Raw genomic sequence first — 68,807 nt, forward strand, 5'->3', positions numbered from 1 at the left:
CAGCACTCCTTGCGTGCATCAGCACTGCGCATGGGCCAGCTCCACACGGGTCAGGGAGGCCCGGGGTTTGAACCGCGGACCTCCCATGTGGTAGACGGACGCCCTAACCACTGGGCCAAGTCCGCTTCCCTCTATGCTTAAATCCCTGTGGAGTTCTAGAACACATTAAGTGGAAAGCAGGAGGTGGAGAAAAGCGAGTGTGGAACACTACCGCTTATCTAATAAAGGGGTGGGGGCAGCACACGTGTGAACCAACTGAGATCAGGAATGGAAAAGGAAGACTGTCCTGATTATCTGCTACAGACCAACAAAGTCCCCAAAGGTCGGCGTAAAACAGCCGTTTTATTATAGAAGCGATGTTGCGGGTCAGGAGTTCAGGCAGGGCCCGCGCGTGATTTTTCTGGTCTGCTGGGCGCAGATGGAGGGCGATGGCTGGGTCCAGCAGGAGGAAGGGCCGGGGGCAGCGAGGGCCGCGTCACACCGGGGAGCTGGTGGGGGCGCCCGCGTGCGCCTGCGCGCGCCTCTCCAGCGGGGCTCGGGCTCCACTCCCACGGGCGGCCGAGGCAGACGCCGTCCCCACCCGGCTCGGGGGGCTCGGGGGGCTCGGGTCGCGCTGCCTCACTCCACAGGCTGACGCCGTCACAAGCTCCCCCGCGCCCCAGGGGAGGGCCGAGGAGCCCCGCTCTCGGGGGACGCCTGCCAGCGCATCTGTGGCGTGTTTTCCAGCCGCCAGGAAAGATAAGCCACACCTTTAAAATGGTGACGTGCTGGGGAGAGCGGAGGCACAGAGCGAAGCCAGACTGCCTGCAGCATCCTTGGTGTTTTTAGAACCATGTGAACATGTTAGAACGAAAAATTATCGCAAACGTCCTAAATATTGCAAACAAGTGGAGACAAATGAACCTCCCTGTGTATCCAGGTTTTAAACCACACAGGGAGGAAATATTCCAGGGGCTCTTAACCTTTTGTGTTCCACGACCCCCTTTGCCAGTCAGGAGAAAACCGTGGACCCCTCCCTAAGGCCACACGGTACTGTGTGTTATTTAATAAATAAATGCATCACACCCGCACCAACATGTCCCCACAAGAATAATGTTTTTTTGAATTATTTCCATTCAAGCTCATGGACCCTTTGTTAAGATCCAATTAACTCTTCCAAGGGACTTTAAAATACCATAATTTTTTTTTAAGATTTATTTTTTATTTATTTCTCTCCCCATTCCCCCCCACCCCCCACCCCATCCCCATTGTCTGCTCTCTGTGCCATCTGCTCTGTGTTTTTCTGTGACCACTTGCATTATCCGGCAGCACTGGAAAACTGCGTCTCTTTTCTTTGTATCATCTTGCTGTGTCAGCTGTCTGTGTGTGCGGCACCACTCCTGGGCGGGCTGCACTTTTTTTTCACATGGGGCAGCTCTCCTTACAGGGTACATACCTTGCACATAGGGCTCCCCTACACGGGGGACGCCCCTGTGTGGCCCGGCACTCCTTGTGCATGGCAGCACTGCACATGGGCCAGCTCATCACACGGGTCAGGAGGCCCTGGGGATCGAACCCTGGCCCCTCCATATGGTAGACGGACGTTCTATCAGTTGAGCCGCGTCCACTTCCCAAAATACCATAATTTGACTATACAGCCTTAGTGCAATATACCCTAAGGACAAAAAGAAATGTAGACGAAATAAAATTCAAACACTTTTCAATAATTGTTGGAGGTGGTGGTATCAGTATTGGCGTTCTGTGTTTAACTTGGGGTCAGAGAAATTATTTTTTACCTGTACTAATCCCAGTGTCACTGGGAACCAGATTCTCATGTGAGAAAAAGAAGATGCAGAGAGAAGATAGAGAAAATTAAGTCAAAGTCCTATAGTTTTAAATTTGAGCTGGCTCTGAAGTTAATGCATGATTTTTCTGTAAGCCTACTTCTCTAATTTAAAAGAAAATTTTGAATTGAAAGTATCAGTACCAATTAATGGTGTAGAAAAAATGACCAACCCAATAGCAAGTGCACCCCTAGCACCCAGGCTATAGTTTCTAAATGCCTTTTCTCACTAAAAGGATCCAGGGCTCCTTGGAGGAATGGCTGACTCCACATTAAGAGCAGGACATGTGTAAGATGAGCCTGGCACGCTTTGCCAAACCAGATGGCAAGAACACTCTCGAAAATTAGCAGAGTCACATCAAAAGGACTCTGGAGCCAACTGGAGAATATAATTATTGCAACTGATTGAAACAAATAAAATAACTAAGTTCATAATTATTTTTTTTAATCCTATTTGATCACCATTGGAAGAACAATTTAATTTAGAACACTGACAGAGGGGCCAAAGGCAGCTATCCTGCCTTCCCTCCGCACACTGTAGACCACCCTGCTCTAATGAATGTAGAAGGAATGGTGGAGTTGGAGTAGCACCATTTTGCAACCACTACTTTATTAATGAATCCAGGCAACTGCTAAAACCACAAAAAGAGAGATATCAGAGCCCTGAGCCCCTGGCAGAGGAACACAGGATTCTCTATGGAGTGTTCTTGCAAAAAAAAAAAATCAAATCTGTGTCTCGTCAAATCTCTAGATCCACCTATCAATTTACAGGAAATAGAGAGACTATGGGAAACTCAACAGATCAAACACAGTTTCTTCAACAAATAAACTTCAGGAAGAAAGCATGGTGGAGCAACGTCTAGGTTACAGACACTAAAGAGAAGCCAGCCAGTCATGATTCAAACAAGTTTATGTTAATTATGAGACAATTGGGAATTTGAGTAGAGATGGGGTATCTGCTGGTATTAAGGAATTATTGTTATAGGTGTATGTATTAAATAATGATACTGTCACTATATGTTTTATTTATTTATTTTTTTTTTTAAGATTTATTTTTTATTTATTTAATTCCCCTCCCCTCCCCCGGTTGTCTGTTTTCTGTGTCTTTTTGCTGCGTCTTGTTTCTTTGTCCGCTTCTGTTGTCGTCAGCGGCACGGGAAGTGTGGGCGGCGCCATTCCTGGGCAGGCTGCTCTTTCTTTTCACGCTGGGCGGCTTTCCTCACGGGCACACTCCTTGCGCGTGGGGCTCCCCTACGTGGGGGACACCCCTGCGTGGCACGGCACTCCTTGCGCGCATCAGCACTGCGCATGGGCCAGCTCCACACGGGTCAAGGAGGCCCGGGGCTTGAACCGCGGACCTCCCATGTGGTAGATGGACGCCCTAACCACTGGGCCAAAGTCCGTTTCCCACTATATGTTTTAAAGTCTTAATTATTCTGAAACACTTGTGGATTGTAATCCTAGGATGTCTGGGATTTGTCTCTAACATTTTTCCTAATAAAAGATATGTAAATCTTCTCATAGTGAAATTTATATACGATATAGTTATGTGCATAGAATAAACACTGGAAGGATATAAGTCAAAATGTTAGTCACGAATAATTGTGGGCAGATGGGATTATAAACTTGTCTTTTAAATGGCTTAATATTTTCAAAAATTTCTACAGTGAACACACAGTGCTTTAAAAATCTAGGAAAGAAAGGTTAAACCAAACTAGCACCCTACCTCCTCTTTTCAGCAGGTAGAAGTTTCCTCTCTGGCTCTGCAGCGCGACAGGTGAAACGGCAGTGCGGGGGCACGCAGCCATTTGGCTGGACAAACCGTGGCCCCTACAAACGCACTTCCCCTTTGCCCCACTTCTCTTCTGGGAACGTTGCCCGAGGAACTATTCTAAAATCTGGAATGCCAAGCAAGCTGCCTGCACACGAATGCCCACCTGGGGGAATTGTCTCAGTGGAGTGTGACACATCATACTGACGGAACCTTCAGCAGCATCCAAAGTGGTGATTGTTGAAAAAATGCCAGTGACAGAAGGTGCTGTCAGCCAGGCCTGCACATTCGGATGTCTGAAATGATGCCATTTTGTAAATATATGTGGAAGACGCTGGAACCTAGTTAGCCTCATGTGATAACCCGTTAATACTGAAAATTAAAAAGGCTCTAACCTCTTATCCGGGGTGGGGAGGGGGAGACTGGGCTGTCCCACAACTCCCCCCGGAACCCTCAGGGGGCTCAGTGTCGGTGCCCTCACCCGCTCCAGCGTCGGTCCCTGTCACATGCTCAGTCCTGCTTTGTCTTTTTCCACTCTTCCCTTTGCCCATCTGTCGAGACCCCCACATAACACCAGGCTTCTTCTCCTGGATCCCCACCAAATACCCCATCCCGCCACCAGGCTACTGTGCGCATTAGACTTTTACTGAAAATTGGGGAAAGCGGGTTTCAGAGTGTGTCTCCCTCACCACGGCGGCTCCTTGGTCACTTCTTGTCCTTCCTCCCTCAGCTGGGTGCTGCTCTCCACACACCCACAGCGTCCTCGAGGTGTTCTCATGAGCAAGGACGGCTTTCTCTAAGGGCGCCCGCCTACCACATGGGAGGTCCGCGGTTCAAACCCCGGGCCTCCTGACCCGTGTGGAGCTGGCCATGCGCAGTGCTGATGCGCGCAAGGAGTGCCGTGCCACGCAGGGGTGTCCCCCGTGTAGGGGAGCCCCACGCGCAAGGAGCGCCCTGCCATGCAGGGGTGTCCCTGCGTAGGGGAGCCCCACGCGCAAGGAGTGCGCCCGTAAGGAGAGCCGCCCAGCGCGAAAGAAAATGCAGCCTGCCCAGGAATGGTGCCGCACACACGGGGAGCTGACACAGCAAGATGACACAACAAAAAGAAACACAGATTCCCGGTGCCGATGATAAGGATAGAAGCGGTCACAGAACACACAGCAAATGGACACAGAGAGCAGACAACTGGGGGTGGTGCGGGGAAGTGGAGAGAAATAAATACAAAATAAATACATCTTAAAAAAAAAAAAAGCTTTCTCTAAATGAAGAATTTTGTCCCAGCTTTCAAGTAACATTTTTTTTTTAATTTTTTTATTTTTTATTGACTTTGTAATAATATTACATTAAAAATATATATGTGAGGTCCCATTCAACCCCACCCCCCCACCCCCCCTCTCCCCCTCCCCAACAACACTCGTTCCCATCATCATGACACATCCATTGGATTTGGTAAGTACATCTTTGGGCACCTCTGCACCTCATATACATTGGTTCACATCATGGCCCATACTCTCCTCTATTCCATCATGTAGGCCCTGTGAGGATTTACAATGTCCGGTGATTACCTCTGAAGCACCATCCAGGGCAGCTCCATGTCCCAAAGACGCCTCCACCTCTCATCTCTTCCTGCCTTTCCCCATACCCATCGTCCACCATGTCCACTTTTCCCAATCCAATGCCACCTCTTCTATGTGGACACTGGATTGGTTGTGTCCATTGCACCTTTATGTCAAGAGGAGGCTCAGATTCCACCTGGATGCTGGATGCAATCCTCCCATTAAAAATATGGAACGCTTCACGAATTTGCGTGTCATCCTTGCGCAGGGGCCATGCTAATCTTCTCTGTATCGTTCCAATTTTAGTATATGTGCTGCCGAAGCGAGCACTCAAGTAACATTTTGTTCTGCGGGTTTGCAGTGGGAATGGTTGGATTCTGCCCCCCACACACACACCTCTTTGCCCCTTCTCCTGTGAGGCAGAGAACCCCTGGGTTTTGGGTGTATGCCAGGCTGTCTGCATAAAGACTACATTTCCCAGGCTCCCTTGCAGCTACGGAGGTCCACGTGCCTGAGCTCGGCCAAGGGGATGCGAGCAGAATGCGGGAACCACTTCCGGGTCGCGCCCCCAAGGGAAGGGAAGTGTGGCCTCCTCGTCCCTCCCCCTTCCCGCTGCCCAGGTTGGCTTTGGGGAGGCGCCATCTTGGATGGCAAGGGAGAAGGCGGCCGGCCCGCAAGACGGCGAGGCGGCAGGAGCCCAGCCCTGGACGCCGTGACGCGGCCGCGGCGCTCCAGACCCGGTCCTCAGGAGGGGGAGAGACATGTCCATCCCGCTTGGGCCCCTTCACTTGCGTTCTCGTCCCAGGCAGCCAAACCAGATCCCGGCCATGAACTCGCGTCGACGCGCGCCTCCGGCCACCCCCTGCCAGCACGCCGCCCTCCGCCAGCTCCTTCCAGAAGCAGGCCCTGCGGCGAGAACCCCCGTGCTCCGGCTTCGTTAAAGACGCGCTCCCGGCGGAACCCCGCCAGGAAGTGAGGGGACTTAGGAGGAGAAGCCGAGCGCGAGGCCGTGCTCGTCCTCACCCGGGCCTGCCCCTGCGGGAAGGCTGGTGTGAGTCGCACCTCTGAGCTTGTCTGGCCTGAAGGCCAGCGATGTGGGGACAGGCGCTCCCAACTCTGCCGGCGCAGGGCCGAGCCCCAGGGGCCCGAGGGTGCGGTGTGACGAGGGTCCAGCACGTGCGGTTAGCAGAGCACAGGGGCGCGGGGGACCGGGAGTGCTGCCTCAGCAGCGAGGCCCGGGGTGCGGCACTAAGAGCGTTCCACAGCCTGGGGGGATCCACACTCCTTTCAGCAGCCTCAGGGCCCTTCGTGGTGCCCATCCCGTCAGCCGCCCCCTTGACCTGGCCTGGTCTCCTCGCCCTCTGACTCAGAGACTACGACAGCTCCTGGGCTCTCTCAGCCAGGGGTGGCGGCACCCCCGACCCATAGATCGCAGGCAGCGGCCATGAGACGTGAGATGAAAAGGCCCAGGAAACCAGCCTGGCATCTGCCCTGAGAGGGCAGAGAGCCCCAGCACAGCCACTAAGAACTTAGAGAATCACAGGGGTGCAGGGGCTGGCCCAAGGCCACGCAGCTCGAGGGGAGGTGCTGGGGTGGGTGGGACAGGGGAGGAGCGATGTTCCAGAAAATCCTAAGGACTGGGGCGCCCTGGGAAGAGTGGATCCCAGACTCTGCAGAAAGACAAGAGAGTCTTGTGGGAGACAAAGCCCGGGGGGAGCGGGATAACCGCATCAGGTGTCATTTACTGAGCACTTACCTTGTCCTAGAAACCTTACCTCTGCTGGCTTCTGAGTTCTCCACCTTAATTCTTAGAGCAGCTTGTTAGCAGATGCTGAGACAAGCGCTTGGGTCCAGGTAGTTTATGTGGGAGGAGTTCCTAGGAAAGACCCAGAGGGGGCAGAAAAGCGAGAAAGGGAAGACACGAACCCAGCAGAGTGTGTGCTGGCAGCAGTTGCCGGTGGGCAGCTGGAGCTCAGTCCTGCCGGGGCTCCCCGGGTGGCCGCAGAGAACATTCCCCTCTAAGTCTCGGCGCTCGCTGGTCGAGGTGCCTGAGGATATTAACTCCTCCCCACTGCTGGCCTGCTTCGTAGTCACCCACGCAGCCTCAGCCCCAGAAAAGCCGAAGCAGCGTTGCAGTGACTGGGGGAGGTGGGCCGCCCCGCCCGGAAGTGGTGAGAGCTGAGAGGCGAGGGGCAGGGCGCCGTCGCATCTGCTAAGGTAGACACTCGTCTTCTGTTTTACAGATGAAGAAAGTCAGGCCCCTAGAGGGTAGGGGACCTGCCCCACCACACCCCCAAGCAGCGCTGGAGCCAGGACCATCTGACCCAAGGCACAAGCCCCCGTGTTTTTGGTTATTTTGTTTGTTTGCTTTTGAAGAGGCACTGGAACTGAACCTGGGCCCTTGCACATGGGAAGCAGGTGCTCAAGCCACTGCACTACACCCATTGCCCCATCTCAGTTTTGAGAATAACATTTGTCTTAGTTTGCCTGAGCTGCTATAACAAGTACCTCGCAATGGGCCGGCTCAAACAACCACCCACGGTTTCAGCGGCCGAGAGGCCAACCTCAAGACTTGGGCAGGGCTTGCCTGCTCCCCAGAGACGGCAGCGCGCTGGTGCTGGCTGCTGGAAGCCATCAGGGTTCCGTGGAGCTCCCGCCACACGGCGGTGTCCTCTCCTTTCCCCTCCAGGTTTCCACTGGCTTCCTGCATCTGGCTCTTTCTAAGGTCTCCAGTGATCCAGATAAGGACCCACCAGTTTAACTGGCCACAGCTTATGTAAAAAGGGCACGTTCAAAAGGCCCTGTTTGCAAAGGGTACACACCCACAGCGACACAGGTTAAGCTTTAGAATGTGTCCAAATTGGGGTACATAGAATGCTCTCTCCGCTTTCCAGGCTGCCATGACAAACACCACACAGTGGGTTGGCTGAAACAATGGGGATGTATTGGCTCACGGCTTGAGCGGCCTGAAGCACTTGGCAGGCCAGGCTCTCTCCCACGGCGGGCAGTGTTCCGGAGCGGCGCGCCGCGCAGGCTCTCTCCCACAGCGGGCAGTGTTCCGGAGCTGGCGCGCCGCGGCTCTTGGGGCTCCTTGGCTTTCCCATCACGTGACAGCGCCCTCTCCTTTTCCTTCCAGGTTCCCACTGAATTGGACTTTTGAAGACTCAGCTGTGGCGCCAGCTGGAGGGCAGTACCTTGCAGGGCTGGGCAGTGCTCTCCAGGAGGCTGTGTGTGCTCTAAATCAGCGTCTGCTCCGCGGTGCTGTTGCTCCCGTAGCCAGGATTCACAGGTCCCGGAACCAAGGGGCGGAAATGGGAGCGGCACCATTCACTGTCACGCCTGGTGATCCGCTGGGAAGATTTTTGCTTCCTGTCCCCACAACCTAAGCTCTGCTGGTCCACGGGTCTTAGTTCCAAAAGGAGGACACTTCCACCTGGAGATACCACAGTGATTCTATTGAGCTGGAAGTTAAGACTGCCCCCTGGCCATTTGGGCTCCTCAAGCCTTGGATCAGTAGGCAGAGAAGGGAATTACTGTCCAGGCTGGGGTGATTGACCTTGACTGTCAGGGGAAGTAGGGCTTGAACTGCACAATGGGGGTAAAGAGGAGTTTGCCTGGAATACAGGAGATCCTCTAGGGCGTCTCCCAGTACTGCCATGTCCTATGGTTACAGTCAATGGAAAACGGCAGCGACCCAGTCCAAGCAGGACTACCAGTGACCCAGAAACTTCAGGAATGAAGGCATGGGTCACCTCGCCGTGACCAGCTGGGGTGCTTGCTGAAGGAAAGGGACCGCGAAGTGGGAGAAGGTGGTGACAGCTACGAGCGTCGACCACGCGAGCAACTACAGAAACAAGGACTAGAATGGTTATGGTATTTCTTCCTTGTTTTATTACGAGTATGTTTGTGTATATATACAAAGCAGATGTCTTTGTTTTCTTCCCTCTCGTGTTCATTTATCATATAACATATTTTGAATTAACTATGTCATAGTATTTAAGTTACAGGCCATCAAGGGTAAAAGTGAATATCACTCAGAGACTTACATCCTCTCCTAGGAAAAGGGTTAGTGTTTTTGGTTGTGTGCAGAAGCTGTGTTATGTTAGGCAAGAGTATGACCATGTTACTGTCTTTATCTGGAGACTAAATATAATTTAAGGAAATGAGTGTGGTGCCAAGTTGACAAGGGGTGGACTGGGACGGTTAATTTCATGTGTCACCTGGGCTGGGTTACGATGTTCAGTTGTTTAGTGAGGCAAGCACTGGCCTGATTGTTACTGTGAGGATATATCTTGGGTGGATTTGCATCATTATTAAAGTCCATTGCATCTACAGCTGATTGCATCTACAATCAACAAAGGAGATTTTCCTCAGCAATGAGACAAATCTTCTCATTCAGTCAATTGGAAGTCTGCAAGCCAGAACTGAGGATTTCAGAAGAATGTCTTTTCTTCAACCAGCCAGCTTCTCCTGGGAAATATAACTTCCCTCATTGGAGTTTCCAGGATGTGGCCTGCCCTATAGAGTTTGGGTGTGCCAGATTTTAGAATCACCTTTTTCAGTGTTTCCAGCTTGCAGCCTGCCCTGTGGAATTCAGATTTGGCGATCCTTTTGGTCACGTGAACCTGTGCGCTTTCTTCAGTTTAACAATTTAAAGATGGGGATGCATGGAGCTTTTCATTTCAACATTGGCAGCTCATTTCCTCGCCCTGATCAGACAACTCTGGGGAGAGCTGGATCCTCATCTTCAAACATCCGAAAGAGGAAGAGGAGCCAAAGCAGCTGGGCCCCCACCCTAGACTCAGCCCTGGGGGTTCATGGAGTCTGTGAACCTGGGGGCTGGACACCCTTTTATTCACCAGCCTTTGGAGCCAGGATGCCTGGTTTTGACTCCTGAGTCTAGTGGAGGAAACAGATCCAGACACACATAATGAGCACCGTGTGATTGGATAAAGGAGAGCAAAGGACTGTGGAACCCTGAAGAAGGGGATGGTAAATGCCCTTTGGTGTGAGCAGGAAAGATCTCAAAAAAAGGCAGAGCCAGTGGAAGTGGGTTTTGAGGGATGAGTAGGAGTTCAGTGGCAGGAAAAAAAAGAGTGTAAAGAATATGTGCATTGGGTGGGGTGACTTTCCAGCATCAAAATCCCTTCTTATTTAAAAGGGAGGCGACTCTGTAGAGTCCTGGCTGGGCAGCATCCCGCTCCCCAGTATGGAAGCTGAAAGAACCAGATGTTGGTCTGGTCAATAGGACACTGCTGCCTGGAGCTCCGAAACCTGATATTTGGGACCAGGGTTCCAGCGGAAGCTGGCCAGGCTGTCCTGCCTTTACTCGTGGTGAGCAGAGTTGCTTTCCGCTGCTTGTAACTGAGCAGAAGCATCGGCACGAGCAGGCGGCGGCAGGAGCGATTGCCGGCGAGCCTGGTCCTCGCCCTCGGGGATGGGCTCCAATCATTGCCCAGAACGTGGTCTATAATCCTCCACGCCGGGCGCTCTCCGCAGGGCCCGAAAAACACCTGGATCTTGGGGTGCGAAAAAAATCTGAATACTTCTGTGTCTGTGGCCCTTCATAGCTCAAGCCCACCTGGCAAAACCTGAGGCAGCTGGGTTTCAAATCTCACCAGGGAGGAATTAATTTTCTTTTTTATTTATAAGGGTGGAATTAACTCAAGGGAACCGCTCCGTGTTAACTGAATGATTATTTAATTAAGACCTAATATAGAGGTTAATTTCCTTCGTTCTCCTTTGGGACACGCCACTTGAAGCTTGTGCCGCGCCACCGGGCTTGCTGAGGCCCAGGTGTGCCCAAGGTCTAGGGCGCGGCCGGGACACGCCGAGCGCACAGGCACCTGGCACGGGCGGGGCGCGCCGCAGGAGCTCCCGGGCGCCCCTCCCCCCACATGCCCGGGGCAGGGGAGGACGGGAGGAGCGTACCCCCACCCCCCCCCGGCCCCCAGCAGGGCTGGCAGCTGCCGGCGCCTCCCAGCTGCCCACCTCGAGGCTCGCCCAGGCCCGGAACAGAGCGGCCCAGGCTCCCCGCGCCAGGCAGCGAGCGCCCCAGCGGGGGGCCGTTCCTGGAGGGGGCGCGGGAGGGCAGGCGCCCCGGGCTTCCGGGCTTCACCCGGGCAGGGCCTGGCCCCCGAGGAGCCCCCGTAACCTGTGCGGGGTCCTCGGCCCCGCCCGCCGGGCTTTCCAGAAGGCCCCGCTGCCGCGGGGGCGCCCAAGGGGCCTGGAGCGCGGAGCTTCCCGGGGGAAGGGCGCCAGGACGCGCGGCTGCCTCGCCCTCCCGCGCCGGGAAGCCAGAGCCCGGGGGCATGAGCGCCGGCGGGGAGGTGTGCGAGCAGAGGCCGGCTGCCGCGCCAGCGAGGGGCGGGTGCGGTGGGCTCGCTGCTGGGACCGGAGCCGCCGGCGGAGCCCGAGGGGGCGGGCTCGTGCCCCCGGAGCCGGGCACCCGGCGGGTTCTAGAGCAGCGTGTGGCCGGGAACAGCCAGGCCTGTCCTGCGGCCGGCTGGCAGGGGTCCGAGGGGCTCCGCCGCGCCGCGATGGCACGCAGGCTGGTGGCCTCGAGCTGGTGCCTTGCCTTCTCTGAGGCCCCCCGTCCTCCAGCAGTGTGACGACGGGGCGGAGCTGCGCCTGGCTGACGCCTGCCCGCGCTGCGCGCTCACTGCAGGCCTCGGCTGCCTCTGGGCCTTGGGCCTGGCCGCCTGGTCGCTGGAGGGCAGCCTCCCCGCGCCGGCTGTGTGTCCCCACCGTTGTCCACTGCGCTAAGGGCAAGACAGACCTGGCCGCCCCCAGAAGACCTCCCAGGCCAAGGGGGGAGGCAGTCGGCGGACACGAGCCAAGCTAGCCTGCTGGAGGAAGCCATGTGGCTCAAGGGATAGGGCCTCTGCCTACCGAGCGGGAGGACCCGGGTTCGATCCCTGGGGCCTCCTGGTGAAAAGCAGAGAAAGCGTGCCTGCACAGCAAGCCAGAGCCCGCGTGGTGAGCCGAGTGCCCGCGTGGGTGTGCGCATGGAGAGCCAAGTGCCTGCAGGGTGAGCCAGTGCCCATGCAAGTCACGCAGCAAGACGATGATGCAACAAAAGAGAGACAAGGGGAGAGTCAAGGTGAAGCGCAGCAGAGACCAGGAACTGAGGTGGCGCAGCTGACAGGGAATCTCTCTCCACATCAGAGGTCCCCGGGATCAAATCCCGGTGAATCCTAGAGGAGAAAGATGAGAAGAAAAAAAGAGAAATAGATACAGAAGATCACACAGTGAATGGGCACAGGCGGCAAAAACAGCGGGGGAAAGGAGGGGAAGGAAGAAAGACTAGCATGCTGGGGAGCGGATGCGGCTCAAGCTGTTGAGCACCTGCCTCCCACATGGGAAATCCCAGGTTCAGTTCCCGGTGCCTCCTAAAGAAGACAAACAATGAGCAGACAACAAGCAAAACAATGAGCAAAAAAACCAATAAGCAGACAAAGAGCAAAAAAAAAAAAAGAGCAGATGTGGCTGGAGCAGTTGAGGACCCACCTGGGACATGGGAGGTGCCAGGTTGGGTTTCTGGAACCTCCTAAAGAAAAAACAAAACAAAACGGACAGTGAGAGGACAACAAGCACAATGAGCAAAAGCAATGAGCAAACAGAGGGGCAAGTCATAGGAGGGGATTGAAAAACAGCACGCTGGTGGTCGGGAGCTCTGCGATGAAAATAAAGCGGGCGAGGGGATAGAGTGGTGGGGGCGGGGGGGGCAGGGAGGCGGGGAGGGCGGGTTGTCAGGGCAGGCTTCTCTGAGGAGGTGGCATCTGAGCAGAGAAAACTCCGACCAGGCGGACGTCGTGGGGAGAGGTCCTGGCCGGGGGAGCAGCTGCGCAGGCCTGAGGTGGCGCAGGGCCCGGTTGTCCCCAGCGCAGTGAGGCCGAAGCAGGGCGGGCAAGTGGGAAGTCCTGGCGGGCTGGACGGAGTGTGGCTGGTGGGCCGGGGGGGACGCGCTGACCGGGGCAACGGGGAGCCCCAGCAGGCTTAGCGGAGAGCGCCCCGAGCTGATGTCCAACACGGGCGGCTGTCTCCCGGCGGGAATTTGCCCGGTGCCCGGCGCAGGCCCCCGACCCCTCCGGGCCCGCCTGCTGCGCTTCTAATGCCGCCCGCTGAGCAGGCTCCTCCGGCCGTCCCTGAAACGACGTCCCTGCGCCTCTGCCAGCTGTCGGTCCAGACTCACCAATCCCAGGCCTCTCCCCGACCCCGCCGCCTGCTGTGGAGGGCTGGCGTCTGGCCTCCGCAAAGGGCCCAGGGGGTCCTGGCTCCTGGACGCCCCCCAGGACAGCAGGGGCGAGATCGCTGAGGTCCTGGGGCTCATCGACTGCCGTGCCTGGGGACGCGGCGCGGGCTCTGTGAGCGCCGAGGCGCGCTGCCCGCTGTGGCTCTGCCCCTTCGGGTGCCCGAGCGCTCCATGCAGACCCTGGAGACTCCCGTCAATGGGAGCCCGGCCTGCTGACGACGGGTGTTTGCGGAAACGCGTAAGCTATGGAGAAATGTGCACCCACAGAGCCCTTCCTAAAGGGTAAAGCCCTCAGTAAACCATCCAGTGCTTCCGAGACTTCATAACCGTGGAAGCTGTGTTTGGTTCGAGGTAAAATGCTGTGCAAAGTGCAAAGTGAACTGTAGAGGGATTTGCAAACTGTAAAGTACTTGCATATGCGGGGTGCTTTGGAAACTGAAGTACTTTTGCAAACTATAGAGCTCTCTGCAACCCGGAGCGGCCTTTGCAAATTGTAGCGTGCTTTGCAAGTAAGTGGTCAGGTGTTTTGTAAACTGCAGAGCGATGTGCCCAATGCGGAGGGCGGTGTGCGCCTTAGAATCCGGGGTGACTCGGCCTCGGGCCTGACACCTGGGTGGGCCCCCGAGCTCAGAGCGCGCCTGGGCGCCGCGGGCGCGGGCCGAGCGGGCCCTGAGCGGGGGCGCGCCCCGCGCCTTCCTGCCGCGGGCCCCCAGCGCCTCGCGCGAGCGCAGGCCGGGCCTGCAGGGCCGCGCGGGGCGCGTCCACGGGCGGGGGCGCGCCCGGGGCGGGGGTCGAGGCCGGGCTCTGCCGCCCCCTGGCGGCTGCAGGCGGGCCCGGCGGGCCTGCGCGCGCACGGGGATGCACGCTCACGCCGGCTGCGCGCGCACAGCGCCGCGCGCGCCCTGCCCGTGCCGCGCCACGCGGTGCCCAGGGCCGGAACGCGCGGGCCAGCGGGGTGACTCGGCCGGACGGGGCAGGCGGCGGAGCGGGGCGTCCTGGGCCTCCCCGAGGCGGCGGCAGTCAGGGACGTGGGGGAGCCCGCTGGGGACACGCGGGACAAAGGCGCGGGGGTGGGCCGCGCCTCCCTGTGGGGCCGGGAGGGACCCCGAGCGCCTTGGGCTTGGTGGGAGCTGTGCCTCGAAGGGTACCGGGCGGAGGTCGGTCGGGGCCGCGGGCCGCTTGGGGGTGAGGGCCTGGGCGGGGGGCAGAGGTGGGCCCCGTGGGATCCCTGCCTCCCCAGGGGACACCCGTTTTCCTTGGGGACGCCCGAGGCCTGCCCTCCCCAGACCTAGAGCCGTGGGCGGGCGGGCTGCCCTCCCCTGCGTGACCCGCACCTCACCCGGGGCACGCGCCTCCCTCCCGGCCCCGGACTGGCTCGGGATGCGCATGTGACCCCTTCCCAGGCAAGGGGGGCCAGCCCTGGGACTCCAGCTGGAGCTCGAGGCGGGGTTTACTAAGCGGATGGGGGCCACTGCGTCCCGCGCGGGGAGAGGGAGGCTGAGAGGGAGGACGAGAGCCGCGTGCAGGCGAGGTCTTCCGAGCACAGAGCAAGCGCCTGGATCCAGCTGCGCCTGCAGCCTGCCCTGTCTGCTTCCAGGAGCAGAGCCCTGCTCACGTCTGGTGGGGGTGGGTTTCTGACGCCCCACTGGACTCCAGGGTGACAGGGCCAGGCTGGCCCGTCGCTAGGGGCCCCTGGTCGCGCTGCCCACTCCCTGCAAGCCCTCTGCAGCATGCCATGCCTGGTCCCGGGCGTTGGTCTCTCTGGCCGGGGCCCTCCCGGGCTGGAGGCCTCTGCAGCTCTAAGATGACGCCAGCGCAGACCTGCCCCGCATGGAGGGGCTGGGGCTCCCCGCTGGGTCGCGTGGACAGGGGTGTCTGCCCAAGGCCTGCTTCAGACCTACCCTCGGCTCCTGGTCCCTCCACCCGGGGCCCTCCCTGCCACCCCTCTGGGCCGCCCCTGCCCGCTTTTAAATTTCCCTCAGGTCTAGTCTTCTCCACACGTGCTTCCACGGCAGCCGGAACTTTCCCTGCACGGTCACCCCCGCCCGACAGCCCTGGCTGTCCAAACCCCCAACTCCCAGCACCGCCCCCTACAAGCTGTGTGGCTTTGGGCAAGTTGTGTCATCTCTCTGGGCCTGTTTCCTCCTCTGCAAGCAGTGGATAACCCAAGCGCCCCCGAGGGCCGTTGTGTCCAAGGACGAGCTGGCGTCAAGCCCCGGGCACGGCTCTGGGGGACAATGGTCGGCGCCATCTCCCCCAGGGGACCGGGGCTGCCCCTCAGCTGCCCTGCCCGGCGCCGGGCACAGGCCAAGTGACCGGGCACCACGAGGCGCCGTGTTCCCCAGGGGCAGAGGCCTGTGCCCGCCTGCACTGCCCGGCCCGCCCCGGGCGGGGGGCCCTTCCCGAGGAGGGCGAGGCTCGGCGGGCCACACGCAGGCTCACGCCGACGGCCGTCCTGCCGTTCTGGTAAATGAAAACAGCAACCAGGTAACCCGTCAGAGAAAAATATATTTTCCTTCAAAAAAATATATTTTCCTTTTTTTTTTCTTTTTTCTTTTTTAACTAAACAAAAACCAAAGCAAATCCACAGCCCCCGTCGAGCTGGTCCACGGGGAGCTGAGCTGCTGGGCTCGCCAGGGACCTCCCAGGGCCGGGGCCCGGGCGTGGGCGGCAGGCGCCCTGGGAGTGCCGGGGGGGCCAGCTTCGAGGAAGACAGGAGAAAACAGCCCGCCACAGAGCAAAGGAAAAGAGATCGAGAGGATAAATTAAAAAATAAAATTTAAAAAAGGCAAGCCGCCGCCCGCCCCAGACGCCCCGTCCGGTGCTGGGGGAGGCCGCGGGCAGCTCCGGCAGCTGGGGGGGCGCGGGGGGCTGGCGTGGCTCTCCCTGCCGCTTCGCCCCCACCGGAGCCAGGACGGCAGGCGGGGCTGCGCGGGCCCAAGTGTGCACAGTCCATTCAGTCGCGAGACAGAGGCCCGCAGAGGCCCGCAGCTCGGGCAGCAGCCACGACAGCCCCGGCCGTGGGAAGGGCCCTCCGAGCCCGCCTCAGGGGGCACGGCTGGGGTCTCAGGGCTGGGCGGAGGCCCAGGGGCGCCCGGGGCCCTGGGCCGTTCGTGTTCTTTGGCACTTGGGCGAGGCGGCCGGCAGGGACAGGCGGGAGCAGGCCCCGCTCGGAAGCCCCCGCGCTGCCCGGCAGAGGGGGCTGCGGTGCTCGGGGGAGCAGTCCCCCCTACGAGTCCTCCCCCAGGACCTCCTTCACGAAGGCGGCAATGTCTGTCTTCTTGGTTTTGTGCAGGGTGAAGAAAGGGTGCTCCTGGGGGTGGTGGGAGAAGCAGGGTCACCATGGGTGGGGCAGCCCAGCCCCCGTCTGCCCCTCCCTGCCTGGCACCCCCCCCCCCCACCTGACCAACTCCTGCTCATCCTCCCAGGGTCTCTGTGCCCGAAACCCTCGCAGCGAGAGCAGCCCTGTCTGGCTAACTCCTCTACCCTCCTGCAGCGTCCCCCCGCCCAGCTCAAGGGGCGCCTCCTCTGGGAAGCCCTCTCCTCCTGGTCCCTCTGCACCGCCTGTGGACCCCCCCGGGGCTGGGGCAGAGGGGGCTGAACCTCCAGGAACCAGTGATGAGGCCAGAGCGGCCGCCCGCCCCAGGCCCACCCCCAAGGAGGGCCGGCCTTGGCAGGTGCCCGGCCCACACTCACCATCAGCTCCAGGTAGCTCATGCGCTCGGCAGGGTTCTTCCTCAGGCTAGGAGAGGAGGGCAGGCTGAGGCCAGGGCCGGGGCCAGGGGAGGGACACTGGCCCCCTGGCCGGCCAGGCTCACCCAGCCAGGGAGGAAGGGCTGGCTCCCAAAGGGGGGTGGCCCCCAGGGGTCCCACAGACCCACGTGGGGCACCTTCCTTACCCCTCTGGGTCCCCGTTTCCTGATTTCTAGAATGACCTGGGGAATTTCCCAAGGCCTTTCTGAGGCCAAGGTGCTACACTCACAATCACTGGACACTTAGAATAAGCAAGGCCCATAATCTAGAGAGGAATCCTGGTCAGAGGTCCTGAGAGGGGGCAGTTACAAGGGGTCAGGTCAGGATGGCCAACAACCCTGTTTGCCCTGCTCATTTGTTTTTGGACTTTCTAATTTTCTAACAAAAGAAATAAAGGCTATAACTTTTCCTCTGAGTACCTCTTTGTCCACAACCTACATTGTGCTCTCGTCTTTCACTTCTAAACGGTCTGTAGTCTTTAAAAATCTCCTTCTTACCCCAAGAGTTATTTGGAGGAACTTACTTTTCATTTCCTGCAGCTCTTTCTCTACTAAAGCCTTTGATTCTGAGTTTCATCTCATTGTACTCAGAGAACAAGACCTACATGATCCTGCCCCCCGGGGAAGTCACTGCTCTTTCCTTTGTAGCCTCAACATGACTGATTTTCAGAAGGATCCCATGAGGCTTCTTTAATTTGGTACAAAGTTCTGAATGTCAATGAAAGAAAACTTTGCCGTTCAAACCCCCGACCCTTTCCTGTGTGCCCATTTGTGGAAGGACTGCACTGAAGCAGGGCTTCAAAGCAAGGGGTCTGGGAGCTGGAATCGAAGTCCAGCGCAGCAGCGCTGGTTATCCCCGTGGGGCTGTGCTGGCGGGTGTGATGTTTGTTAAGTAACACGGCACAGTGTGGACTTAGTAAGAGCTCCGTGGCTTTCACCTGACTGGCAAAGGGGTCCAGGAACAAAAAAGGCATGCGCCGCCGTGGGTGTCCACGTGCTGCTGTAAGATCTGTTAAGGGGGAGGGCAACGGGCCCCGGGTGGAGCTGGGACCGGCCAGGGCGGGAGGGGTGCAGAGGGCAACTCACCACTGGGCAGTGAAGTCCACAAACTCGGGGGAGAAGCGGTCGGCCGGGAGCTGGGGGGACGGCTCCTCCACCACCTGCTTCAGCTGCTGGAAGGGGGTCCCCCAGGACTCGTACGGGAACCGCAGGATGGCCATCTCGATCTGCGGGGGGACGGTGGCCCTGGGTATGAGTGCAAGGACACGCCCACCCGGCCCGGCTCGCCTCCAGCCCCAAGGAAAGCCGGGGGGCCGGCCGCTGGCTCCTCTGACCAGCCAGCTTGGGAGATTTTCCCTGAAACCCGGGTTCTCACCCAGCTGGGAAAGGAGAGGCATTGGCAGCCCTGGGCCGCCTTCCGGAAGGCGGCAGGGGGCACAGCACCCCAGTCAGGCGCCACTGCCCTGCTCCCCACAGGCCAGCCCCTCCCTCGTGTCTGCCCGGTAGGGACTCAAGTATCAGCAGCCGCTGATCTGGACTGCCGTTTTCATTCCGGGGATGACAGACAGGAAGCGACGGGATTCCCGTCAGCCAGCCTCCCCAAGGTGGGAGAAGGTGGGGAGGCTTCCTCCCGCCCGTCTCCACGCACCCTCCCCGGGCACCCTTCGAGCGCTCCGAGGCCGCCTCCTGCAGGAAGCCCGCCCCGCGCTGGTCTGGGCGCCCTCCTGCGTGCCCGCCCCTCCCCGGCCCCTGCCCCCGCCGCAGCCACGGGCCTCGCTCGCGGGGAAGACGGGCTGGCTTCAGGTGGGCCCGGCCCCGGTGCCAGCTGTGCCTGCTGGGTGGAACCCGCAGCCCGGTGGGCCCGGGCGCCTGCCGGGTGACCACGGAGACCCTGGCTCCGCGCGGCCGCTGGGCTACAGGCCGTGACCACCGTCAGGAACCGCGGGGGCCTCCCACTAGCGACCCTGCGCCGGCACCGGTGTGGAAACAGATCGCTAGTTACTATGCTCAGGAAGCGCCTTCCCGTTAGGCACAAGGTCCCTTCTGAGCCAGACGCACGCGGCCGCAGATCAAGGGTGCTCGGGAGGGGGCCCGAATCCTGGGCGCGCGGGAGGGGGCCCTCAGAACCCTCACTGGTCCCAGCGCGAGAAGCCAGGAAGGCAGCAGCCGCCTCCCGGCGTCCACGTGGAGAGAGGAAAAGACAGTAACCACCCCCCCGGGTAGTTTTTTCTAAAAAGCTCAAAAGGGGGGGCGGGCTGCAGAGCGCCCTGAGGCCCCGGCGGCACCGCTCGGTGTTATCCTGCGGCCCGTGCTCAGCGCGAGGATTCGCAGCGGCACCGACACACTCGCCTCGGGCCACCGCTGGCCACAGGGCAGGCGCCTTCCCAGACGTCACGCCGGCCCCTCCGGAGAGCCCCGATCAGAGGTGAAGGGGCGCAGGTGATGGATGGGGGCAGCCGAGTGCTGCGGGGGTGGCGGGGGGACGCGGGGGAAGGCGGGAGCCCCCAGGGGGTGTCCTCGGTGCCCTGCCCAGCGCACCCCCGGGGCGGCCCGGGGCTTAAAATGGGGAGGGAGCCCGGGATGCGGGGCCGAGCGTCACGGCGGCGGGCTGGCGGCGCCCTGGAGAGGCTCACGCACGACTGTGGAACGCTACGTGGGAAAGGCAAGCTCAGCGCGGATGGATTTCTTTAAAGGGGGTGACAAAAGTCTAGAAGGACGTGTACAAAGGTGGCAGCTGGCAGTGGGCGGAGGGTGGGTGTTTAAGAGAAGAACCACGATTTCCCCCTTCACCTTTCCTCTGTGTTTTCATTTTGTGCTTTTTTTTTATGTTGGGGCAGAAGCCTCATCTGTGCTGTGGCTGCCACTGTCTGAAGATGGTCACCAGGTCCTCCCCTGCCGGTGCCGCCCGCCCCACGGCCCGCGGAGCCGGGCTGCCCGCGACCAGCTCCCAGCAGAGAACGAGGCAGGAGTGGCGGAAGCCGGCTGAGGCCCAGCACGAGGAGCCGGCTTCCCTTCCACAGCCAGCTCCCGGGAGCCCCCACCCCGGGAGCCCCGCCCCCCGCGCCCCCCACCCCGGGAGCCCCCACCCCGGGAGCCACCACCACCCCGGGAGCCACCACCACCCCGGGAGCCCCCACCCCGGGAGCCCCGCCCCCCGCGCCCCCAGGCACCATGTGCTGCAGGGGCCCCGGCGAGCCACGAGGACAGCCATGTGGGAGAGTGGCGTCTCCGCCACGCCGCTGGGACCCGTAGCCAGGCCACCAGCCCAGAGCAGCCGCGCCACGCACGGCCGCCCGGCCCGGCGTTTCCCGGGCAGAGCCGCTGAAGGCGATACAGGGGCGTGTGCGGGGCCCAGCTCCACCCTCCACGCAGGCCCAGGAAGGAGGGCAGAAAGCCAAGGGAGGGAGGAAGGAAAGACAGAGGGAAGGAGAGTGGGGAGGGCGGGCCGCGGGTGTGAGTGTGCCCCGGCTGCTCCGGGCCACGGGTGTGTGCCCCGGCCGCTCCAGGGTGCGGGTGTGAGTGTGCCCCGGGCCGCGGGTGTGAGCGTGACCCGGGCCGCGGGTGTGAGCGTGACCCGGCCACTCTGGGCCGTGGGTGTGAGTGTGCCCCGGCCGCTCGAGGCCGCGGGTGTGCATGCGCCCCAGGCCCCGGGTGTGCGTGGGCCGTGGCTGCCCGGGCCCCTGTACCCTCTCGCGTAGCTCAGGACTTAGTTAGGAGACTCCCACCTGCAGGCACAGCACCAGCCTTCCCGTCTAGGGCGTCCTCTACACTTCAGAGACAGTTTAACAGGAAGAAAACGATGTGTCGGCAACAGTGGGAGAGTGAAGGCCCTGCCCCACGCCCATCACTCTATAATTACTTTGATTTTGACTCTTCCCCAGTCACTGCCGACAGACACACAGTTCACAAAGGTGCAGCCACACTCCTGCCCTCGCTCCGCCTGCCACGCCTCGGCCGCCCGGCTCACCCCCGGGCACACGCCTGCGCGCTCCTGCCTCAGGCCCCGGGTCTGCTGCCCCCTCCACCCGAGCGCTCCGCCCGGCCCCTCCTTCCAGAAGCTGTGGCCCCCTGCCCGAGACCTTCGGAACCAGGGGCAGCCGCCGCGGTCCCGCCCCTCCCTGCGCTCCTGGCCTCCACGCCAGCTCTCACCACCCACTGGGCACGGAGGCGCTGCAGCAGGTGGGAAACCTCCCTGGGCAGGGACGGTGCTGACACCCTGAGAAGGCCAAGGAAAAGTCCTCCCCCAGGACATGCCCCCAGCTCCCCACTTTGGGAAGCGCCGGGGGTCTCAACAGCCTGTCGGGCTGGTAACCTGACGTGATTCAGGCTGCATGTTCCTCCAGACGTGCTATTTCCCATGTACAACTTGCTGGAACTGAGGATGCACTCACCCGTTTTTCCTCTGTCCCTCTAATCTAGTGTACAAACAGTGCCAGAGTGAGCTTTCTATGTACAAACAGGCACACGGACAAAAAAAAGAACCCAGGCTTCCGGGCAGCTGAGGCCGCAGCACAGGACAATCTGGGGGCCGCCACCCCGCAGACTCTTTGACCAACTAGCAAAAACAGGCAGAGCCGCCTTCCTCAAAACTCCAGAAACAGCTAAGGGTTGCAGTTACTGGATCAAGAAAGTACAGCTTGGGAAGCAGATGTGGCTCAAGCGACAGAGCTTCCACCTACCATGTGGGAGGACCCGGGTTCGATCCCTGGGCCTCCCTGAAAAAGAAGAGAAAGCGTGCCTGCCTGGCAAGCCAGGGCCCATGCAGTGAGCCAGTGCCCGCAAAGTGAGTCACGCAGCAAGATGGTGACGCATCCAAAGAGAGAGAGAAGGTGCAAGGTGAAGCACAGCAGAGACTACGAACTGAGGTGGCGCAATTGACAGGGAACCTCTCTCCACATCAGAGGCCCCCGGGATCGAATCCCAGTGAATCCTAGAGGACAGAAAATGAGAAGAGAAGACAACACAGACAGCAAAAACAGCAGGGTGGGAGGAGGGGAGGGGGGAATGAAAAAAATCTTTAAAAAAGAAAAAGCAAGCACAGCTTGAAAAGGGGCTCCGGCAGGCCCCACCCCAAGCCCTTGCTGGTGTGGACCGGAGCCAGCCTGTACCCCACTGTGGGTCCCTGTCCCCAGGGCGTGGTGACCCCTGTGTGTCGCGCCCACCTACGGCAGCCTGGACAACCGAACCAGGAACCACACCTTGGGGCGGCCCCCCCAGGACTTGCCCTGGAGGCAGAGGCAGCTTGTGGGCAGCGACGGCAGTGAAGAGAGGGTGACAGCAGGCACCCGGCACCAAGGACTGCGGGCTGCGAGACGCGGGGCTCGTGGCGGGCGAGCCTGTTGCCTTGGGCGTAAGGGATGTCTGGGTTCCTGGACAGGGGAACGACCAGTGCCACGTGCAAGCTCAAGCTCTGGGCGAGACACAGGCTCAGGAAGACAGAAAGGAGCCGTTCCCTTTCGCCTCGGCTGATCGGCTCGATGGGAGGGCTCAGCTCTGAAGGCGAGCACCAGCCAGCACACCCAGTCCGCAAGGACCATGAAAGGGGTTTCTGTAACGCTTGGTTTGTGTTCACTCCTGGCTCTCAAGGAGACCTGTGTTATACCACCAGGTGGGCACGAACTTAAGGACCAGACACTCGGGGACTAAATCCCAAGAAGACACATGAAAATATTAAAATGTACAGTGTGCTACAAAAGATGTCAGGACAAATAAAGTAGGAGGAAATGATGGCCCATCCAAAGGAACGACAGAACAATCCAGAAACCATCAACAAAGATCAGACCAGACATGCCTGACAAAGACTTTATGCTAAAGGAGAGACAGGAGAACACGGAAAAAATTAGAAGAGATCAGGAAAACAATGCATGAACAAAATGAGAATTTCAATGAAGAGATGTAAATGTTAAAAGGGACCCAAACAGAAATGCTGGAGTTGAAGACCATAATAACTAAAAGGAAAAATTACCTAAAAGGTTTCAACAGCAGATTAGAGCGAACAGAAGAAACAATGAACTCAAAGAAAAGACAATTAAAATGATCCAGGCTGAGGAGCAGAAAGAAACAAGAATTTTAAAAAGCGAACAGAGCCCGAGACCTGTGGACACCATCAAGCAGTCCGATATGCACGTTATTACGGGAGTCCCAGAGGAGGAGAGAGAAAGGGGCAGAAGAAACGGTCAAAGAAATAACAGCAAACATTCCAAATTTATGGAAAATATGAATCTGCACATTCAAAAGCACAATGAACCCCAAACAGCATAAACTCAAGGAGAAACACACCGAGACAGACAGCAAACTGTCGAATCAAAGGACAAGGAGAGAGCTGCGAGAGCCATGTGTTATATACAAGGGAGGCCCAGTGTGATCAAGTGCCGATTTCTCACCAGAAACCAGAGGCAACAAGGCCTCAACATTGTAAAACAATGCTTACAGTGCTGAGAAAACAACTGCACACCATGCATTTTATATCCATCAAGGTGAACTTTCAAAACTAAGGAAGAAATTAAGACTTTCCCAGATAAAAACTGAGGGAGCTCGTCACTGCTAGACCTGCCCTACAAGCAATACTAAAAGGAGTTCTTCAGACTGAAAGGAAAGAACACCAGACAGTGGATCAAAAGTGGCATAAGAAAGACCTCCAGTACATGTAACCGTATGGGCAATTATAAAGACTGGTACTATTTTATTATATTTTTTGGTATATAACTCTATTTTTTATTTCTTACAGCTTCTTAAATCTAATAGATGAAAACTGATGAAGGGAAGCAGATTTGGCCCAACAGATAGGGCATCCACCTACCACATGGGAGGTCCGCAGTTCAAACCCCGGGCCTCCTTGACCCGTGTGGAGCTGGCCCATGCGCAGTGCTGATGCGCGCAAGGAGTGCCCTGCCACGTAGGGGTGTCCCCCATGGACAGGAGCCCCACACGCAACGAGTTTGCCCCGTAAGGAGAGCCACATAGCAGGAAAAAAGTGCAGCCTGCCCAGGAATGGCACTGCACACACAGAGAGCTGACACAACAAGATGATGCAACAAAATGAGACACAGATTCCAGATGCTGCTGACGAGAATACAAGTGGACACAGAAGAACACACAGTGAATGGACACAGAGAGCAGACAACTGGGGGGGGCGGGGAAGGGGAGAGAAATAAATTTTAAAAAATAATAATCTTTAAAAAAAACAAAAAACTGATGATGAATCTATGGGTTTGAACATACAATGTATATACATATAACCTGTAAAAGTAAAAAAAAGGTGGGATAAAGGAATAGTGTATGTGTATGCTAGAAAATCAGACTTGATTGTTATAGATATAGGATGTTAAACTTAAGCCACTATAACAAATAAGAAAAATATGTACAAAGGAAATTATAAGGGACTCAAAATGGTACCATACCAAAAATCAAATAAATATAACATAGGCATTAAAGGAAGAACTGAGGGTCAAATAAAGTACAAGACTTACAAAGACCAAAAAGTCCTGCAATATCAATAATTACCTTAAATGTGAATGGATTAAACTCTCCAGTCAAAGGCAAAGATTGACAGAATAGATGAAAAAGCATCACCCAATTAAACACTGTTTACAAAAGACTCACCTTAAATTCAAAGAAGAAAACAGACTAGAAGTGAAAGGATATGGAAAAAATATACCATACAAATAGTAAGCAAAATAGAGTTGGGGTAGCTATACTAATATCAGATAAAACAGACTTTAAGTCAAAAACTGCTATACTGTTGTTGAAGGGGTCCACTCAACGTGAAGACCTAACAATTATAAATATACATGCACCTAATGGCAGATTCCCCCAAATATATGAAAGCCAATATTGACAGATTTGAAGGAAGAAACAGACAGTTCTACATTAATAGTAGGAAACTTCCATACACCACTTTCAATAATGGATAGAACTGGACAGAAGATCAACAATGAAACAGAAGACTTGAATGATACCAGCTAGACCTAAGAGACTTTACAGAGCACCTCACCCACCACCAGAAGAAGAGACAATCTTCTCAAGTACACGTGGGTCACTGCTCAGGATAGATCATTTGTTAGGTGACAAAACAGTCCCAATTTAGAATACTGAAATCATGCAAAGTGCTTTCTCCAACCACAATGGAATGAAGCCAGAAATGAGTGAAAGAAGGAAAACTGGAAAATCCATAAATATGTGGAAATTAAACAACACATTCCTAAGCCAACGGGTCAAAGGAGAAAGCACAGGAAATCAGGAGATTTCCTGGGGCAAACGCAACTGAAAACACAACAAAACTCACAGGATGCAGCCAAAGGCAGTACTGAAAGGGAGATTTATGGTTATCAATGTCTCCTTTAATAAAAGATCTTAAATCAGAGACCTAATCTCACAACTGGCACGTGTAGAAAGAGAAGAGTAAACTAAATCCAAAGTGAGCATGTGGTATATACAGACACGACAGAACATTATTCAGCTGTAAAAAGGAATGAAGTTCTGATACGTGCGACAACACGGATGAACCGTGGAGACATCATGTTAGGTGAGATGAGCCAGACACAAAAAGACAATAGTGTACGATCTCACCGACATGAAATAATTAGAAATCAATTCATAGAGTCAGAAACTAGGATACAATTTACCAGGGGCCGGGGAGAGGGTAGGGAATGGGGCGCGGTGACGGCAAAGTTTTAGTAATGGATGGTGGTGATGCTAACACAATATGGTCAATGTAATTAACACCACTTAATTACATATTTGAATGTGATTGAAAGGGAAAATTTTAGAGTACATGTAACTTAACAGTATAAAGATCTAAATTAAAGAAAAAACTTAGGACAGTACAACAGTGAACCCTAATGTAAACTATGGAATTCAGTTAATAGTATAATAATTATAATATTGTTTCATCAATTATATAAAGGTACCATATAAACAGAAAGTGTTAAGAGTAGAGAAAACTGTGTTTTGGGGGGGATATGTGGGAACTCTGTATTTTCTGTGTGATTTTCTGTAAACTTACAACTTCGTAAAAAAAAAAAAAAATGACCCCAACCCACCTGTGTTCTGAGCCCTGGCTCAGGAAAGGTTGGAGGAGATTCTGGAAAGTACAAGAGGCACGCTGGCCAGAGGAGACCACCCCTGCACTCAGCTCACCCAGATGCAGACTGAGGGGTCCAGAGAGGAGCCTCCCACCCCAGCTCAGCAATGAAGAGTCACCTGCCCCCTCCGGCCCCAGCAAACGTGGCTCATCACAAGTGTCTTCTTGCAATAACCTTTTGTTCGAAAGGACTTTTACCACTTTCCTCATGAAAGTTTCAGCTGACAAGGAACTCGTTAAATAACGCCCTGGGCTGTGATTTATCCGCAAACCCCAGGAGCTGCTGGGAAGGCTTCCCAAGTGAGGGAAATGCAGAGGTGCGGGCACCCCAGGCAGGTTAAACGTGAGGGAAGGGAAGGGCCATTGAACGCGGCCATTTTCTGAACGCGAGGTCCGTGGGCCGGCGTGTTTTCTTTGCAGGTTCCCCCCAGGGCCTAGATGACTTCCCGCCCCCAAAGCCCCTCTGCGCCCCCACGCCGCATACCATGGTGATGCCCAGGCTCCAGACGTCCGACTTGACGTTGTAGCCCTTCTGGTTCAGCTCGGGGTTGATCCTCTCCGGCTGTAGGGAGGATGCCGAGGTGTGGGGGCCCACCCAGGGCTGCGCGCCCAGCCCGCCCCGTGGATAGGGAAACTGAGGCCGGGAGAGGCCAGGGTCACAGGGCCCTGCAGGGAAGGGGAGGAAGGACCTGCATTCCTTCTAGGTTGGGGGGTCCATGTGGCTTATCAACCAAACTGGGGCATTTAGGGGCACGACTAATAACCAGGGAGCAGGACACAGCTTCCCACCACCACCACCCACGGCTCTGGGAGGAAGTGGGGAGGTGGCAGGTGGCCCGGCCTGGTCAAGGGGGGGGCAGGGGAGAGCTTGGCTAGGGGCGGGGCCTGGTCCAGGGAGGTGGGGCAGGGTGGGTGGGGCCTGGCTAGAGGCGGGACCTGGTCCAGGGGGTGGGACCCAGGTGGGGTAGGGCGGGGGTGGGCGGGGCCTGACCATGGGGGTGGGGCCCAGGCAGGGCTCACCAGGGGTGTGGTTGGGTGGGTGGGGCCTGGCTAGGGGCGGGGCCTGGTTGAGGGGTGCGGCCCGGGTTGGACAGGCCAAGGGTGTGGCTGGGTGGGGCCTGGCTTGGGGTAGGGCAGGGTGGGTGGGGCCTAGCCTGGGGGAGGGGCCTTGATAGGGGTGTGGCCTGGTCCAAGGGTGGGAGTGGTGGGTGGGGCCTGGCTATGGGTGTGGCCTAGTCAAGGGGGTGGGGCCTGGCTGTGGGCGGGGCCTGCCGAGGGGTGGGGCCCAGGCAGGGCTGGCCAGGGGTGGGGCCGGGTGGGTGGGGCCCAGCCAAGGGTGGGGTGGGTGGGGCCTGGCTGTGGGCGGGGCCTGTCGAGGGGTGGGGCTGGGTGGGCGGGGCCCGGCCGAGGGTGGGCCTGCACACTCACGGCCATGTAGGGCTTGCAGCCGGCGTCCATGGTCTTGGCCACGGAGTCCACCAGGTAGCCGCTGATGCCGAAGTCGCACATCTTCACATGGCCTTCCTTGTTGATGAGGACGTTGGAGGGCTTCACGTCTGCAGGGCAGAGGGGCCTCCTGCAGCCACTCCCAGGCAGCCCTGCGCTGCACCGCCCTCCTCCACGCTCCCATGACCCCGCTGGCCACACACATCGGGCGGCCAGGCCCCCCGCTGCTGCCCCCAGGCCTGGGCACCCATGGCTCTGCCTGGAGAGCCACCACCTAGCCTCCACCATCGGCACCCAAGGGTGGGATCCACGGGGACCAGGACTGCCCCTACTTCCGAGTCCTCCTGGCTGGGCGAGGCGGATCCGCTGACCTGGAGGGAACCTGGACACAACACGTGTCCACCTCTGGGGTCCTACGGGGTCACCCCCGAGCCTCGGGGCAGAGAGGGGTGCTCTGTGTAAGGGCTCAGAGGGCCCCCAGAGCCGCACAATCAGCAGGATGAGCTCAGGGCGGGCTTCACCGAGCAAGTCCACACCCAGGGCACACCCACGTACCCACCGTGCTTTCCAGGGGCACAAGCAGGTGAGGAAAAGCAGAGGGAAGGGCAGACAGGGCCCCGTGGGGCTTGGGGGCACTGGGTCTTCAAAGGGGCTTCTCAGCCTGGACTGTGGAATACTCCTTAGCAACACAAGGAATGACTGCAGTGGAGGGGGATGCCGGATGGTTGTTTCCATGAACAATAGGCAAAACTAATCTACCACAGGAAAGCAGGCCAGTGGCTGCCTCTGGGGTCTGGGGCACGAGGGCAAGGAACGGCCAGGAAGCCAGGGAACTTTCTGGGACAAGGAGGGGAGAAACAGCCTGCAGCTTGCGAGGGAGGACTGGTGACTACACTGCAGACAACTTACATCAAGATCATCAAAATACACTTCACAATAAAAAGCAGTCGGGATAAAGGTTCCTTCAAAGAGGACAGATCATCAAGCCAGGCCCTTGATATTGATGACTGTCCTTCAGAACCTTGTTCTTGTGAAACTAAAGTTTAGCCTAGTATTGTATATCGCCTAAGAGTTGCCTCCTGAAAGCCTCCTTGTTGCTCAAATGTGGACTCTCTCTAACACAAACTCAGCATGTAAATTCACTACCTTCCCCTCCCCACCCCACCCACCGTGGGACATGACTCCTGCGGATGAGCCTCCCTGGCACTGAGGCATTATTACCAAGTGCCAACAAGTGATGCATTTGGAAAAAGACCTAGACCAAAAAAGGGAAATACTAAATACAAATGAGTTTTTATGCCTATGAGATTTCAAAGTGAGTGGGGAGAAGCAGACGTGGCTCAAGTGATAGAGTGTCCGCCGACACATGGGAGGGTCCAGGGTTCGATCCCCAGGGCCTCCTGGCCCATGTGGTGAGCTGGCCCACGGGCAGTGCTGCTGCATGCAAGGTGTGTCGTGCCACACAGAGGTGTCCCCCGCACAGGGGTGCCCTATGTGCAAGGAGTGTGCCCTGCAAGGAGAGTCGCCCCACAAAAAAAGTGCAGCCTGCCCTGGAGTGGCGCCACACACATGGAGAGCTGACGCAGCAAGATGACGCCAACAAAAAGGAGACACAGATTCCCAGTGCCACCAAGACTGCAAGCAGACACAGAAGAACACACAGCAAATGGACACAAGAGAGCAGATAATGGGGGGAGTGGGCAGGAGGAGAGAGAAATAAAATAAATCTTAAAAAAAAAAAGACGGTGGTAATCAGAGGTTCTGAGGGGAGAGAGAGGGAAGAATAGGTGTAACATGGCACATTTTGGGGCCATTGGAATTGTTCTGCATGAGATTGCAATGATGGACACAAGCCATTATACATTTTGTCAAAACCTATAAAATTGTCAAGTGCAAAGTGTAAACCATAATGTAAACTACAGACCATGATTAGCAACAGGTCTTCAATATGTGCTCGTGAATTGTAACAAATGTATCACACTAATGAAAGATGGGGGGGGAGAGTGTGGGAGGGGGAATCCCCAATATTTATGATGTAATATTTATGTAACTTACAGCTTTAAATAAAAAGATAAAAAGAAAAGGAAAGGGAATCACACACACCCACACAAGACTCCCTCTACCAGCAAGCCCAGAGGGAGGCAGCCTGGCCGGCAGCCTGGAAAGGAACCCCTCAGTCCTGGGCCCCGGGGCACCCCTCGCCACACACTGCCTCCTGGGGCCTCGGTCGGCTCATTGTGCAGATGGGGAGAAGCCCACCCTTCCTGCAGGACTGGGCAAAGGTGCTGGATGGCAAGAGCCTGGGAGGCCCCTCCCCACAGGCCGGCTGGCCTGGGGTCCCACCAGGCAAGGGGGCACATACCTCTGTGGATCACAGACAGCTTGCTGTGCAGGTGCTCCAGGGCCCTCACAATCTGGCGGTCAGAGAACGGGGAGAAGGGGAGGAGGGGAGGAGGGGAGGGAAGGGCCGAGGGCAGGAGGGACGCGGGCAAAGGGCCCAGACAGGACCGTTAGCATCCCTGGTCACACCACAAGGACAGAGCAGGGAGACACCCACCCCACGACCTCTCCCTCCTCCCCCTCGCCGACCGGCCCCATTCCCCTGGCCACGGCCCACATCCCCGTGCCTGCCCCATCAGCACATCCCGCCACGTATCTGGTATCCTGCCTTTCTCTCCCCACCCAGGTCTGCCCAGGCCTCAGGTCCAAGCCTTTCCCAGGGATGTTGCATGCTGCAGACCCCTGACCAGAGGTTCGTCCCGCTCCCCACCAGGCTCCAGTAAAACCCAGCCTTTCCGCAGACCCCCCAACTCCTCTCCCTCCCTTGGCACGGCTAGTGGACTACAATGTGAAGCCATTCTCCCCGGGGAAGACACAAAGGGGAATCTTTGGGGCAGTTACCCCAAAGATTCTGATCATTGCCCAAGCAGGGGCATCTTGTAAAGATTTGCAGAGAATTTTAAGATGCAGTCACCATTGAGCACCAGCGGTATAACTGACTCTGTTCCCCTTTTTGCTTTGGCTGCCAGGATGCTGACTGGTTTTGCAGCCCTCCTCTAGGAAAAGCATCCGTTCTGGATGCTAACCCCTCCCTCCCGCCCTTTCCTCTCTTCTGTTTTGCTCTGAACAGGTCCCGGGTGGACCTCTGGGACCTCGATGTTACTAAGTCCAGAAGTTACACCGAAGGCCAAGAGCCGGGGACCTCCAGCCCTCCCCAGGCCCAGGTCTCCCGGCACAGGCTCTGCTGGGGGTGGGGCCCCAGCTGTGTCGACTCCGCCCCCCGAGGTAGGGCCTGGCCTCTGGCTGCACCTGGGACCTCGGCCAGCCTGGCCCGCGGCACTTACAGACACTGCGATCTCGCCCAGGATGTCCTCGGGGATCGTCGTGTTTTTCTCCAACACCTTCCGGTAGAACTTGTCGAGGGACGTGTCCATGAGCTCCATGCAGATCCACACGTCGCCCTGCGTGGGCCACCGGCGTTCAGCCCGGGCGGCCCCACCCAGCCACGCCCCGCCTGCCCACAAGCACTCAGTGCCCCGCCCCGGCCGCCCGCTTGCCCGCGCTCGGGCTCCATGCCACCGGCTCCTCTCTGTGCGCCGTCCTGCTCTGTACGCCGGGTCCCGCGGCAGCCTCCCCTGCCTGTCGCCACCTCTGCTCTCCCACCTCTGACCCCCAATTCCAGGTGCCAGAGACGCGGGCCTCAGACGCCGGCCTGGTGGTGTCCCTCTAACAGGGCCCTCGGGGACTGGCTGAGCAGCTCGGGCTGGGCCCCGGCCCGCCCTGGCGAGCCGCCCTGCCCCCACCCGGCTCTCCCCCCAGCCCCCACCCGGCTCTCCCCCCTGCCTGCCGCGCCCTCCTCCCCGGGCCGCCTCCTGGAGGCCGGGGCGGGCGTCCCTCGGGCAGCATCAGCCGGCGTGTGCCAGGCCTGCGTGCCCGGCGCCCTGGCGGCTTCTGCACGGACAACCCACCCTGGCACTGGATGGATGAGGCTAGCACGGCAGCCCAGAAGGCGCCGAGCAAGCACGCCCAGGGCGGGGGGCGGGTCCTGACGCCGGCCCCAGACGTCCACGGCCACATGGCAGCTGGAGGAAGGAGGCCGAGCAGCACAGCAGAGCCGGCTGTCTCCCTTCACCCCAGGCCGAAGACCCCGTATCCCCTCTACTCCTTCTGGCCTGGAGCGCCCAGTGCCTGAGTCCCCGCCCCACTGGCCCCTTGCCTCCCCCTGCGGGGCCGGGCTCCCGATGGGGCTCACTCCCCGCAGGCGGTCAGCCGGGCCCTGTGCCACCTCCCTGATCCTCCGTGGCCGTCGCTGGCCCAGCTTGACAGACGCCACGGCCGAGGCACAGAGCAGGCAGCGGTGAGGAGGGAGCCAGGCGGTGGGGGTCCCGGGCCCTCGGGTGTGCAGGGACCCGGCTGCCCTCACTACTGCGTCCCGGGGGCACCGGCACCTGGCGGTGCTCGGCAAGTGTTTGCCACATGCAGAAACAGGCGGCGGATGGAAGGCCCGCCCGCGCCCCTCCCGCGCCCCGCCCGCGCCGCAGCACCTCGCGGAAGAGGGCGCCGTAGAAGGTGACGGTGTAGAAGCAGTCGACTGTCCGCATGTTGACGTCCAGGTCCATGAGCAGCCGCTTCTGCTCCTGCGAGTTCACGGTGGCGCGGATCCGCTGCGGGCGAGGGCGCGGCTCAGGGCGGCCTGCGGGGAGCGGCCCCGCCCACCTGCCCACCGCGCTCCCGCTCCCGGCAGCCCTCCAGGGGACCCCAGGCCCGAGCCCACCTGCCCTGCTGCCCCCGTCTCCCGGCAGCCCTCCAGGGGACCCCCGGGCCCGAGCCCACCTGCCCCACTGCCCCCGCCTCCCGGCAGCCCTCCAGGGCACCCCGGGCCCGAGCCCACCTGCCCTGCTGCCCCCATCTCCCGGCAGCCCTCCACGGGACCCCAGGCCCGAGCCCACCTGCCCCGCTGCCCCCGTCTCCCGGCAGCCCTCCAGGGGACCCCCGGGCCCGAGCCCACCTGCCCCACTGCCCCCGTGTCCCGGCAGCCCTCCAGGGCACCCCGGGCCCGAGCCCACCTGCCCTGCTGCCCCCATCTCCCGGCAGCCCTCCAGGGGACCCCAGGCCCGAGCCCACCTGCCCCGCTGCCCCCGTCTCCCGGCAGCCCTCCAGGGGACCCCCGGGCCCGAGCCCACCTGCCCCACTGCCCCCACCTCCCGGCAGCCCTCCAGGGGACCCCGGGCCCGAGCCCACCTGCCCCACTGCCCCCGTGTCCCGGCAGCCCTCCAGGGGACCCCGGGCCCGAGCCCACCTGCCCCACTGCCCCCGTGTCCCGGCAGCCCTCCAGGGGACCCCAGGCCCGAGCCCAGCAGGGCCCCGCTCACCTTAACGGCCATGATGGTCCCACTCTGGGCGTGCCGCACCTTCTCGACCACCCCGTAGGCCCCACGGCCCAGCTCCGAGATGGTCACCAGGTCATCGGCCTCCACCTCGAAGTTCTTGGGAAGCAGAGAGAGAGGGGAGTGGGCGGCTGGGTTGGGAATCTCCATCACCCTTGACTGACAGCAAAGAAGACGCCACCCCAGCAGTCAGATCTGGGCTCCGCTCTCCCCAGCTGCTTCCAAGCTGTGTGACCTCGGGGAAGTCACCTACCCTCTCTGGGCCTCAAGCCACCCTCTGTAAAACGGGCACAGCATCAGGACCAAAGGACCGAGGTGAACTTTAAATAGGCTCATCAGTGAAAGAGGCCAGCTGGCCCGGGAGCTCGGTAAGTGCCCTTTTCCTCTGCTCCAACCCCACTCGGGGTGGAGGTGCGGGTAAAAACTGAACCATATATTCACCTACTACTACGCATGTACTATGTGAGTCCCCGTTGCAGGCGCTGGGGACAGAGAGCAGAAACACGGTCACCCTCTATGGGGGGAGACAGAAACCGCCACCCGAGGGAGGGGCGACAGCGCGTCCCACGCAGACGAGGGCGGCCAGACGCCTGACCGCGACGAGGTCCCGGGCTCAACCCCTGGTACCTCCTAAAAAAGGGACCCGACGGCATCAGCTGAGGACCGGCCCCAGCGGGGTCTCTGGAGAACCCCAGCAGGCCTGGGGGGGACCCGTGGTCCCCGCAGCGCGGCTGTCGACTGCTGCGTCCTCCCGAGTGCTCTGGGGTGACGTTAAAACGCCAGCTCCAGGCCCCCGCTGGGTCCGACTCAGAGGGTCCTGGCGGGCCCAGGAGGCTGCCGCTTGGTGAACGTGCTGTCCCCACGGGGGAGGCGCACCAGCTCGTGCAGGCCCAGGCGGGAGGCCCAGGGAGGGGACACAGGGGTGCGAGCAAGGCCAGCCTCCGCCCGGGCACCCCGGAGCCCACGGCCACCTCCCAGGGCCCCGGGGGCCAGGGGCAGGCCCGGGGTCAGGACGGAGGGGCCGGCTGCACCCACCCTGTCTCCGATGGTGATGAAGGTCCGCGAGTCCAGGTTCCGGGGAGGCCTGCGGGGAGAAAGCAGTGTGAGCCTCGGCCCCTGTAGGATGGAGAAGGAGGCTGGGGCCCCAGTGGACCTGTCCCCAGGGCCAGCGCAGGCCTCCCGGGCTGAGAGCAGGGGCAGGCCGGCCCCGAGCCCAGGGAGAAACCGAGGCAGACTCACGTGGGGTTGGGCACGGGCGGCTTGGACATGCAGCATATCCGCAAATCCTTCTTCCTCTTGGACTTTCCTGAAGGGGAGAGGAGCAGAGGCGTCTGGTCGACCGCGCGGCCAGCCAGTGTGGCCCCGGCTCCTGGTGGGCTGGACGCTGCTGGGGAAGGACGTCCAGGCCCTGACCCACCCCAAAGGGCCCCGGGCCTGGCGGAGGTGCTGGGGTCCAAGGTCAGTGCCCAGGGCGCTGGGCTCGGGGTCTGAGACCAGACGGTGAGGGTCGCCGAGGTCGGGGGCTGCGCGGGCTGCGGCAGGGGCGGGGGGCCAGGTCTGACCTAGGGCCCCCGACACGCGGCTGCCAGCACGAGCAGACACCGCAGGCCGCCAGGGAAGAGCCGGGCCGGGCCGTGCTCCCGCGCCGCCCGCCACGCAGGGCGTTCCCAACGGGGCAGGAAGGCCACCCAGACCCGGTGCAGGTGACAGGGGACCCCGGCCAGGTGCCCGGTGTCTGCCCCGCGTGGAACGCCACTGCTCTCAGTTCCGAGGCCCCGCGGGCGCGCTCGCCAAAAACAGGGCGTGTACGGCTCGCAGAACCCCAGCCAGGCCCCACTGCGTGCCTCGGTTTCCCCCCACAGCAGGGCGCAGGCACGGAGGCCCTGGCCGGCTGGTCCCCCACAGCCCCGACAGGCAGGGCCCCGGGCAGCACCGCCCGGCGTCTCCGCGGCTCAGACGCCAGGATGCTCCCCGGCGCCAGCACCAAGTGTGCGTGCAGTGGGTCTGCCCTCAGCCTAGCAACGATGGGGGGTGGGGGGGGCCGGACACGGCCAGGTCAGCAGGGCACTCCCCACTGCCGCACGCTGCCCCCCTGCTGGGGGAAACCGAGGTCTCACGAGGAGCCACGGTCGGGGTGTGGGAAGCGTGGGGCGTGGGGCCGGGCTCTGCTCCAGGCCTGCGGTGCCCAGCACGTCCTGCCGTGCCTCAGCTTCCCCACCGGCACCGCGAGGGGGTCGGACGGGGGGCCCGAGCCTCTCACTCCAGGCGGGAAGCCGTATGTGGTCACGGTGCTGACAGCAGCGCGGGCTGGCGCGGCAGCCCCCCGAGTCCGTGCGTGAGCCCCCCGACCCTCGGCGGCCCCCCAGCCCAGAGCTGCTGAACCCCCCCTCCAGACCAGCAATCAAAGGCCCTGCTCAGCACGTGGGCTCCCGCCACGGCTCCCAGCGCCGGGGACCCCAGCCCAGGGCCTCCGCCAACGCCTGCGGGTGGTCGTGCTGCGCCACAACACTCAGGCCCCGCAGCTGCGGGAGCGGCCACAGGCGTCTGCCGTGGCCGGTGCCGCCGTGAGGGCTCGAGGGCACCGCCACGGGGCGGGAGCCAGGCCGGCTGCCCAGAGCCGGGAGCCACGTGGCAGCACAGAGCTCCGCGGACGGGGTGGGGGTACCAGAGGGACGGGGACTCCCATGGGGGTTGAGGTTCCATGAGGATGGGGTCCTGGTGGGGACGGGGTCCCACTGGCCCCGCTAGGGTGGGCGGGCAGAGTGTACACAGCAAAGCAGGCACACGTCCCACCTCCAGCCCCTCCAAGGGGGCCGCCAGGGTCCCCTGAGGCCGCTGGGGGCTGTGCCCGCCTGCGCCCGCCTTGCCCGCCTCGGCTGCTGCTCTCGGGGTCACCGTGGCAAGGGCAGGGCCTCTCTGCCCCATGCCGAGTGCCTGTTCAGCCTTGAGGGGCTCGGACGGGGCCCACAGGGGCCCCTCCACCTGTGAAACGGGGACCCCACCGGCTGCTCACGGTAACGACATCAGACCCCGCCCTGAGGAGCCCCGGCGCCGAGCGGCTCCGCGTCTGACCCCACCCGGCCCCAGGAACCCGCGTCTCCTCGGATGGCTGCGGCGAGCTGCCATCGCCCATGGGCACACCCGCCCTGCGCTGCCACGCGGTCGTCCTGTCGAGGCGGCACGGGGCTGGCTCCAGGACGTGGCCCTCCCGCCTGCTACTCCAGGTGCTGCGACGACCACGCGGCGGGGCCTGGCCTCCTGCGGGGCACAGGGGGCCACTCGTCCCCAGCGCAGGCCAGGTCCAGGGGTCACTTGGGCTTGCCGATGGGAGACCCCTGGGCCTCCCGGGACCCCCGGCCAGGCCCCGACCGCGTGGCCTCCTGCCTTGCCGGACAGGCCTGCCACGCGCCCCCAGGGGCGGGAGAGGGCAGGCAGCCTGGAAGCCCAGAGGGCCCTGGGGCGCCCTGGGGAAATGAGAGAAACGCCAGACCTCAGGACAGCAGAAAATGAGAACCGCTCAGACCTCAGGACAGCGCTTCCTGAGGTCCCCGCCTCCCCCCGGAGCCAGCTCAGAAACCCCAGGCTGCGTCGGGCCTCAGGGTCCAGGCAGGGGCTCCAGGCTGCCGGCCCCAGGCCGACCACGGCGCTAGCCAGGTGCGCCCTGCCCGCACCCCAGCTCAGGGGCGTCGGCAGCCCCTGCAGCCCGCCCCGTCCCCCACGGGACCCGCTGTCCCCACCCCCTCTGAACCCCCGCCCCCGCCCGAGAACTCGCTGGCCCCCACCCCCGCTGCACCCCCACCCCCGGGACCCGCTGGCCCCCACCACCACTGCACCCCCCACCCCTGGGACCCGCTGCCCCCCCCCCCCCCGGCTCCGGGACCTGCCTGTCTGTCTAAAGGCAGGTGTGTGGGTGAAGCAACCCTGCCTGCCAGGCACTGGACGCAGGCACAGGTCGGGACGTGCTCCCTGACAAGGCGCCTCTCCCCGAGGTGCAAAGCTCCGCCATGTACGCCGGCAGCCTTCCCCGTGCGGGATGCCCTCCACGTGCTCTGCACCACCCGCGACGAGCGTGCACTTTTTGCCAACCAGGAAACGAACACTTTGTGTTAAGAACTTAAAACCCGCTCTGAGCTCGCAGGGCTGGACTGGGACGCCCCCAGGCCGTGCTGAGCGTGGCCTTGCCCCGGGCTCACCCTGCCCTCCTGCCCTGGCTGCCCAACGCTCGCCCTCTGGCCCTCGGCTGCCCCTGCCCTGGGCCCTGGGCTTCAGGGAACCCTGAGGGCTCTCCCACCTGCCCCCGCCTGTGGGCTGTCCCACCTGCTCCCCACCTGTGGGCTGTCCCACCTGCTCCCCGCCTGAGGGCTCTCCCACCTGCTCCCCGCCTGAGGGCTCTCCCACCTGCTCCCCACCTGTGGGCTGTCCCACCTGCTCCCACCTGAGGGCTGTCCCACCTGCTCCCACCTGAGGGCTCTCCACCTGCTCCCCACCTGAGGGCTCTCCCACCTGCTCCCCACCTGAGGGCTCCCCCACCTGCTCCCACCTGAGGGCTGTCCCACCTGCTCCCACCTGAGGGCTCTCCCACCTGCTCCCCACCTGAGGGCTCTCCCACCTGCTCCCCACCTGAGGGCTCTCCCACCTGCTCCCCGCCTGTGGGCTCTCCCACCTGCTCCCCGCCTGTGGGCTGTCCCACCTGCTCCCCGCCTGAGGGCTCTCCCACCTGCTCCCACCTGAGGGCTCTCCCACCTGCTCCCACCTGAGGGCTCCCCCACCTGCTCCCCACCTCTGGGCTCTCCCACCTGCTCCCCACCTGTGGGCTGTCCCACCTGCTCCCCACCTGAGGGCTCTCCCACCTGCTCCCCACCTGTGGGCTCTCCCACCTGCTCCCCACCTTAGGGCTCTTCCACCTGCTCCCCACCTCTGGGCTCCCCCACCTGCTCCCACCTGAGGGCTGTGTCCACAGCCTGCAGCTGGGCTGGGGATGCTCAGCGTGGGCTCCCACCTGCCCCTCTTCCTGGGCTTGGTAGGCTACACGGAGGACACGGGGGTCCTGGCAGGGGGAAGACATGGGGGTCCTGGCAGGGGGGAACATGGGTCCTGACAGGGGGAGGACACAGGGGTCCTGGCAGGGGGAGGACATGGGGGTCCTGGCAGGGGAGGACATGGGGGTCCTGGCAGGGGGAAGACATGGGGCTCCTGGCAGGGGGGAACATGGGTCCTGGCAGGGGGAGGACACGGGGGTCCTGGCAGGGGAGGACACAGGAGTCCTGGCAGGGGGAGGACACAGGAGTCCTGGCAGGGGAGGACACAGGTTCCTGGCAGGACAGATGACCCACTCGCCTCCTCAGGGTCACCGGGCCTGCGCCACGGTGACACCGGCGCGGGGGCAGCCGTGCCAGCTGTCGGAGGGAGGGGGCGAGGTTGCCATGGAGACAGCCCAGAAACCGGCTCACCGGCGAGTCAGGACCTGGCCCCGACGGCCAGGCCACCAGGGCTGCCCAGGTGCCAGCCCCACGGCAACAGTCGCCACAACAAACAGAGGCCCGGCGGCCGCGGCAGAGCGTGGCAGGCACGCAGGCGGGCACCCGGCCAGGCGGCGGTGTGTCCCCGGGCTTGCTCCAGCCCCCAGCGGCTCCACAGGGAGCAGGCGGGAGCCCCAGGCCACAAGGCTAGCGGCCACACAGCTGGCGGAGGGTCCCCGACCCGGGCACGACGCCTTGCGCAGCCACGCCGCCCCCTGCGCTCCTCGCACGAGCCCCTCTCCTGCCACGCGGCCTTTGCGCCCTGCCCTGACCGTCGTGGTGGGCGCGCCTCGCCTGCACCCGCCGGCTCCGAGGAGCCTTCCCGAGCGCCCCGCCGCCCCCGGCCCAGGTCCGTGCGCCCTGCTGGCTTCCCCTGGCGCGCCTCGCGGCACAGACCCAGGGGGCACGTTCCAGCCCCGCCTCACCGCCCTGGGTGCGCGGTTCCCGGGGTGAAGCTGGGACGATTCCACGGGGCCGCGGGGCGCCTGCTGCGATGGCCCCGGCAGTGCCTGGGCCTGTCCGCGAAGATGAGGCCCTGGGAGGGCACCAGGCCCCCGGCGCAGGCGCCCCCTTTGGTGCCCCACTCGGCCACGTGAGCGAGGTGCCTTCTCGCTCCTCCTGTAGGGAGGGGGCTGGAGGGGGCCGGGGGCGATGGCCTGAGCCAGGCCTCGCAGGGAGTAGGAGGGGCACGAGACGGGGCCATCACGGCTCACCCTGCCCAGCTTCCGACGACAGGAGCAACACCTGCTCCTAACTTGCTGCCCTCACGCACGTGCTTTGCAACATCTGGGCTTTTTCCCGTGTTTCCGGGTCCCCTGGGAGAATCCTCGCTGGTGCCGCGGCTGAGGCCCTGGGGGGCTGCGTGCAGCATCGGGGGCTGCCCCGACCCCGCCGCACGCAGCTGGCTGCCTCCATCCCTCGGGGGTCCAGAGGGACCAACGAGGCTGATGCTGCGCAGGGGGAACTGAGGCCCCGGCACGCCTCGCTGCTGTTCTCGGCTCATCTCAACTGCCCGCCCAAAGCGCGGGCCACTGCCCCCACCTAGCCGTTACCAGAACCCCGGGGCGTGGCTCCGTGACCCCGACCCCCGCGGCAGGCCCCGAGGCGGGAGGGGCCAGGCTCACGTCCACCTCGCGCGCAGTCTGCCCCCCGCCCAGGGCCCGAGGAGTGCCCGCGGCTGCTGCAGTGCGCGGCACAGGGCAGGAGGGCCTGGCACCTCTGGGCGCAGGGGCACCCGGGCACCCAGGGACCAAGCGCCGTGTGCCCCCAGGCCCCGGAGGCCCCGGCTGGGCCTCGGAGGGACGCCTGGACGGCAGAACCGGAGGGACGCGCCTGCCCGGGCCGCCACGGCGGGGGCTCTGAGGCCACGAGGAGCCGGCTGGCGCCCCAGGACCCGCTGCCCCTCCAGCCAGGCCAGGCCTGGGGTCCCGGGCCTCCCCCTCCTCAGCCCCAGGCCCTGCTTCTGCCCATTGCAAAACACGGAGGGTGGACGTCCGTCCCCGCCCAGCGGGGGCAGCAGACGGAGGGTCTTGCCCTTCTGGAGACGCCCAGCCCGGGGGTCCTCACTGCCTGGAGACATGACCAGGGTGCCCCCACCCCAACAGTGCCAAGCCAGAGAGAGCCTGGCTAAGAGGAGAGCCAGACCGAACCCCAGCCACCAGCCAGCCAGCAAGTACACGGAACAGCGCAACAGAACCCCCGCGGCGCCGGGTGCAGCACAGGTGGGCCTGGGGCTGCCAGGGGCGCCTCTGAGCCGGGCCGCCGCGGAGGTGGGGGCTGCAGCGTGGTCCAGGCGCCAGGGCAGAGGTCCTGGGGCAGGCAGGGCCTGCGCAGGCAAGGCGGAGGGGGCGCGGGCCCCTGCGGGGAGGGGACCCTAGGGCTGCCAGCTGCTCCCCCGCCCCGACCACCCTGCCCTGACACGACCCCAGCCCCAGCGCGCCCCACATCCCAGCAGGGCCCCAGGGCACCACGCAGGCTGGCTCCTTGGCTGGCCCCGAGGTCCCTCCGGCCAGCAGGGCCTCTGGCTCGGGCAACGCGGCAAAGCACCTGTCCTTGAAAAGCCGTCCTCGCTTCTGTCGCTGCCATGAGCGCCCCAGAGCGCGAAGTCGCCCCCAGGCAGGCTGGGACGTCTCACGGCCCCACATGGCCCCACTCAGGGCTCTGACCGCACAGGGCCCTGTTGTGCAGAGCCCGCCGGGGTTACGGGCCGGGGCCGGGCAGAGCGGGGCCCAGGCCCTCCTGCCCGAGGACCCCCACCCGCACCTCGGGGTGGGCCCAGGCAGACCAGCGCCAGGCGGCCGCACCGCAGCGGAGGGTGTGGGTGGGCAAGGCAGCGGGGCGCAGGGGCGGCGCGCACCAGCACCCTCCCCTCCGCCTGGCCACGCCTGGCCATGCCAACACCAAGACCCTGCTCTGCGCCCCCGGCCCTGGCTGTCGCCCGCTCGTGCCCGGGTACCCCCACCGGGCACCACGCGCCTTCCCGGCCTGGGAGCCCGGCCCGTCGCTGTGCACCCGCTGCTCCATGGCCCTGAGCGTGCGCCTCGGGCGGGAGGGCCAGGGTCCGCCTCGGAGCCGGGCACCGCGGGGCGCTCGCCGCCGCAGCCGCCGCTGCAGCACTCGCCCACACGCGCGCCCCACACTCTGCGCGGCCCCCCAGAGCCCCACAGGCAGACGGGGAGACCGAGGCGGAGGGAGGGACGTGGCGCACGAGGGTTCCGCTTCTTTAGTGGGGCGCTGGGTACGGGGTTTTTGTTTTTATTTACATTCTTCCACGTCTCCAGGCAGGTGGTGTTTTCTTCAGGCCTGTGATACACTCACAATAGTAAGGGAAGGACCGAGGCCCTGCCCGCAGGGAGGACATGGCCGGAGGCCGCAGGGCAGGACCCGCGCTGCACGGGGAGGGGTCGGTGCCAAGAGCAGGGGCAGGAGAGGCGGGCTGAGGGACGCCAGGGTGGCCCACGGCACCCCAGGGAGGGACCCGCAGGCTGGGAGGGGTGGCAGGACCTGTACCCGGGGCTCGGTCCTGGTAGGGGTGGCACAGAAGGGCCCGCCAGGCCGCCACTGCCCATCTGCCCTGCCCTGCAGGCCTGCGGCCCTTTACAACGAAGGCCTAAGTCGAAGCTTCTGGGGGCTTCGTGGCCCTGCCAGGCAAGTAGGTCAGTCTCACTGTAAAGGCTGGAGGGCAGTGGCCCAGGGGCAGGGATGATGGCTGGGGGGCAGGGACGGTGCCGGGGGCAGGGACGATGTCGGGGACAGGGACGGAGGCCGGGGAGCAGGGACAGCGGCCAGGGGCAGGGACGATGTCGGGGACAGGGACGGAGGCCGGGGAGCAGGGACAGCGGCCAGGGGCAGGGACGGGGCCGGGGGCAGGGACGATGGCCGGGGGCAGAGACGGTGCCGGGGGCAGGGACGATGTCGGGGACAGGGACGGAGGCCGGGGAGCAGGGACAGCGGCCAGGGGCAGGGACGATGTCGGGGACAGGGACGGAGGCCGGGGAGCAGGGACGGAGGCCGGGGAGCAGGGACAGCGGCCAGGGGCAGGGACAATGCCGGGCGCAGGGACAGCAGCAGGGCGCAGTGGGCCCTGGCACCCGGAGGCCAGGCTCACAGCAGGCTGCCCACCCTCCCGCCCCTCTGCCCCTGCACCCACGGGCGGTGCTGCAGTTCCCCCTCTAGGCCACCCACCGCTCCCCATCACCCCCAGCCAGCTGGGCCCCCGCCGCCACCCGCACACCACACCAGCACCCCTGCTGCCGGCCCCTTCCAACCAGAGCGGAGCCCCCTGACCACTGCTGCAAACAGCCTTGCCTTGCCCCCACCCTCCCCGCCGCCGGCACCCCCCCCTGCCACCCCAAATGTGCTGGCCGCCTGCAGGCGTCTGCGGCTCCGGCCTTCCTGGCCCCGGCCCACACCCGCCCCAGCCCACGCCCGCCCCTTGCTTCCCCGCAGCGTGTCCTTTTCGCGCTGCCTGGAGGCTCCAGCCGGGGCACCCGGCAAGGGTCGGGCACGGGACAGACCTGCGGACACACCGGGCACCCCGGCCCTCTGGCCCCCACTGGCCCTGCTCTGGGAAGGCCGAGAGGCAACGGGGAGGAGGGTCGGCCTGGGGACCCGGGACGGGGGGCCTGAAGTCTGGTAAACGCTGGCAGGACAAGAAGATCCCGCAGCCAGAGGGGCAGCATGCGTCATCGAGTCCTGTCCACCACCAGCAGCAGCAGACTCGGCCACAGCATCAGAGAGCAGCAGGTGCCCTCGGGTTGACAACCACCAGACCACGCTGCAGGGCAGACGCGCGTAGGGCCACGGCGCAGAGGAGGAGACCGAAGGTCAGAGAGGAGGTAAGACTTCCCCCGAGAGGCAGCAGTGTGGCGAGCCGGGCTCACACCCAGACCCAGCCAATGAGAGCCCGGCCCCGGCAGCGCGGCGTCCCTGGGGCCCGGGTCTCTGCCCCCCCCCTGACACGCATCAAGTGTGATGAGACCGCACTGCGGGTGGGGACACTGAGGCTTCCCGCTGGAAAGCCGGGCCCTGCCCAGAAGACAGACACAGGGCACAGCATGCAGAGAGTGAACCGACGAGACTCGTCCGACGTCACACGGCCGGGGGGCCCAGCCGGGAAGGGGCCCCGGGCGGCGGGCTCCACGTCACTGTCTCGCGGGGGCTCAGGGGCCCTTGGCCTTCCGCGACGCCTGCGCCAGGGGCGGGGGAGCGGGGCGCAGTCCCCAGGGCCCCAGCCGCTGCGCCACCGCCACCTGCCCAGCGAGCAGGAGGAAGCGGAGCCCCGTGCCTCGCCGGGGAAGTGCTGGGCGGGCCGGGGGCCAGGAGGGCCTGCGGGGAGGGGCCACCTGGGCGCCCGGTGCCCCTGCCACCCGGCCGGCGGGCGTGCACGCTGCGGTGAGTCAGCACGGTGCCCGCTGAGTCACCCCCCGGAAGCCTCCCGCTGCCCCCACCCTCCCCGCACGGGCCGGCCGAGAACTTTGCTCCCTTCAGGCCCCCAGCGACAGGCCGGCTGATAGAGAGTTTCCTGTGCGTCACACCAGGGGTGGGGGAAGTCCCCACGGTGCCCCCCGCCCCGGCCTCCCGACAGCCGGGCTCGGGGCACGGCGGCTGCGCGGGGCGGCGGGGCGGGGCGCAGGCGTGCTTCCTGCAGGCTCGGGGTCCAAGGGGGACGCCAGGGCGGCCCGGCCACCCCGGGGCCCGTGGATGAGGAACCACAGAGCGCTCCCCGACCACATCCTTCCCTGAACCCCAAACAGGCTGAGCCTGGGTCCCTGGGCCTCGAGGGGATGAGGGGGTGCCTGGCTCTCCTGACCCCCGTCCACACCCCCTGCCACCTGGAGCCACAGATCAGTCAACACCCCAAGCTGCAAATTCATCCTGGCCCTCTCTGCAGAGGGGCCCAGATAGGGCAGTGCCAAGCCCGAGGCCACACAGCACTCGGGGTCGAGGAGCAGGGCCCTCTCCCTTTACAAGTCTGCAAGTGTGATTTTTACTTAGACGAGGCACGCCGCGGCTGAGAGAGCAGAAAGGGCCCCCCAAAACCCACACGGCTTCCATCCCCTTCCTTCCCACTGGGAGGCACGGAGCACATCCGTGCCCTGCCAGGCCGTGGCCCCGAGTGCAGGGTGGAGAAGCACCTTACTGCCAGCACCCCCGGAGCGCCGCAGGGGTGGCCCCTCCCGGGCCGCCTCCCCCGCGAGCGCCTCCCGAGTTGGGCAATGGTCGGGGATCCGGCCTCCTGCTTACGTAAGATGTCAGAGGAGCTATGCTGTCCACCACCTCCCGGGACCCCGCACAGGCCTCCCGGCCCTGGGCCCTTCAGGACGGTGGGGAAGGGAACGGCCCCGGCAAGGGGTCCCACCGAGGTCCTCGGCCGCCCACCCCCAAGCTCCGCAGCTGCAGCCCAGAGGCACGTCCTTGACCCTGCCCGGCCGAGGCCTTTCCAACAGTAAAAATGGTAACAGCGACAGCACGGCAGCCACTGTCCCGTCCCGAGCTACGCTTCAGGGTCTCTGCTGACCCCGCAGCAGCACCCAGATTCGGAAAAGCACTCAGCGTTCCTCAGCTCAGGTCACAGTCCTGAGGTACACACCAGGGAGGCGCCCGGTTTACAGACGGGGACACTGAGGCCCAGAGCCGGGAAGGGGCTAGCTGGGGGGGGGGGGGGGACGTGGCAGGTGCAGCGAGCTAGGAGGCAGTCAGCTCACTACAGCCACGTCCAGTTTGGAAATCTCTCACACAACCCAGCCTGCTCAGACTCGGGCAAGCCAAAAACCATTCTTTCCTCTTCCTGCAAAAAAAAAAAAAAAAACCCCCTTTTGTCCTCCAAGACCGGTCCTCCCCCTCCCGCATGACAAATCCTGCTGCCGCCACGGCCGCCACCTCACGAAAATTTCCAGGAAGCCCGACTACTAGGAGAAGACAAGAGCAAGTCCTTCGCACAGCAAGCGCCCCGTCCGCCAAGCGGGCTGGCAGCCCCAGGTCCTGGAGAGGAGCCGGGCTCAAGAGGGTGAGTTTGCCCAAGTGCAGAGAGAACCCTGCACGGGAAGAGGAGGGGGCTGGACGCTTGGGAGCGGGGGGGCCCTAAGTCCTGTCTCCCAAGTCGCTGAGAGAGGTTCCCAGGGGATGCGGCTGCAGCCCAGGGTCTGAGCAGAAGCCCCGTGCAGGCCAGTGAGGGCTGGAGCAATGAGGGGGCCTCCAAATTTGGGGGTCCGGGGGCGGGGAGGGCAGGCTTCCAGCAGGGGAATTCTAAGCTGGGGTGTAGCCAGGAGCCAGGGTGGAGGTGGGGGAGGTACTTCGAGGTCCCCAGCAGCGGAGCACCACTGGGGCCCAGGTGAGGGGGGCCGCGTCCAATCCCAGCCTGGTTCCGGGAGTGGAAGGGGGGCTGGGTGGAGCCCAAGGACCCGTGCAGACCGGCGGATCGCCTGGGTCCGGCCGAGGGATCCGGCTAGGGTGCAGCCTGCGGCCTAAGTCTGGAAGTCAGAGCAAGGTTCCCGACCCGGAGAGGGCGCGTCAGGACCAGGGGCCCGCCTGGGTCCCGACCCGGGAGCTCTCAGGCCTGGGGTGCAGCTCCAAGGCCTCCACCGGGGGTCCGCGCGGGCTCTGGAAGCAGAGGCTGGGCACCAGCGGGGTCCCGGCCCGAGGCAGGGTGGAGAGAGGGCAGCCCGGCCCGGGAGGGCCCGCAGCAGGGCCGGGGGTCGAGCCGAGGCCCGGGGGCGCCTACCTTTGGGCGGGGGCACGCCGGCGGGCTGGCTGGGGGCGGGCGCCTCCATGGCGCGGGCGGGGCCGGCGGCGGGCCTAGGCCACGGGGCGGCGGGCTGGCGAGGCGCCGCGCGGGCTCATGGCTGGGCGGGCAGCCCGGGCGCGGCGGCGGCGGCGGGCGAGGCGGCAGCGGCGAGGACCAGCGCGGGCGGCGCGGGGGCCAGACTGGGCAGCGCCGCGCGCCCGGCCCCGACGGCGCCCGGGCGAGGCCCCGCCCCGCGCGCCGATTGGCCCGCCTGTCTCCGGGGTCGGTCCCGCCGCCTATCAAACGCCTGGCCCGAGGCCACGCCCCCCGCGCGGCCAGCCTCGGCCCCGCCCACTGCCTGTCAGGCCCGCCCCTCCGCCCGGGAAGCCCAGGCCCTCCAGGCCCCGCCCCCTCCCTGTCGGAGCCGGGGCCTGCCGGCTGCCCGTCACGCGGCTCCCAGGGCGCAGGCCCCGCCCCCCGCGCAGGCCCCGCCCCCCGCGGAGGCCCCGCCCCGCGCGCCCGCCTGCTGCCGGCTCCCGCGAATGCGGCGCGTGGGCGCGATCCCGGAGGTGGGCTCTGGAAAAACCCCGAGCTGCTCCAGTACTACGGGGCGGGCCCCGCGGGGCGGTGGGGAGGGCTGAAGGGCGCCCCGCGTGCAGCCTCCCGACTTCGCGACTTGCCGGCGGGGGCGCCCTGGTCACGACTCGGAGCCTCAGTTTCCCCTTGTGCAAAACGGTGACGTGACGGCGCCCGCGTCGGGGCGCCGCGGGTGAGCACCGGCCTCGGAGCGTTCGCCGCGTGCAGCGAGTGCTTGTTGCGTGACCGTGGAGGGCTGAGCTGTCCTCCCCTCCGCAAGCACCTGCCGAGCACCGTGCAACGGGGTGGGGTGACCTTGGCATGCCTGGAAGGTCAAGACTTGTCGCTCGAGCTGCGGGTGCGCCCTGTGCCTCACGTGGAGAGACTGAGTCTCGCAGGGAAGCAGGCGGGCTTGCAGTTGGTGCCGCGGGCTGCCCCAGGCTCTCCGGGCGGCCCCGGCCCCCTCCTCCTCTCCCCGGGACCCCCTCTGCTCTTTGGGATAATGGCCACTGGGGCCCAGCCTCCCTTCTGCGGGGACCTGGAGCCTCGAGGAGCCTGGGGAGCCAATGAGCAGCGATCAGGGGGCTCGGCTGGAAGCCAGGGGCTAGCGAGGGCGGGCAGGGGCCCCCCGTGCTCCCCGTGGCAACGCTGGGAGCACGCTGACCTCTGCGTGCCCGGCTGTGGAACGGGGTGACCCCTGACCCCGCAGGGCTCTCCCCGCACAGCGGTGGGAGGGCCAGAGGAGATAAGGAGCAAGGAGCGCTGTGCCAGGAGGCTTATCATTGTCGTTCCTCTCTTCCGGTCTCTTGCTCACTGTTTCCAAGCAGCGGGGTGGAAGGTCATGAGATGTGGACTCAGACCTGCCCCGGGCCGAAGCCAGCTCTGCCCCTTCCTAGCCTTCCATACGCCACTGCGCAGGTTCACGCCTCGGTTTACTTGCCCGTCCCACGGGGCACTGAGACCTTCCTGAAAGCACCCCAGAAGCTCACACTCCAAAGCGCTGGCCCGGCACCCAGGGGTGCCCAGGAAATGTGAGCTCCTCGCCACCCGGGGCGTTCCCACAGGGAGCCCCGCTGGCTGGGTCACTCCCGGGAGTCTGAGTGGCCCAGAGCGCTCTGTCCCTAAGGGGCCAAGCGAGCCTGGGCTGGTCATTTCAGACCCTCGGGGACTCCCATCCTCCCCTCCGTAAAACAGGGAGCGGCCACCTCCCCATCAGGGCGTCAAGCGCGGCCAGCTGGCCTGGCTCAGGCCCCCGGGGACTGCCTTGTCCACCCTGCTCCTAGGGATGGTCAAAGGTGAAGGCCGCCTGTGTCCTCGCTGGACCCTCTACTTAGAACCCCCCCCATGCTCCCCAGGGCTGGCCCCCCTCTTTCACGGTCCTCCCTCAGAGGCCTTCCCAGGCAGGTCCACATCGGTTCCGTTCCCTGCACAGCACCCCCCACCCAGGCCTTTCCTGTTGGCTCCCTTCTCATCTGATTTCCCTCTCGAGCGGGGGTTCTTAACAAGGGGTCCGTGAGCCGGAACTGGAATTTTTAAAAAACAGTCTTGCGGGCACGTGTTGGTGCAGGTGTGACGGATTTATTAAATAATACACAGCACAGTGGGGCCTTAGGAAGGGTCCGCGGTCCTCGCCTGACTGGCAAGGGGGTCCGTGAAACAAGAAAGGTGAAGAGCCCCTGGGCTGAGCACGCCTCCTCACCCCACCCCTGCCCTGCAGGAATTCTGCCTGTCTCATTTCCCGTGACGGCCCGAGGCGGTGGCACACGGTCGGTGCCTAATAACTGTCTGGGGAGTGAACGAAGGAAGGAAGGACAGAATGCCACAGACGCCCACGGAGTGACTCTTTTCCCGAGCCAGCCTCCAGCCCCTCGGGTGAGTCAGACAGACACGGGCCTGGCGCTCGCGGAGTTGTGGGGTTAGTCAGGGAGCCTGACACACAGGCCGGGCATCACAAAACCCCATGCGGGGTGCTATAAATGGACACATGAGCAGAGCGGAGGAAGGTGCCCAAACGCCAGCAGGGGCGGGTCAGGGAAGGCTTCTCAGAGGAGGCGGCTTTGAGGCCAGACCTTCTCTTGCCAGGCAGAGAAGCAAGGAAGGGCCCCCTGGGAGGAACGGCAGAGGCGCGGGCTAGGAGGCGTGCCCGCCGACGGGCTCGGGGCCGGGCAGGGCTCGCTGCACTGGGCCTGGGCACGGGGGGCCTGGGGAGGCTGGCCCGCTTCTGTCCCTGGTGGCTTCTTTGTGGCCGCGTCGCCGGCCTCCCTCTGCCCGGAAGCGGCACAGCCGGCTGGGGCCTCCGTGACCGCTCAGGAAAGAGAAGCTCCCGAAGGGGCGTTTGCCTTCTGTCACACGGTGCCGCTTGCACGGACTCCTGGAAAAGTCCCAAGCACCCTTCACTGTAGAAGGAGGGAAACGAGGCTCAGGATGGGAAGGGAGTGAGCCAAAGTCAGGATGTGGTGGGACCTGGGATGAGGGCAGGAGAGAGAGGCCGGTCCACACCCAGCATCAGGGCCGCTCATTCACTCCATCAGCAAACACTGAGTGAGCGCTTACTGTGTGCCTGGCACAGCACACCGTGGCCAGCGGGGCAGACACCGCTCCCTGCCGTCCAGGAGGTGAGGCTGTACTGGGCAAGGCAGACGCGCAAAATACACAGATTACAGCGTTACAGATGGTGGTAGGAGCCTGTGGAGGAAAGCGGGAACGGGGAGGAGTCCTCAGTGGCTGCAATCTTAGAGACGCCCAGTAAGGGTCTCCCTGGAAGGCGGTATGTAAGCGGGGGCCCAGTGGTGTGGGAGGAGCCAAGCAGGTATCTGGGCAAGGGCGTCCGGGCAGAGGGAGCGGCTGTGCAAAGGCCCTGTGGTGGGCGCGGGCGCGTCAGCGTGGGGGCCGGGGTGGCGGGGTGGCGGGAGACCAGGGCCCCCGTGCTCACCTCTGTGCACCCCTTGCACACGTGCTCATGCGCGCCCTCGCACCCTCTCAAGCCTGCAGGGCCCCTCGCACACCCGTGCAAGGCCACGCACCCCGCACACGCAGAGCTGCACGCCCGCACGAAGGCAGACGTGCCCGCGCGTGCGCAGGCCGGCGGGGGGGGCGCGCCCAGGCGCGCGCTTATTCCCGGGCGCGGCCCACGCGCACGCGCCCGGCCCCGCCTCCCGCAGGTGGGACCCCTCCCACGACCTGGCCCACCGCGCCCCCTGGCGGCCAGGACAGGGGCGGCCGCGGGCTGACCGCCCCGGGAGGACGACCACCCTCTCTGCACACTGCAGCAAGAGCGCGGAGCACACCCTCAGCCTGCCATGGCTTCCTAAGGCGGAAGCTTCCAGCACTTGACCCTGCACACTCGGGCCCCTGCCGCCCTCTCCAAACGTCCTCCCAATCCAGCCATTCCCACGCCAAGCTTGCTCTTTGCCGCCCCCCCCCCTTTGTTTGCAAAGGCTGTTCCCTGCTCTGGAAATGCCCTTCCCTGCGTTCCCCACCTGCGTTCCCCACCCCTTGTTCAAGGCGCAGTTCTAAAGTCAGGAAAGGGAGGTCTCTCCCTGACACCCCTCTGCCCAGTGCCCCGGCCCCCCATCTCGGTGGTCACCCTCTCTGTGGTGTCCACCTCTCCACCGGACCCCTGTGGCTCCAAAGCAGGGGTGGGAGCCGAGTCCACCAAGCCCCCTCTCGGGCTGCAGGCGGTGCTGTGGGGAATCAGAATGTGCCCTGAGCAGTCGGGGAAGTGGCGCCTCTGCTCCAGGGAGGCAGCTTAAGGAGAAAGGCTCCCAGAGCTCAAACAGGAGTGGGGCGGGAAGCACCCCTGCTTCACGCAAGCTGTCGCCCTTCTCAGATTAGTCAAGACTGCTGAACCGGAGAAACAGCCCGAAGGTCCATCGACCTTCGGATACACAAAACACAAATGTACAAGCCATGGACCACCATTCCGCTGGGAGAAGAAAGGAAATCGGAGGCTGTGACAGCACGGGAGAACCTGGAGACATTCTCTTGAGTGAAGGAAGCCAGGCACAAAAGGGAAAATATTGTATGGTCTCACTAATTTGAGCAAAATTAAACGTGGTAAAGTCTAGAGCAGGGGCTCTTAGCCTTTTTTGTTCCATGGACCCCTTTGCCAGTCAAGTGAAAACCACGGACCCCTTACTAAGTCCACTCCACACTGTATTATTTTTAAAATATGTCCCACCAGCACCAACATGTCCCCACAAGAATAATGTTTTTTTGAATTTCAATTCAAGCTCACAGACCCCTTGTTAAGAACCCCCGCTCTGAGTATAGGCTAGTAGGAGAGAGAATGTGGGTTGAGAATGGGAGCTGATGCTTAATGTACGTAGACTTTTTTTTTAAGAGAAACCCACTGACTGGGAAGACTTTGGAAAAAAATTTTTTTTAAGATTTATTTCTCTCCCCCCCCCCCCCCCAGTTGTCTGCTCTCTGTGTCCATTCGCTGTGTTCTTTTGTGACCACTTGTATCCTCATCAGTGGCACGGGAATCTGTGTCTCTTTGTTGCATCATCTTGTTGTGTCAGCTCTCCGTGTGTGCGGCGCCATTCCTGGGCAGGCTGCACTTTCTTTCGTGCTGGGCGGCTCTCCTTATGGGTGCACTCCTTGCGCGTGGGGCTCCCCTACACGGGGGACACCCCTGCATGGCACGGCACTCCTTGCGCGCATCAGCACTGCACATGGGCCAGCTCCACACGGGTCAAGGAGGCCCGGGGTTTGAACCACGGACCTCCCGTGTGGTAGGTGGACGCCCTAACCACTGGGCCAAGTCCGCTTCTCTATGTAGACTTTTTAATAAGGCTTATTGTAAAAGTGTGGAAATGAATAGAGTTGATGGTAACACATTATAGTGCGTATAACTAACATTGCTGACTTATAAATGTGATTGTGGCTGAAAGTGGGCGGTCTGTGGGCGTAAATGCCAATGAAAGGAAGCTGGAGAAGAAGCCAGGACTGTGTAACAGAGGTTTTGGTAGTGGGTGAAGACTGTGGTTAATAGTTTAAGGATGTCAAAGTGTTAAGAATGTGGTCCTACATGGAAAAATTATAGCTAATGTACCTTAGGGGCGACAGTTCACAGTAATATTGTAATATATTTGCAGCAATGGCAAAGAAGATTTATCAATTCTATGGGACAACAATGTAGGTATAAGAAAGTATGGGTTTTTCTTTTTGGAGTAATGAAACGTTCTAAAATTGACTAAAGGATGACAGCACAACTCTGTGATGAAAACGCTGACAAGTCGCTGAGTGCACACTTTGACTGGACCGTACGAAGCGTAGGGCTGTAGTACACAGGGAGTCCAGTGGCGGGAGATGGACTGTGGTTAACAGAATATGAGAACGTTCTCTCTTGAATTATAACAAACATGTAATACTAATACAGGGTGGTAATAAGCGGGTGGGTTGGGGGAAAAGTACACCCAATGTAGGATGTTGGCTGTGGTTAGTGATAATATTTGATGACATTCTTTCCTAGTTTGTAACAAATGTTTCACAGCATTGCAAGGTGTTGTGGTGGGGCGAGGTATGGAGCCCTGTAGGATGATATCCATGTTTTTCTAACTATCGCTATACACTTATTGTTTATGTATATGCATGCATGAATGATATAATTCAATAAGGCCTTTTAAATGAAAAAAAAATTGAAGATTGCATTCACACAAGTTAAGTGAGTTCATACTATTTCAATGGTTCCACTGTCTAAACAGCAAGTACCATATTTAAAGCACCTACTAAGTGCTGATCCCTTTACACACATTATCTGGAGACTCAATGTGATGTCAGCTGCGTGAGAGCGCTAACTTTGCCCTAAAACAGTGCACGGCACACAGCAGATGCTCAGTAAATAATTGTGGAATGGAGAAAACTCACAACACCCCCCTAGTACGGTCTGAACTATAACTAATCATCTCCATTCAACAGGCGAGATGCCGGAACTTGCCGGAAGTCACCAGCAATGGAGGAGCCGCTATTCAAACTGCAGCCTGCCAGACTGGAGACACAGCATCCCCTGCTCTCTCCTTCTAAGAGTCCTTTTTTTTTTTTTAAAGGAAAAAAATTGGGAAACCTTTCTTGTGTGCAAAGCAAGCCGCCTCCAAGCCCACTCTGCCGCTTTCTGGGAATTCGCCAGCTCTTTGCTTCTGGCCCCTCTGAGGCTCCCTGGGGTTAAACGGACGCCTGAGCCCACCCTCAGGATGGGACGTGCAGCTGCCAGCGGCTCTGGGCTTCCCAGGAGCCGCCCTGCCGCCGGGATCCTCGGACATGTCCCCTTCCGCCCCGGAGGCGGGGACAGACTCGACCAACACCCAGCCCAGGCTAGGGCCCCGGCACACGCTTGACGTCCCATCTGCGAGGCAGGTGTCCTCGACCTTCAGTTTTCAGAGGGGGAAACTGAGGCTCAGGGCTTCGAGCAGCTCGCCCCAGGGCCCGCTGCCCACAAGGATGAAAGCAGACTTCAAACCCAGATCCTAACAACAGCCTGCGGCGTGTCGGGCATCTTCCCAGAAGGCCTATTATACCTGCGATCTCAAATCCAGGTGTTCTCCCCACAGGAGGCAGTGGACACAGAGAGATGCAGCGACTTGCCAGGAAGGAAAAAGGCAGGATTCGCACCCAGGTCCGCTGACTCCGAGACCCGCGCTCACTCCCATGTCGGGAAGACAGGCTGCTGTCTAGTTTGAGTGGCTGCTCTGGAAGTGCCCTCCTGGGGGTCCCGGCTCTGGGCTCTCACGTCCCCGTGCTGCCCTCCTCACACCAAATCACAACCAGGGACCCAAGCCTCGGGCGAGGCAGGAGAAAGGCAGCCTCGGGCCGAGGGCATTTCCCAGGCTGGAAGGGGGCGGCCCCCACCCCAGGCCAGTCGCCTTTAAGGCTGCTCGGGGCCTCCGGGTGGCGTTCTGGCTCCCCCATTGACCAGTGCAGGAGCCCTTAACTGCTCCAGGGCTCAGTTTCCTCCTCTGGAAAATGGGGCTTTTGCTAGTACTCACGTTAAAGAGTTCGTGAGGATTAGAACGCACCTGGAGCAAACCCAGAGCAGGGGAGCCAGGAGCCGGGAGCAGGAGGAGGCTCTGTGCGTCTGCAGGAGTTCGGGGCCCCCCAGGGCCGGGCGCCGGGCCTGCGGAAGACCTGAAGGTCAGGCCTCAAGGTGAGGGCCGGCCGTCCGCACCTCCCGGGACGCAGGCGGGGCAGCCTGAACTTAGAACACGGTGAAATCAGAGAAGGCTTCCTGGAAGAGGAGGGATTTCAGTACCGCCTTCAAAAGGTCAGAAGGTTTAGAGTGAAGAGCATCTCCCATTTCCATGCCCCCCCCTCCAGGGGCTCATCCTAGTGTCACCTGCAGCCCGTGGCTTCTTCCAGGCACGGTCTAAGCAAAGATGCGACGAGGCCTTTTTTCCCCTTCTTTTCTCGCTGATCTGCTCCTTGCTGTTCTCACTCAGCGTTTCCCAGAGGTCCTGGACATCCACCTGCTTCAGCCCACGGGCGCCCCTCGCGCTTTTTCCCAGCCGGGCAGCACACTGCAGAGCGGCTCTCCCACGACACATTCACCCCAGGCCCTCGCTGGCGGGCAGGGGGCTGCCTCCAGTCTTCTGCAACGACGACCGCCCCCGTGCAAGCAGCCTTCCCCGCGCACGGGTCATCCGCGCAGGCGGGCCTAGAAGGCGCTGGCTGGGCAGAGAGCACGTGCGCTCTGCGTACCGACAGCGCCCGGTCGCCCTCCGCTCCACCAGGGCACCTGCGGGGTGTTTCCACGACAGGGGCTGCAATGAGCAAGGGTGGCATGGGCCTGGGGACGGCGGCCCAGGGGGCTGTCCCCGCGTTGACAGGGAGGCAGAGGTGGGGAGGCGCCGGGAGGCTGAGTGCGGTGGGTTGAATTCTTCATTTGAATCCGCATTCCTGTGGGTGTGAGCCATTTGCAAATAGGACCTCCTTTTTTTTTTTTTTTGGACTTCCCTGGGTGGGCCAGCGAATAGGTCTTCTGGAAGATGCTATTTTTCTTCTCTTTTAAGGAGATACGAGAGATTGAACCCGGGGCCTCTTATGAGGGAGGCAGGCGCTCAACCATGGGGCTACACCAGCTCCCCAGAGGCTGTTTTTAGTGACCACGTGGCCCGAGCCAGCTCGGGACCCTACCGTCTTTGAGGAGAAAGCACGGCCTTGCCCGCACCTGGATTTTGTTCTTCCACCCTCGGAAAGCAGGAGCCCATGAATTCCTCTGGTTCAGCCAACCAGGGTGTGGCGAGGCCGCTCGGCAAACTCAGGGAGGGAGGAGGGACGCGGCGTCAGTGGTGGAACGGAGACGCGGGGGCGCCGTCTGCCGGCCCGAGGACCTGTGCATGCCAGGCCGGGGTGCCCCCCAAACCGCCATCCCCTCGTGGGGCGGCAGGTTCCGTGGAAGGGACGGCGGCCGCGCTCAGGCTGAGGAGCCAGCGTGGCTGGGTTCAAATCCTGCTCGGCCACTCCTGGGTCGAGTTCCTTCGTCTCTTGAAACCTCAGTTTCCCAGTCTGTAAAATGGGGCACTAATAGCCACCCGCTCGTGTAAGATGATTCACGACAAGCCCGGGTGCCCGGAGACAGCCGCCGTTTGCCTCGGTGGCGCTCTGCTCCGCTCCGGGGGGTGGGGGGTGGGCAGAGGGTGGCGGTGTGGGAATGACAGCAAAGGAGGACGCCAGCGAAAGAGAACCTGCGCCCAGAGCAGCTCGTGCGGCTCCTCTGGAGCCCAGGGCTTCGGGTGGCCACAGCCCCTCTCAGGGGCCCTCCTCGATCCTGGCGCAGGCAGGCGGGGACGCGCGCTGGGCCCGGCAGGCAGGCCGGGGACAGTGGCTTGGGGACTGAGCGGGCCCAGGCTAGGCAAGGGGGGGTGGGCCCCGGGCTGGGCCTCCCCCGCTCCCAGCTGGCTGGTTTTGATAAAAGAACGCTGTCAACAACAGACAGCACCCAGGGTGCTCTGGGTCTGCTCGGTGGGTGGCAGCAGGAGGCCAAGGGCAGGAGCCTCTGGGCGCCGGGAGCCAGGCCTGAGGCCTCCCCCGTCCACAGCAACAAAGCCCGCCATGGAATAACCGCGATGGGGATCATGGTAGGGCGCAGCCACTCACCCAGCTTCTGCCGGTGAGTTAATCCCAGCCTGAGACGCCGCCCCAGGGAAAAGGTTTGCAAAACCCAGGAAAGGCTCGGCCTCAGAATACACACCGGGAACTCGAGCAGCTGAATCACAAGGAAACAAACAGCCCAGTAACAACTGCCCAAGATGGGGACAGACACTTCCCCAAAGAATCAAAGAGGCCCAGGAAACGAGGTTCAAAGGCACCAGTAGGTGGTCAAGGGCATGTAAATTAAAACCACTGACGCGCCGAAATGAAAAAGACCGACAGTTCCCAGTATTGGCGAGTGTTAAATGGTACATTCTGGAAAGCAATTTGGCACTTTCTTGTCAAGTTAAATGCACAGCTGCTGTCACACTCCTGAGATAAATGAAAACTCCTATTTATACAAAAACTATTTGTGAGTGCTAAGAGTGGCTGCATTCGTACTAGCTGAAACCTGAAAGAAACCAAATGTCTATGAACTTGTGAATGGACAAATTGCGACATGCTCATCAATGGAATACTACTCAGCAATTGAAAGAAATGAGCTTAAATCCACAACTTCTCTAATAAAAATAACAAAATATGTGGCCTCATTAAAAAGAAAGGAAGTAAACGACTGACGCCCGTACCTGCACCAAGCTGGGTGACTCTCAGGTGCGCTCTGGTAAGTAAACGGCACAGCTACACTCAACCCCGCGAGGGTCTGGCGCTCTTGTGTTCCCCAGGAAAGGCTGTGCTTAAAGCTCATGCAGTCCCGTGGGTGTAGACCTCTTGTAAGGAGGACCTTTTGATTAGGCTACTTCAGTTAAGACTTGGCGCAGGGTGAGTCTTAATCCTCTTGTTGGAATAAGAACGAATACAGAGGGAAGAAGGCAGGCCGCGGAAGCAAGAAGCTGAGAGCAAAAAACCCTGGCAGAGAAGGGAGAGCCCGGCAGACGCAGCCATGTGGCAGAGGGGCCACGGATCAGGAGCAGCTGCTCTTCGGGGAGAAAGCATTGTTTGATGAGGCTTTGGTTTGGACATTTTTCTCAGCCTCAAAACTGTAAGCTTGTAAGGTAACACACTGTAAAAGCCAACCCACGGCTTCTGGCGGCCTAGCAGACTAGAACAAATACAACTCCATTTACGTGGCATTCTGGGAAAAGGAAAACTGTAGTGACACAAAAACAGATCGGTGGTTGCCAAGCGGTGGGGGTGGGGGAAATTTACTGCAAAGGAGCATGAAGAAAATTTGGGGATAAAGGAAAAGTTCATTATCACAACCATAGGGGTGGGTACACTACCGTATACCTTTGTCAAAAATCATCAAACTGCACGCTTTAAGGATTGGATTTTATTGTATGTAAATTGTATCTCATTAAAGCTAGGGGTAGGGGAAACAGACGTGGCTCAAGTAACTGGGCACCCATCTACCATAGGGGAGGTCCAGGGTTCGACACCCAGGGCCTCCTGGCCAGTGCGGTGAGTTGGCCCACGCGCAGTGCTGCCATGCACAAGGAGTGCCGCCCGCGCAGGGGTGCAGCGCGTCCAGGAGTGGTGGGGCCCGTGCGGAGAGCTGACGCGGCAGGATGACGTAACAAAAGAGGCACAGAGAAGAGACCATAGGAGACGCAGCAGACGAGGGAGCTGAGGTGGCGCAAGAGAACGATCGCCTCTCTCCCACTCCAGAAGTTCCCAGGATTGGTTCCTGGAGCCGCCTAACGAGAACACAAGCAGGGAAGCGGACTTGGCCCAGTGGCCAGGGCGTCCGTCTACCACATGGGAGGTCCACGGTTCAAACCCCGGGCCTCCTTGACCCGTGTGGAGCTGGCCCATGCGCAGTGCTGATGCGCGCAAGGAGTGCCCTGCCACGCAGGGGTGTCCCCCGCGTAGGGGAGCCTCACGCGCCAGGAGTGCGCCCCATAAAGAGAGCAGCCCAGCGCAAAAGAAAGAAAGTGCAGCCTGCCCAGGAATGGCGCCGCACACATGGAGAGCTGACACAGCAAGATGACGCAACAAAAAGCAACACAGATTCCCGGTGCTGCTGATAAGGATAGAAGCGGTCACAGAGGAACACACAGTGAATGGACAGAGAGCAGACAATGGGGCGGGGGGGAGAAATAAATAAAAAATAAAATAAATCTTTAAAAAAGCCAAAACTATTGAGACTAGTAGTAGGAGAAATTGTATCATTGATGTGGAGAAAGTGGCCACAGTAGTTGCTGAGGGCAGGGAGAGGGAAGAAGAGAAGTGATGTGGGGGCATTTTTGGGACTTTGAGCTGTCCTAAATGATACTGCAGGGTCAGATGCTGGACTTTATATATCCTGCCATAACCCACTGAATGTACGGGGGAGAGTGTGAACTACAGGGTAAGCTATTATCCACGTGGTGCAGCAATGCCCCAAAATGTGCGATGAGTGTGCCGCAACGACGGGGGAGGTTGTTGGCGTGGGAAGAGTGGGGTGTGGGGGTGTGGGGTATACGGGAACCTCTTATGTTTTTTATAATGTAATCTTTTCTGCAATGTATGTATCTTCAAAAAATATAATTTACAAAAATGGTGGAGGTGAGGGTGGGGAGTGGGTTATATGGGATGAAACAAATAAATAAATAAAAAGAACCTTCTAGAGAAGGGCTCTCCCTAGCTGTCCTGCCTCTACTGCCTGAGGTTTCACTGTCAGTGCCTTTGCTCAGCTAGAGCCTTGCTTGCGGCAAACCCCGGCAGCGGGCACGCCGGGCACTGCAGGGAGGCGGTGGGGAGGGAACGGGGCCCGGTTACCAGTTCCCGACACAGGAGGGTGGGTCTGAAGCCGGGGAAAAGGAGGGCTGGAGGAAGGGTCGGCCTGGGGGAGACCCCAGGATTCGGGGGACGGCCACGCGGAGGCACCCACTGTGTGGAGGGGTCAGGAGCCTTCTCACACGGCCCCTCGGTAACTCCTCACCCTGCTGCTGGACTCAGGAGGAAGGTGCCGTTCAGAGAGGTTAGGCGTGGTGCCCAGGGTCACACAGCAAGCCGGGGGACGGGAGGTCACAGGGCCCCAGGACCAGCTTCCGTCCCAGCTCGACCCGTGGCTCAGGCACGTCCCTTCCCTGGGCCTCGGTTTCCACCTCTGACAAATGGAGCAGCAACAGCGCTCAGGTGGATAAGGGGCTCATAAAAATGGGTGAGAAATGCTGGCTCTGCTCCCCCCAACCCAAATGCAGGCCATCAGGCCAAAAAAGGAGAATGTCAGGACGATAAACCAGCCATGAAAAGACCCTGGGCCTCAGTCTCCCCATCTGGCAGTGGTGGGGGGGATTGGCCTAAAGGACAGATGGCCAGCTGGTGCCGTTTCTAGCACCCACACGTTTCATTTCACCCACATGGTTGCTTTTTATTTTCCTTTTCTCCCCCAATTTTTATCATGAAAAAATTCTGTAATTGTTAACAGGGCTTGCCTTTCTGTAATTTTTAAAGATTTATTTATTTATTTCTCTCCCCTTCCCCGCCCTCCGCCCCCCCCCCCCCCGTGGTCTGCTCTCTCGGCCCATTCGCTGTGTGTTCTTCTGTGTCCACTTGCATTCTTGTCAGCGGCACCAGGAATCTGTGTCTCTTTGTTGCGTCATCTTGCTGTGTCAGCTCTCCGTGTGTGCGGCGCCACTCCTGGGCAGGCTGCACTTTCTTTCGCGCTGGGCGGCTCTCCTTACGGGGCGCACTCCTTGCGCGTGGGGCTTCCCTACACGGGGGACACCCCTGCGTGGCAGGGCACTCCTTGCGCGCATCAGCACTGCACATGGGCCAGCTCCACACGGGTCAAGGAGGCCCGGGGTTTGAACCGCGGACCTCCCATGTGGTAGGCAGATGCCCTATCCATTGGGCCAAGTCCACTTCCCTTTTTTTAATTTTTAAGAAATTTTATTTATTACCGGCCCCCCCCAGATGGCTCCTTCATCTGTTCACTCATTGTTTGTGCTCATTGTCTGCTTGTTGTTTTTGCTCATTGTCCTTTGCTGTTTGTTTTTTCTCTAGGAGGCACAGGGAACCTCTGTGAACCTCCCATGTGGGAGGCAGGCGCCCAACTGTTTGAGCCACGTCCACTCCCTGCTCATTTTGGGTTTTTTTTGCTCGTTGTCTGCTCGTTGTTTTTGCTCATTGTCTTCTTGAGGAGGCACTGGGAACTGAACCCAGGACCTCCTATGTGGGGAGGCAGGTGCCCAACCACTTGCCACATGAAAAATTTTAAGCACCAGAAAGTTGGAAGTACAATCCATCGACCCCACAGGCTTACAACCGGGGCCAGCCAGGGCTGACCCTTCGCCACTTTCGCTCTTTCTCTCTCTCCCTCCAGATCCACATACATTGTTTCCCAAGTCATTTGAGAGGAAGGTACTGATTGATGGCCTGTGGCATGTACCTCCCGGGCACAGAGGCGTTCTCCCACAGACCACAGCATGATGATCCCACCTAAGAAAACGAGCTATCATTCCACAAACATCGAACTCAGTCGATAGGCAAGTCACCCAACTGTTCCCAGCCTGTCTGCACTGCGTCCTTCAGCTGCTGACAGTTTACAGGGCCACCTCCCTCCCTCTCGCCTTCTCTCCCAACCATTTCATAGCTGCAGACACACAGGATTGGGTTCTCCAATCAATTACCATCATTTAAAAATTAGATCTCACTGTAGTATTTGTGTGTTTTTTAAAGATTTTTAATTTATTTATTTCTCTCCCCTTCCCCCCCACCCTGGTTGTCTGTTCTCTGTGTCTATTTGCTGCGTCTTCTTTGTCCGCTTCTGTCGTTGTCATCGGCACTGGAATCTGTGTTTCTCTTTGTTGCGTCATCTTGCTGTGTCAGCTCCGTGTGTGCGACGCCATTCCTGGGCAGGCTGCACTTACTTTCGCACTGGGCGGCTCTCCTTACAGGGCGCAGTCCTGCGCGTGGGGCTCCCCTACGCGGGGGACACCCCTGCGTGGCAGGGCACTCCTTGCACACATCAGCACTGTGCGTGGGCCAGCTCCACACTGGTCAAGGAGGCCCGGGGTTTGAACCGCAGACCTCCCATATGGTAGATGGATGCCCCAACCACTGGGCCAAGTCCACTTCCCTCACTGTAGTACTTGATTTCCAGCTCCCACTGAAAAATCCAAAGGCCTCATAAAGGGCTTCCCACACATGACAGTCAGCTGCAGTGAGCAGCAGCTGTCCCTGCGTGGGCAGGTAGGCTCCACTTTGCCACACTCCCCACTGCTCCCTCTTGCCTGATGCCCAGCCTTCTCCCTCAGTGGTGAGCCAGCTGGAGCCCTGCACCTGGCAGCACTTCCCACCCTGGTCTATTCCAGATGCTGTCTGCTCAGGGTGTCCTTACTCTGGAGGTGGGTCTTGGCATTAGCCTCGCCACCAAGGAGACCTTCGGAAAGTTCTCGGCCTCTCCAGAGCCCCCGTTCCCTCGTCTGTAGCCTCCCCGCTCCTTGGGCTGGGTGAGAGGATTCCGTGAGATGATTACCTGGCCCAGCCCCCGGCCCGTGGGGAGCATTCGATCCACGCTGCGGTGGGGATCATTTTCCTAAGAAAATGACGACTGGGCAGGTGGGCAGCCACAGCTGTGCAGGCACACTCACCTGTGACACACTGCCCACCCCAGGGCACTGCCGAGGCCACAGGGCGTGTCCACAGGACGGAGGATCAGGCGCCGTGATAAAACGACACAATGACCCAGAGGTATCCCAGACCGTGATTAGGGCTCGTGTCAAGGGTTAACAGCACCCCGTGGTCCTGCAGGCGACTCCTGCGCCGCCACAGAAAAGAAGGCAGACGCCCTCACCTGCCCATGTGACGAAGCGCAGGACACGCTGCCCGGGCGAAAACGCAGGGGAGCGTCACCGGGTATCACACGCTGACTTCGGGCTTAAAAAATGGGTGGGAGGAGTCTGTATTTAAAGTTGCTTGTACTCAAGTACCAAAAACTCTGGAAAGACTCATAAGAAACAAGTAAAAATGCTTGCCGGGAGGACTGGGCAGGTTCCCACAGGGGCAGGGGATGTGAGGCAGACTTGAACTTGGTGCCTTCGTGTGCTCTGTTTTATTTTGAAACGTGAATATATTACCAAATCAAAAATTACTTTTAAAATATTCTTAATGATCTGATTTTTAAAATTAACAACTTTATTTCAAATTCATATATATAAAAGAACAGAAAAAGGCAGCTCAACAAGTTATGGGAACATTACCCGTGAAAAGTTCTTTTTCGGGCACTTTTAAAAATCTCATCTAATTCCACCTGCTAACTCAGTCGTTCCTCTAGTGTTCAGAAAGATGCACAGATTGGGAAGCAGACGTGGCTCAGGCAGGTGGGGCTCACCCTCCACGTGAGAGGTCCCGGGTTCAGTTCCCGGTGGCTCCTAAAGAGGACGAGCACACAACAAGCAGACATCGAGCAGCGGGGGGAAAACAGGGAGCAGACAACGAGCAGACGGAACAAAAACAAAAACAAGCAGGCAGTGGATGTGGCTCCAGCAATTGGGCACCCGCCTCCCAATTAGGAGGTTAGGTCCCCAGTGCCTCCTAAAAAAAGAAGAAACAAGCAGACAACAAGCAGAAACAACAAGCAGACGAGGGAGCCATCTGTGTGTGTGTGGGGGGGAATAAAAACGAAAGATACACAGATGAACACGCATCAATTAAATGATACAGTCAATGTCTCCTTATTAAAGAAAAACAATGGAGAAGAGTAACGATCCGATTTTGTGGTTTTCTCTACATTAACAAAGGAAAATGCTCACAGTGTATCACTAAATGGAAATTTTTAAAAAATAGACAACAACGCCGCAAATATGATTTGGTTACATTTCTGTTGGGCAAAATTTCGATCTCATTGTAAACGAGCCTCATGAAGGCAGGGGTTTTGTCTCAGTCACCACTGAGTCCCCAGAATCCAAACCCACAGCAGTCACTCAAACACGGAGCGAGTGAATGAACCAACGAGAGGGCGGACAGTGGGGGGCTTGAGAGGGACTTTGATCTTTCCGATACTGTTTCTGTTGCTTCTGAAAGTTTTAGATGAGCGCCCCTGGTGTTCCTAATCAGGAAAGAAACAGTAAAGGAAGATACTATACAGCCGGCAGGAGGCTGTGGCCAGAGGGCGTGGGGTGGCAGGGGCAGCAGATGGCCAGGAACATGGGTCAGTGATGGGCTCTGGGCGGAGCTTCCGGGGTGAGGCCCAGAAGGGGAGGCCTGGGGGGGGGGGGCTGCAGCCAGCCTGGGGTCCCCCGGCAGGGCCAGGGCCAGCCAGGTCTGCCCAGGACGCCCGGCCACTCCATGCAGCTCTTCACAGCCCTCGCCTCTATTTCCCAGGTGGGGAAACTGAGGCCCAGAGGTGTAGCGCGAGAGCGACTGAGAGCAAAGGGTCTGGAGACAGAGCCTTCGTGGGACCCTCCTCCTCACGGAGCCTCGGCTCCCCCGTTCCTAAAATCGGACAGGGACGCCCGTGCCAAGCCTGCGGGGCGCCCGGCCCGGGTGGGTGCCCCCAGGCGGTGGGGGCGGCCGAGGTGAGCATCTGTGACTCTGAGGGCAAGCCCAGCCGCCTGCCTGGAGGCGGGGGCCTCGGGCCTGGGCCCCTCTCTTAGCCCCGAGGCGGGGGTGGGGGCGGTGAGGGGCCACCTGGGCGCTCTTGGGGACGGAGTGGGGTGGGGGCTGGGTTTATCTGTCACCGGCCAGCTGTGTAGCCCAGGCGTGGCCACAGACCCATGGGCGTGGCCACCCCGCTTGCCCGGCCTGGGGCCGTGGTCTCCAGGCCCCACCCCCCTCCACTGCCCCCGCTCTCCCGGAGGCCTTACACCCACTCGGCGGGATCCAACTCGGCAATGAGAAGAAGCTGCGAGGCGGACAGCGTGGCCGTGATTCCAGACACCGCAGGGCCTGGAAGAGGCAGGGCGGTGGCCAGGGGTAGGAGGGCGGGAGAGTGCGCAAGGGGCACGAGGGATTTGGGGAGCGGGGATGATAAAGCCGTTTTATAACTTGACGGTGGTGGCTGGTTTCCCAGCTGCATCCAGTTGCCAGACTGTACAGTGAAAGGGGTATTTTCACTGTACAGAAACAATACTTTAATTCTTCTTTTAATGGGAAAATAAACCCTCGGTGCGATGAGTGCGGGGGGGTCACTTTACTCGCCTCTCTATTTAAACAGGTTTGGCATTTTCCATCATTAGAAGAACACCCCTGGGGCACACCCTCCTCGGCCCCAGCTCCACCTGCCCCAGGCCCGCTGGCAGTGGGGGACGACCGACAGGGCACGGCTGAGCAGGTCAAAGGCGCGCGCTTTATTCCTCAGTTCACCTGCTGCCTTGTTCCAGGAAGGACTTTTGCAGGGGTCAGGCCAGGAGACACTTAAAAGTCGGGGAGAAAGAAGGAAGCCAAAAGAAGGACATCCTGGCCCTTAGGCCGGGCCGGGCTAGGGACTTACTCAGGGAGGAATGTCGCTGCCCAGGCTGGGGGAGCAGAGAGACGCCAGATACATCTCAGCATCATGAAGGAGGTGGAGTTTCAGAGATGAGGCCTTCCTGGAGGAGGTGAGGCTTGGGCAACAGCACAGAAATAGAAAACAGCACCGCCTGTTTCGGAGAATTCATAGGAATGTGTCTGGCCTCCCCACCCCACTGGGGCTCCTTTGGAAACAGGGAAGTCCGCGAGATTCGTGGAAGGTCTTATCTTGCTTGCTCAGGACGGCAGCCAGCTTGGACTTAAGTGAGATCAAGACCCTCTGGCCCCAGGATCCTTCTCTGTCTCCCTGTATGTAATGACTCACTCTCCAGGCTTGTTTTGTTTCCAAAGTCTCCCTGATACAATATAGACTCCCAAAATAAAAACGATCTGCTAGGAGAGGATCTTCTCAATAAATAGATCTGACTAAGGACTCACAGGCAACTATATAAAGAGCTCTAATAAATCTAAAAATAAAAAAAATTAACGGGCAAATTTGCCAAGCAGGTGCTGCCAAAAAGCAGATATCCTAATGGCCAAAGAGGACTTGAGACTCAACATCATCAGTCATGAAGGAAATGCAAATTAAAGTCATAATGAAATGCCACTTCACACTCACCAGAGTGGCTAAAATTAAACACGCTGACACCACCGAATGTCTAAGCACGTGGAGCCAATGAAACTCTCAGAACCGTTGGTAAGAGCGTAAAATGGCACAGCTGGTTTGGAAAACAGTCTGGCAGTTTCTGATAAAACTAAACAGGCACTGACTCTAAGACCTAGCAATCCCCTTCTGGTAAACACCCAAGCATGATACGGCATACCAAAAAACATGCTCAAAAATGCTCATAGAAGGTTTATTCATAAATGTCAAAAACTGAAAACAAATCCATAGACTGTGGTTTATGCCCACAGTGGAATACTATTCAGCAATGAAAAAGATACGTGTAACAACAGAGATGAATCTCATAAATAAATAAAATGTTGCGGGAGAGGATATGGTTCAAGCAGTTGGGCACCCACTTCCCACATGGGAGGTCCCAGGATAGGCTCCCGGTGCCTCCTAAAGAACACAAGCAGATACAACAAGGTGGCACAACGAGCAGGCACAGCAAACACACAATGAGCAGACAGGTGAGGGAGCCATCTGGGGGAGGGGAAAATGTGCAAAAGAAGCCAGAGACTAAAAAGTATGCACCGTATCATTCCATGCATATGAAGTTCTAGAAAAAGCAAAATGAACAATGATGCAGAAGTTAGGGATGGGGGCTTTGGGGGACCACCCAGGGTTCTGTATCTTGATTTGGGTGGTGACTAAGTGGGTGTGAACTTCAAGTTTACAACTGAATTAACAAAGTATTAAAAGTAACCACGGGAAGCAGATGAGGCTTAACTGATAGAGCATCTGCCTACCACATGGGAGGTCCAGGGTTTGAACCCTGGGCCTCCTGACCCGTGTGGAGCTGGCCCATGCACAGTGCTGATGCGCACAGGGAGTGCCGTGCCACACAGGGGTGTCCCCCACGCAGGGGTGTCCCCACGCGCAAGGAGTGCGCCCGTAAGGAGAGCCGCCCAGCACGAAAGAAAGTGCAGCCTGCCCAGGAATGGCGCCGCACACACGGAGAGCTGACACAGCAAGGTGACGCAGCAACAAAAAAGACACAGTTTCCTGGTGCCGCTGACAAGAATACAAGCGGACACAGAAGAACACACAGCAAATGGACACAGAGAGCAGACAACCGGGGAGGGAGGGGTAGAAATAAATAAAACAAATCTTAAAAAGAAAAAAAAAAAAGTAACCAATAGTCATGTGGCTCCTCAAGTGCTGGCAAAAGGGAAGAATTTGGATCTGCCGCCATGCCATGCCTTGCGGGGTGGAGAACTGCTCAAGTTCCCTTTCCAAAAAGAGCCCACTTCCGAGAGTCCTGTGTGTCCTCCAGCATGCCTCTGCCCCTGCCTGGGCCTCAGTTTCCCCCTTCTTCGGAGTGGATGGCTCCAGGGATCCCCAAGCCCTCTTCCTCTATTCCACCTCCCTTGGGGAGCGGCGGCTCGTCGCCCCTAAGCCAAGCAGGCCCTCCGGGGCGAACCCCTCCCCAGCAGCCTCAGCTGCTCCTGGGGTGGCTGCGCAGGGCCAGTCCCACCCCGGCCCACGCAAGCTCTTCCAGTGCCTCTCTTTCCTCGCCTGTGAAATGGAGTGGAGCGCCACTGAGACCATTGGCAAAGATTTTCATGAAGCACAAGAGGTACTTATTGAGCGCTTCCTGTGTACCGCTGCTAGGCAGAGACCGTACACCCAGCAAGCGCTTAAGAAGTGGTGCCTTCCTGACGCTCGTTGAACCTGTAGAGCAGGTGGTTACACCGGGGCGTCTCCAGGCTGCTCGCGGGGCGCACGCAGATGGAAGAGGTCGGCCCGGCGCGGACGCGGCAGGAATTTGGGGCGGGGGCCTCCGCGGCCAGCAGGGCGCGCGGCCCCTTTAAGGGGGGGAGAGGCCCGAATCAAAACAGAGCGGCGGCGCCGCACTGGCCGCGCGCGCACGTGACCGCACAGCTGATTTCCTGCCCCCCCCCCTTTTTTTTTTTTTTTTTTTTGTTTCGGCCGCCGCCGAGTGTCAGTCCCCGGCCGCCGCCCGCGGTCTGCGCGCCCGGCTCCGAGGCCCCCGCGCCCCCCGCCCGCGCCCCCGGCCCGCGCGCCGCCGCCCTGCGCGCCGCCGCCCCCCGCGCCCGCGCCTGGGCCCGCGCCCCCGCCGCGATGGCGCACTCGGCGGCCGCGGGCCCGCCCGGCGTGGAGCCCGGAGCCCCGGTCCGCGTGGAGCACGACCGCCGGCGCCGCCAGTTCTCCGTGCGCCTCAACGGTAACGCGCCGCTTTGTCCCGCGGGGGCCCGCGCCGCGCCCCCCAGCCCCCCGCCCCGCACCCCCGGACCCGGCTCCAGCCCCGCACCCCCGGACCCGCGACCCCGCCCCCGGCCCGCGCCGCTGGCCCCGCATCCCCCGCCCCCAGCCCCGCGACCCCCCCGCCCCCCGCCCCCCGCCCCGCGCCCCGGCCCTCGCCCCACACCCCCGGACCCGCGACCCCGGCTCCAGCCCCGCGCCCCCGGACCCGCGCCCCCGCCCCCGGACCCGCGACCCCGCCCCCGGCCCGCGCCGCTGGCCCCGCATCCCCCGCCCCCAGCCCCGCGACCCCCCCGCCCCCCGCCCCGCGCCCCGGCCCTCGCCCCACACCCCCGGACCCGCGACCCCGGCTCCAGCCCCGCGCCCCCGGACCCGCGCCCCCGCCCCGGACCCGCGCCCCTGGCCCCGCATCCCGCGCTCCGCAGGGCCCCGCCCCCCGGCCCCCGACCCCAGCCCCGCGCCCCCTGCCCCCCGACCCTAGCCGCGCGCCCCCGCCCCGCGCTCCAGCCGGGCCGCGCCCCGCATCCGGCGCCCCCCCCCCCCCCCCCCCGCGCCCCGGGGTCTCCGCGCCCCCCAGCCCAGCCGGGCCCAGCGGCGCAGAGGCGGGTCCAGGACTGCCCCCGAGGGGGCGGGGGGGGGGCCGCCGGCGCACTTCCCGGGAGGGGCGCTGCACCCCGGGGCCCTGCGAGCAGGAAGAGGCGGGCGCCGCGCGGGCTGCGCCCCTGCCTGGGAGGCCGTGGGGACCCTGGGTGCCTGGCCCCGGCGAAGGCTCCTGCTGGAGGTCGTGGAGTGGGGACGCCCTGACCGCGCCTTGTCGCCCCTCGCCCCCTGTCCAGTCGCTCCTGGCCGTGCCCTGGGGAACCTTCGCGTCTAGGAAGTTGGGCGGGTCCAGGGGGCGGACCTGGGCGGGGGGCACGTGGGGATGGCTGTCGCCAGCGGACCCCAGCGGCTCTGAGACTTTTGGCCCAGTTGCCTCTACTTTGTGTGCCTCAGTTTCCCCCGGGAGGGCTGAGGGGGTACTAACTAACTGGGGGGAAGGCCGTGTCCCATCCACAAGGGCCCCAGAGGCCACTGTGCCCATTTCAGAGGAGGGAAGATGGAGGCCCAGGAGCGGGGGCTGGTGGTGAGTTGGAGCAGGGCTGGGCGAGGATCCTGCTGGCTTGTCACCCCTGCGCGAGGGGCCTGGGGCAGTGGCTTCTCCTCGACAGGGCTGGCCCTGGGCAAGGGGCTGTCACAGCGTCTCTGGGCACAGGCCTTTCCCCCAGCAGTTCAGAGGCTGGGCTGCGGGCAGGCGGGGGCTTGCTCAGCACCGCACAGGTGCCACAACCGGAATTCAAACCCGGCCCCGCCGGCCCTCTAGCCCCACTTCTCTCTGCCGGGAGGTGGGTCCCCCCACTGCCGGGGGTGCCCTGGCTGGCCGTGACCATCGCGGGAGCGAGAAGCCTTGTGGCCTTCAGATCCTCTTTCCTGACGTTCCAGAGAGGGCTCTGGTTCCCTGGGGGGCTCAGAGAGCCCCTTGGACCTACAAAGACCTCCAAATGGGTGCAGCCAAAGAATCCTCCCAAATGAGCTCCCAACGGCCGTGTATTTAAACTTGCCCTCCCTAGCCTCCAGACGGCCGAACACCGTCATGGCCCAGGGGAGCCCCCAGGAGCCCCAGGGCTGGGTGTGTGCCTGGGGGCAAGGGACAGACATCCAGGTGGACGCCTGGATCAGCCTGCTGGCAGGTGTGGCCACCAAAGCCTCCAGGCAGAGCTGCCCGGGCGGCCTGGCCGGCAGGGGAGGTGACCGCCCCGTGGCCAGAGCCGGGCCAGTGACCTTCTAGCAAGTTCCAGTTCTGGGCAAGCCAAGAGGCTTTAGCGGCTGCACTTATTAGGCCCTTGCTTTATCCTGGCAACGCCGTGGGGGAGAAGACGGGGGAGACGGCGCTTCCCATCTCAAGGAGGAGCCCAGCGCAGGGGCAGGCACGGCGAGGCCCGGCACCTGGAGAGCGGAAGCGCTGCGATT

General features: G+C 61.3%; 1 protein-coding gene, 1 long non-coding RNA gene and 1 other non-coding gene across 3 annotated transcripts; 1 reads left to right on the plus strand and 2 right to left on the minus strand.

Annotated features, from left to right (window-relative positions):
- Nucleotides 1-5,372: 5,372 nt before the first annotated feature.
- LOC111766513 (U6 spliceosomal RNA) lies at nt 5,373-5,479 on the minus strand. Its single transcript, XR_002798545.1, has one exon. It is a non-coding gene; the product is annotated as a U6 spliceosomal RNA (small nuclear RNA).
- Nucleotides 5,480-15,891: 10,412 nt separating this feature from the next.
- Nucleotides 15,892-45,976, minus strand: MAP2K3 (mitogen-activated protein kinase kinase 3). The gene is made up of 12 exons (XM_058283327.2): nt 45,812-45,976; nt 34,310-34,376; nt 34,106-34,154; nt 33,056-33,169; nt 32,228-32,347; nt 31,028-31,144; nt 30,046-30,097; nt 27,666-27,793; nt 26,722-26,799; nt 18,242-18,381; nt 17,100-17,145; nt 15,892-16,716 (listed from the first exon to the last, which is right to left on the minus strand). The coding sequence occupies exons 1-12, from the start codon at nt 45,858-45,860 to the stop codon at nt 16,633-16,635; spliced, it is 1,044 nt and encodes a 347-aa protein (XP_058139310.1). The 5' UTR covers nt 45,861-45,976; the 3' UTR covers nt 15,892-16,632.
- LOC131274964 (uncharacterized) lies at nt 44,360-50,451 on the plus strand. Its single transcript, XR_009182288.2, has 3 exons — nt 44,360-45,097; nt 48,108-48,262; nt 50,220-50,451. It is a non-coding gene; the product is annotated as an uncharacterized lncRNA (long non-coding RNA).
- Nucleotides 50,452-68,807: the final 18,356 nt, after the last annotated feature.

This window comes from Dasypus novemcinctus, chromosome 21, assembly GCF_030445035.2.
Source record: "Dasypus novemcinctus isolate mDasNov1 chromosome 21, mDasNov1.1.hap2, whole genome shotgun sequence".
Classification (NCBI taxonomy): Eukaryota; Metazoa; Chordata; class Mammalia; order Cingulata; family Dasypodidae; genus Dasypus; species Dasypus novemcinctus.

Excerpts from the sequence above, each read along its gene's own strand:
- MAP2K3 (XM_058283327.2), bottom strand. The coding sequence starts at position 45,860 with ATGGAGGCGCCCGCCCCCAGCCAGCCCGCCGGCGTGCCCCCGCCCAAA. Across the intron at positions 33,170-34,105 it reads TCATCACCATCGGAGACAGG|AACTTCGAGGTGGAGGCCGA; the intron begins GTGGGTGCAGCC and ends CTGCTTCCCAAG. Across the intron at positions 18,382-26,721 it reads GGAGCCTGGGCATCACCATG|ATCGAGATGGCCATCCTGCG; the intron begins GTATGCGGCGTG and ends GTCCCCCCGCAG.